A 72,089-nucleotide genomic window follows, 5' to 3' on the forward strand; every position below is an offset into this window, starting at 1 on the left:
CTCCAACTTAGGTCCCACTTGCCAGTTACCCACTGTTCCTTTTGTTTTCCACTCTCACCTGAAGAAAAGGCAGTTATCTACTTGTAACTGGAGGTCCTTCAAGCTGTGTGGTCTCTATCTGTATTCAACTTCCCAACTGCCCTCCCCTTTTCTGTGGATTGGTCAATTCATAGTAGAAAAGGAACTGAAGATACAGCTCACCCGTGATGAAGCATGAAGCAAGCCAGGGTTTGTGCATGGACCCACCAGACACTACTTTCAAATTCTCTGACTCTTGCTGTGTGGTGTGCATGGCTAACTCTTAGTGGAATACAATAGAGTCCACACATATCAAAGAACCACCAGTTATAGTCACAGAACCTCCTCTTATTACTTCCAGTGGGCCAAGACCTGACCATGAAATGATGCCAGTTTCTGAAAAATGTGCTGCTTCATTGGGGATTTAGATATTAATGCTAAATCTATTCTAGTTTAGCTGATGAGGGTGTGAATATAATTTGTAATCTCATTCTCCTGGGTATACCGTAAACCCTCAATTTAACAGACTGGGGGCGGCGGGGGGGGGAATGGGTGTCCATTAAATCCGAAAGTCCATTATATCCGAATCTGCAGGACTGCAGGCACCTTGGAAGGTGCACTAGGGAGTGCTCTGTTCAAGACCTTGGAGGAGCGCAGAAGGCTCAGGAGAGAGAGCTAGGCTGTGGCAGCCCTGGTGGCCCCAGCCATTGTGGCAGCCTCAGCCACTCCTGGGGCCCTAGCCACAGCAGCAGGCCCAGCTGCTCCAGCAGCTCTGGTGAGTTGCCGGCATTTAAGTGCAGGGGGAGAGGGGGGCAGCTGGCAAACAGTGTCTGTTATTTCTGAAGTCCATTATATCAGGGTCTGTTAAATCAAGGGGTTTACTGTAATTCTCTTCAGAAATCTGAGAGATTGACTTGTTGATATAGGAAGGTTATTGCTGTACCTATTTGTTTATCTACTTTGGGTGTGTGTGTGTGTGTGTTGTGGGGGGCAGTGTGCCTTTGACTGGGAGCATGTGACAATCCCACAGATGTTAACTTAGCAGCTGTGCTCCATCCTTAAACTGATCTTTAATCTGAAGAGGTTCACCAAATATTAGGTTCATTTCCCTTTGCTTTAGCTGAACCAAAAATGTCTACTACAGCTGACTCCTTTTCATGTTTGGAATTTGCCCCTGTGGAAAATTAGTTTCTTGAAGTAAGAGTATCTGAGAATGGGGTAGGCTGAGTTCCGACTGGGCTTTCTTCCCCCTTTTAATGACATTATTGAAAAAACTTTGACATCCAAAGATGTTACTTAAAAGGGAAGCGCTGCTGAGAATAACTACTTACCTTACTGAAAATGTGAAAGCTGTGTGTGATTCTTTGGCTGTTTGGTGGCATACATACCCATTTGTGTGGCACAGCTCTCTAATTTCTATTTGTATTCACAGTTGAGTGCCTGGAAATGGGCTGGTTTCTTCCATTGATTCCTCAGCTACTTTCCTGGTTCCCTCCTCTCTCCTACCTGACCTTTAGTTTAAATACCAAATATAAATAAATACCAAAATAATTCAATAAATACCAAATAAAAACAAAATACCCAAACAGCATATAAGTCAGTCCCCAAACTGACTGAAGGAACTGACTTAACGGCATCAGAAAAGCTGATGAGGATGGTTTCCAGTCGTGGAGAACAGCATGAAGTCAGGTAGTGTATCCCAGAACACAAGAGAAGAAAGCATGGCAGGGTCTAAAATGGGGGGACGAAGGATAGAAACTGAGGCCGCATCTATGCTGGCCCCTCCTTTTTGAAAGGGGCATATTAATGAGGGAGTTTGGAAGATGCTAATGAGGTGCTTCCATGAATATGCAGTGCCGCATTAGCATACTGACAGCCACAAGCGATTCAAAAGTGCCGCTTTTGGAATGGATGCTGTTCATGTAGACAGGGGCCTTTGGAAAGGAGTCCCCTCACTTCAAAAGCCCCTTATTCCTAAAACTAAATAGGTGGGAAAGGTTCTGGGAGACTAGCAGCCCTAAATTGTAATCATAGCTTTAATCAAACTATAGCTAGGTCAGACTGGGGGATAAGTTCAGGTCTATATTCCTAATCGTGCCAGCTAATTTGTATTAGCACAATGCCAAATAAGTGAGAGGGTGTTTTGTGTATGGCTTGGACAGAATTAATAAACACATGAGCTAGGCCCTGAGTTAGTTCACTAGTGAAGACAGGCACAAGAACTGATACTTGTGTTTGGAGTGTTGGGGGGTCTTTTATTCAGTTTTCAAGTCCTTATTTCAACTGGCTCGGAAAAGTTTCTTGGAGGTGATAGCAGCTCTCATCTCTCAGGGTTGATTTGAGCTCAGCTTTCTAGTAGTTACTTGGTAGCATGATGATAATTTGTGCTTCTGCATATAATCCCTTCATGCTGGTTAAACAGTTATAAATTTTTTCTTTCAGGCTGTGGCCACACTTGGCCAAAATTTCAAAATGGCCATGCTAATGGCCAAATCAGAGAATACTAATAAGGCATGCTGCCAGCCACAGCACTTCGTATGACCCTACGTATGAGGTGCTGGTTACCTAAAACTTCAGTGGAACCTAATTGTGTTTTCTTGAATTAAGCTGTCCAAAATTTAAGGTCACTTTTGAAACACTGGCTTCACACTTTTTGAGTTCTTGTACCACAACCACCACAGTAGTTTCTACACCTTTTCTGTGTCTCTAGCCACATACTGCCTTGCCTAACTGGGCTATCATTGTTTGAAGAGTGTACTCAGATCTGTGGATAGGAGTTGATATAGAGTGTGAAGAGTTATTAAAATGAATAAAATATTAATTTATTGTAAACAAAATACCCTTATGCAAAACCATGATCAGTAAAAAGTCTTTTGTACACAATTTACCAAAAAAAAAGTTTGCAGAAGTATAAAAACTACCAACACCTTGCAAACGTTTCATCCAATGAATACTTATACACAAGTTAAGTTAACTGTCCAACTGGCAGAGCCAATCGTGCCAATGAGAAGGTCAAGTAGAGTTCAAATCTCTCATCTTTAATGCCGGCAGTGGCAGAAGACCTACTTTTAGGGTCCCTGATAAGAAGGTTGAGAAGGAGCCACTGAAATGGGAACAATAGGGCTGTAGCAGCAAGAGATGTTCCTCCTGAGGCTCTGTGCAAGGAACCAGTCAGGCTCTGAGTGCAGACTCCCAATCCATATTTGATGGAGGCGCCTCCTCCAAGTGTTGTCCTACCTGCCATGGAGCCTGCACCCTCTTCTTCTCCCAGGCCAGATAATCAGATATAGGGTGATCATCCAGCCGGTCAAATTCATTAAGGCTGAAACGAACTGCCAGCTGGTTCACCATTCTTTTCAAGGCAACAAAAGCTGCAATGACCTGGAAGGTGAGGAAGAGGGCAAAAATGATATGGACTGCTCGCTCCAGTGGCTGGATTATCAGACCTTCATTAAAGAGCAAGAAGAGAATAATGGGCAACTGCAGGAGGAGACTCAGGAGCCAAAAGCCAGCCAGTTCAGGGACCTACAACAGAAGGAAATCATGTCTAACATTAATAGTTAATTAATACATGGCAACTGAACAATGTAAGCAATGGGCAGGCAGTTGGAGCACATACTGACAACACACCTTGTAGAAATCCATTCTGCCTCTCCACAGTATATGCTACGGAAATTTGACAAAACAAACTTGTTTGCCAGAAACCATCTCCTTTCTGGGGGAAATTTCTATCTTTCATCAAATGCTCTGAATCTGAAAATATAAATTGGTTATACCACTCTTGTGCCTCAAGAGAGCTGCAGCTCATTTGTTTCATGCACCCATTCTTATGGGCTTGGCTCCCAGCTGAACTTCCCATGTTCCATGATTCAATGTTGCTAAGCAATTCTCATGATGCACAAGTTCCCACAAACAAGATGGGAAATAGTGGTGTATCACATATTATATATAGTCCAACAAGTGACCGAAGCTAAGATAAAAAGAGCATGTGGTACCTGAACCCAACACCCCTGATGTGCTGCATTAGCATTTCATAAGTGAAACATTTTACTTTTAAATTTTTTACTGGTTTTAAATTTTTCAGCAGGGGACTCACCCCCATTTTCCAGCCTGCTCTATTAATGAACGAGACAACGAAAATGTCTAGACAAGTACTCTGAAATCTGTTTACTATTCCAAATAGGTTTTTGTTTCAATTAAACCCAGTGCTTCAGGGAATTAAATTCACTGGAAGATCACAGGTGTCCTCATTACTTCTTAAATCTCTGCAGAGAAGTCCTAGCTCTGCTACCACACACCTTGCGACTCCAAAACATCCTGGTAACCGCAGAAGCAGAGTGAAATGTTATCACTGGCCTTCTCAATGTTCCTACCAGAACTGCATGCAAGTGTGGTCCTCTTTACCTCCCACAGTGACAGGAAGAAGTGGACAAAAGGTTGCATCTCTGGCAATGAAATCTCTAGAAGATGTTCAGCAGGTCATGTGACATGTGCAGTAGCAGAATAAAACTAGTGGGGATAGCTTGATTCTCATCAGTTTCCCCTCCATCGGTATCATTAAGACAGTGCCAGATGGAGCAGGAAGCATGGTCTCCCAAGGGCCTAATGCAGGTGGAATTAAATTAACAGAGGAATAAGCCATGATAAAAGGAAACAATCAATAGAAAGGCAGAAAAAGGAGACTTGTACTGAAAGTTCAATGCCAGGGTGCATCAGTACAGAACAGATCATGGCCCCTTGCTCCCTGGGCCAGCATCACATGCTATGCTACTCTATCCTATAATACTTCTGAACAGACCCACCATATGAAAGAAGGTTTCCAGAGAACTGCATGAAGCTGAAGAGGATGGTTTCAGTGATGCGTGGTCGCTGGAACAGGAATCAAAGAAGAGAGAGAGGTAACATGAGGTTGCTCTCCCCAAAACAAACAAAACCAAGAAAGCAGGGAGAAGTTGAAATGAGGGGATGGAAGGGATAGACAGACACTGAGAGAGCATAACTGGTAGAAGAGAGGCTCAGGTTGGAGAAATGCATAAAACAATAAGGGGAGTAAATAGTTTAATATGAAGGTGATTTTGAAGTTTGATGTGCTCCTCCTCCATCTCACAATGTAGAAAGACTAAATTTGAGTCCTTCATTTCGTCCAGGTGGCTTGCAAAGGCCAGGCCTGATTCTGTACTTTGTGATCTTCAGAAATAAAAGAGCTGCTACTCAGTGGAGGTGACAGCTGCTATAGACCCTGAGGCAAGGTAGGAGGGGGGCCTGGCTCCGTGCCCCAGAACGGGTGGGGCCAAGGGTGGAAGGGGCAGGCCTAGGGCATTTGGCCCTCAGTGCTGCCCAGACTGCGGTGCTGGGCCCCCACTTTCCTCCATAGCAGTGCAGCTGTGACAATTCAAAGAGGCCCGGAACTCCAGCTGCCACCACAACTGCTGCCAAAGTAGAAGCAGCAGTGGCCAGAGCTCCAGGCCCCTTTGAAAGGCTGGGCCCAGGGACAACCCCCATCAGCAGAGCTCTTAGCCCAACTTATGGAACAGTTACCTAGGGCCATGGTTCAAGTCCAATTAATAAGTTCTCCTTCAGCAACGAGAGTGTGATGTGTCTGTAATTCAAAGCATCATACTCAACCCCCTAAGGTTCCTGAACTGATGCTCAAAGATCAACAGAACATACCTTCTCCTGCAGATTGCCCATATAGCCAAGATACAGTCGGATGGCCTCAATTAGAGAGACTAGGACAATGACTGTGACCAGGATGAACTTGTAGTAATCTGGCAAGACTGGGTACTAGAGAGAAACAAAGCACATGTCAACCCCCTGTACAATTTTGTCCATCTCTACAGAAGCTCACAGTATGTGTGTTCTGGAAATTCATGCAGTAGTATCAATGTTCTGGAACACTGACAGGCTGTAACGCCTGATTTTTCCATCAGCCTCCAAACAAACCTGTCACTAATTGTCATAAACTCCTGCACCTCCAACTACTCAGACATTTCTGCTGAGACTCCGCTTTCTAATATCATTTTCCAGGTCTAGGTTGAAAGTAATGAGTAGATGGGCCCAGTACTAAATTGCAGACCATGTGAGGAAATAAGATTCCAAGAGGCAGTACAGATGTTGGAGGGAATAAATCCCCTCACAACTTACCTTCAGCTGGAGCATGACAACACTGCTCAGCCACCAAAACGGGAAAAAGTAAAGGTTGAAATAGAGGGACATCTGCAGTGGCAAACTGGAAACTATTTCATTATCTAGAGAGAGAGAGAGAGAGACAGAAATCCTCATCATCCGAAGTCTGTGCCAGACATTCTCTTTCCTACATACAACAGAGAAAGTGCCACTCTAAGACATAACAACTTCAGCCAACACATAAATGGTTGGATTCTGATATCAACCAAGCTCAGTATTAAGCATAATGTGTCAAAGAAGCCAGGGGAAGAATTCTGCTACATAATTCCCTACTGTATTCTAAATTAAAGAATCTATGTGTGATGGTGTATACAAACCTGCACCAGTGAGGAAAAGGATTAATCAGCTGTTCTGCTGCCACATTGACAAAACACACACAGCTTAGAGGAGAAGCTCAGAAGGAGAGCAGGGCAGCTCCTCAAAGCAGTGGACTGTGGAGGTGAACTGACCTGTACTCTGAGCTCCTGAGGCCCGACTGCAGCAGTGTGGTAGTCACATCAAAAAGGCTCAGGATTAAGTGAGCACATATATTTGATTATTCTCAAGTTAAAACTGATCCCTATAGATCACAGTTCAAGCATGGGGCTTGAGGGGGACTTGCACGACTTGGTTGCTATGCAATATCTTTCTTTTGCATAAAAAAGTCTAGACTCCAGCAATGCAAATCCAATGGACTTTAAAAAAAAACAAAAACAAAAACAACCTACCAGACTGGAATATACATTTAAAAAATGGAGTCACAGATCAAACACTGAGGCTATGTCTACACTAGCCCCAGAACGTCGAAAGGGGCATGATAATGAACGTAACTGAAAGATGCTAATGAGGTGCTGCATATTTGGTTATAGGAATAAGGGGATTTTGAAGTGTGAAGGGTCCTTTCGAAAAGGACCCCATGTAGATGAGCCACATGCAATCAAAAGCAGAACTGTCGAAGTGCCGTGGCTGCCATTATGCTAATGAGGCACTGCATATTCATGGAAGCACCTCATTACCATATTTCAATTAGGTTCATTATCATGCCCCTTTCAAAGTGTAGACATAGCCTCTGGACAGAAGTAAATTAGCTGCTCAAACCCAGAAAAACAGAACTTTGACCCCTATAATATTATGGTAAAGTTCTACAGCATTTAGAATTTGCATATAAAAACCAGAGACAAAGTATAAAAAACAAATTCCAGGGAATAGTTGTTTCAAATGACAAGTTTGCTTCTCCTTTGTCCAATGCATTGATATGAAATTAAATGTACTTGAATTAATGATCAATAAGCTGTTGAAAGTTTGTCATATTTTTCAAAGTCCAGGTCATCTGCCCATTTGGCAATGAGGGTCCTCTTTATGATTGTTTCATCTGTATGTCCTGTTAAATGCCCAGGTTTCAGCAGGTCCAACTCAAAACACCAAAAATACAAGTTAAATGTGGTGGCAATGGAAACCTGATTTATTATACCTGTTTAAGTGTTTTGTGATCTATGAATGAATATGCTTGGTGGCATTATAAAATATCTGGTAATAAGTTACACTGAGTGCCTGGGTGAGGACGTAGATACCAGTGGCTGTCAAAACAGTAATATTTTCACAGAAAGCCACAATATGTTTTGCCCTAGACTGACGTCTATTGATATCCCACAATTAACAAGGTTAAATGGTTAACCAGTAAGTACAGTAAACCCTCGAGTTATGCAGGGGTTGCATTTCTGCAACCCCTGTGTAACTCAAATTTTCATGCAAGTCAAGGGGAGATGGGAATCAGGCAGCAGCCTGGCTCCTGGCTCCCCTCCACTTGCAGAGCCAGGAAACTGAGCAGGGAAGCAGCCTTGGTGAGTTTCCTGACTCCAGCCAGCAGAGCCTGGTTCCTGGCTCCTCTCTACTCCTTGGAGCCAGGAAACTAACCAGGACTGCTGCCCTGCTCAGTTTCCTGGCTCTGCAAGTGGAGGGGAGACGGAAGCCAGGCTGTTCCCTGGTTCGCAGCTCCCCACCACTCTGGAGATCGGAAAACCACTCCTGTCAGGGGCAGCAAGTCAGACTACTGCCCCGACAGGAGTGGGTTTCCCACTGCTGTCAGGGCAGCAGCTGTGTTAACCCAAGACACGCGCAACTTCATTGCGCATATCTCAGGGGTTTACTGTACGAAGCTTACCTGTATTCTTACTGGTTTACCAGCCCTTTCCCATGGATACCAGAAGCAGCCAGCTAAACCAGGTCAGAGCAGCTCCAGCTGCAGAGTGACCCCATGCCTGCAGCTGGATCCCATAGGTGTGGGGGACCAAAGTGCTAACGTTTAACCAGTTAACCATTTTAACATCCCCACCTCCAATGTATTGCTAATTTCATAATTTGTGATGTTGTTTTCTGAAAGCCCCAACTTGTGGAGTCCTGTGATTGCTTGCGACTCTTGCCTTTCATTTTCTGTTTCTAGCCTTCAAAGCTGCTGAAAAAAATACCTGCAAAAACCAAATGCAAACCCTAACACCACCACCAGAAGGCAAAGAAAAAGCAAACCACCTAAAAGTTATTTAAATGATTTTGATGTTGAGCTCAAACCGGGGGTGAGGGACTTGTGATTTTAAATAAGGGGGGCTGATAATACAGTCTGGCCCCCAAGCTAGGGTCTAAACACCATTATGCAGACTCACGGCCAGGGAAAGCGGTGCCTAAGCCACGCAGGGAGAAGGAACAATTGCTATGCGGAGGTGGGGACCTGAAGGCAGAAACCCCTCCCTGGGGGACCTGCTCTTATTACTTCAGCCCAGGGGGTGCCCTAGCACCCCTCGCCCCTAATGACAAGGCAAGGCAGAGCCACTCCCACAGCCATGGAGGGATAAATCATTGGTACACGCGGGAGGACCCGCACCCACCCCTGGCATAGAACCCCTCCCACCACGGGAGCAAGCCGGGACGCGCTGTCCCATCAGCCCCCGCTGCAACCCGGCCCAGCGCTAACCCTAGTCCCGCTACAGCCAGGCAACCGCCACCATCATTGTTCTTGGCCAACCCTCTGTTTCCCTCTCCTGTGACGCTGCCGCCGCCATCTTTGTTGCGGGCACGTGAGCTGACCCTTACCCAGGCTTTCGCCGCTGCCTCTTCGCTCCGGACTGGTGCGGTTGTTATCGCTGAACATAGTCCGGCTGAAAGAGCCGAGCCGCCTCCTGACCGGATCCGGCAGCGCCATGTTGATGGCGACAGGGACCTCCAACCCGCTGCTATGACAACCGTCGCAAAGACGCCTGGCGGAGGGCGGGAGCCAAAAGAACCACGCCTCCCAATGAGCGACCTGAGCATGCGCAGTAGCAACCTTTGAAGCCGCTGCCCTAACGGTACCCACAGAGAGCAGGTGAGGGTGGGGTGTCTGCTGCCCTTTGGCGCATCATGCTCTGGCCCCACGCCCGGGGTTCCTGACTGCTGCCCCCAGGCAGTGCCTGGCTTAGTGTCAGCCCCACAGCACAGCCTCAGGCCTGCGGGGCGCCAGCAGCGAGAGTAACAACCCCTAACACTTGTCCAGCCCGGCTCTCTGAGCGGCACCTCCCTGTGGTGTTCCCTGAGGGGGCTCCCTCCCTGCCCAGATCCCCTGGGCTTTGCCGACCCCGGGCCTGGGGCTGGCTGCGGGCTGTGCCCCCACACCCCGAGGCCACCCGAAAGCCTAGCTTGTCCTACAGTGTCCTGCTGGCCCAGGAGCTGCTTCCCAGCACTCGAGTCCTCCCAGTTTTCTGTTTCCTACATTTTTTTAACTTGATTGTCATTGCAAATGGTCCAGGACGTATCACAATGTAGAATCATGGACTCCTAGGGTTGGAAGGTACCTCAGGAGACCATCAACTCCAGCCCCCTGCCTAAAGGAGGATCAACCTCAACTAAATCATCTCAGCCAGGACTCTGTCAATCTGGGACTTTAAAACCGCCAGGGTTGGAGATTTCACTACCTCGCTAGGTAATAGTGACAGAGAAGGAGCCATGTTAGTCAGTATTTTATCAGAACAAAAAACAGTCATGTAGAACTTTAAAGACTAACAAAATAATTTATTAGGTGATGAGCTTTCCTGGGACAGACCCACTTCTTAAATCATAGCCTCACGAGAACAGGCTCAATGTATAAAGCACAGAGGTCCAAAAATGGTTTTCAAGGTTGACAAGTCAGAAAAATAGGTCATATGCACCAGCCCCCAAATCATTTTTGTTGCCCTTTGCTGGACCTGCTCCAGTGCATCTACATCCTTTCTATACTGAGGGGCCCGGAACCAGTCGCAGTACTCCAGATGTGGCGTCACCAGTACAGAGTAGAGGGTAATAACAGTACAGTCTGAAGCTCTCTAGTGTGGCTTCCTCAGGACTTGACTGGTGCCGAACGAGAATTTTCCAGACCATGGGAGGTTAATACTGTCTAGTAGCATTAACACTGCCACTGCTTACTGGGCTCTTAGATAGGGTGACCATATCTCCCCCAGTCAAATATGGGACATGGGAACCACGCTATCTTGACCAAGATGGGATGGATGGTCACCCTACCTGGGAGTCAGGTGGCGGCTGCCTTGTGGGGGCTGCCACCTTGCCAGAGGGGTTGTGGGGGCAGCTCTGGCTTGTGGCTGCCCCATGACTTGGGTCACCAGGAACTAGGCTGCCGCTCTGCCAGCAAAGCTCCCAGCTTCCCACAGCCAGGGGAAATCAGGTGGCAGCTGTGCCACCGCACGCATGGCCAGCTCCCAGCTCCCCCAGTTGGGGGAAGTTGGGCAGTAGCTACACCACCGTGCAGGTCCAGCTCTAGGCTCCCCCCATCTGGGGGTATTCAGGTGGCAACTACACTACCCTGTGGTCCAGCTCCCAGCTCCCACCCAGCTGGGTGAAGTTGGGCAGCAGCTGTGTTGCCACACGGGTCAGGCTTCCAGCTCCCTCCCCAGCTGGGGGAAGTCAGGTGACAGCTATGCCACTATGCAGGGCCGGCTCTTAGCACCCCCACAGCTGGGGGAAATATTGTGGCTAATGAAGAAGTGGAATATGGGGCAATTAGTCCCTTTGGCAAAATAAATTTGGATGTCTGGATGGTGCCTGAAATATGGGGCTGTCCCACCCAAAACGGGACAGATGGTCACCTTGCCCGTAGAAGACATTTGGGGTCAATTAGGGCTACATAACAGCACAGAACACTGAGAGCCAGGATGGGCAGCCATAAACAAATTTTAGGGAGCCACGGAAAACTTGGCCACACTCATAAGTGATCATCCAGCTAACTAAAATCATTCTGGATTACAGATGCTGCCAGATGAGAGAGTGCAGGGCTAGGGAGATTCATAGAGGGTTATCAGAGAAGGTGTGGGGCCATTACTGGTTGAGGGAGGTAACCTAGTGACAGATGATGCAGGAAAAGCTGAAGTACTCAATGCTTTTTTTGCCTCAGTCTTCATGGACAAAGTCAACTTCCTCATGATGGTCCTAGCCGATGCAGTATGGGAAGGTGGAGGGCAGCCATCTGTGGGGAAGGAACAAGTTCTGACCTATCTAGAAAAACTAGATGTGCACAAGTCCATGGGTCTGGATTTAATGCACTCCAGGGTACTGAGGGAATTGGCAGAGGTCATTGCCGAACCTTTGGCCATTATCCTTGAAGACTCTTGGAGATTAGGGGAGATACCAGATGACTGGAAGAAGGAAAATGTAGTGCCCATCCTTAAAAAAGGAAAGAAGGACAATCCAGGGAACTATAGACCCATCATCCTTACCTCAATCCCTGGGAAAATAATGGAGGGACTCCTCAAGGAATCCCTTTTTGGAGCACTTGGAAGAGGGGAAAGTGATCAAAAGTAGCCAACATGGATTCACCAGGGGCAAGTCCTGCCTGACCAATCTGATTAGCTTCTATGACGAGGTAACAAGCTCTGTGGACACGGGGAAGTCAGGGGATGTGATATACCTTGACTTCAGCAAGGCTTTTGATACGGTCTCCCACAACATTCTTGTCCATAAGTTAAGGAAATATGGATTGGATCCTTGGACTATAAGATGGATAGAAAGGTGGCTTGATGGTTGGGCCCAACGGGTAGTGATCAATGGCTCAATATCTGGATGGTGGTCTGTTTCAAGCGGAGCGCCACAAGGCTTGGTTCTGGGGCCGGTGTTATTCAAGATCTTTATTAATGACCTGGAAGAGGGACTGGATTGCACCCTCAGCAAGTTTGCGGATGACACAAAACTAGGGGGAGAGGTAGATACATTGGAGGGTAGAGAGAGAATCTAGAGGGACCTGGATAAATTGGAGGACTGGGCCAAAAGAAATCTGATGCGGTTCAATAAGGACAAGTGTAGAGTCCTGTACCTGGGGCAGAAGAATCCCAAACATTGTTACAGGCTGGGGACCTACTGGCTCAGCAGCAGTACGATGGAAAGGGACCTCGGGGTTATGGTGGATGAAAGGCTGGATATGAGTAAACAGTGTGCCCTTGTAGCCAAGAAAGCTAACGGCATACTAGGGTGCATTAGAAGGAGCATTTCGAGCAGATCTAGAGAAGTAGAAGTCTTTATTCGGCACTGGTGAGGCCACATCTGGAATATTGTGTCCAGTTTTGGACCCCCCAGTATAAAAAGGATGTGGATTTGCTGGAGCAGGTTCAGCGAAGGGCAACAAAAATGATTAAGTATCGGAGGGGTAGCCGTGTTAGTCTGGATCTGTAACAGCAACGAAGGGTCCTGTGGCACCTTACAGACTAACAAAACTTTTCTGTTAGTCTATAAGGTGCCACAGGACCCTTCGTTGCTGTTAAAAATGATTAAGGGTCTGGAGCACAAGACCTATGAGGATAGGCTGAGAGATTTGGGCTTGTTTAGTTTACAGAAGAGAAGACTTAGAGGTGATTTAATAGCAGCCTTCAACTTCCTGAAGGGGAGCTCTAAAAAGAAGGGTGAGAAACTGTTCTCAGTCATGTCAGATGACAGAATGAGGAGTAATGGTCAGAAGTTGAAGAGGGAAAGGTGTAGGTTAGATATTAGGAAAAACTACTTCACCAGGCGGGTGGTGAAGCATTGGAATGTGTTGCCTAGAGAGGTGGTGGATTCTCCATCCCTTGAGGTTTTTAAGTCCTGGCTGGACAAGGTCCTGGCTGGGATGACTTAGTGGGGGTTGATCCTGCTTGAAGCAGGGAGCTGGACTAGATGACCTCCTGAGGCAGGAGTTCTGTGCTTGTGGGAACAGTTCTGTGAAAGGAGCTTTTGATGGGATGAATGTTCACATTGCTTAAGTTTATCAGAAAATGTCCTCCACTCCTAAGGTGTTTCCCTGTGTGAAACTGTGTGAAAGAGTGAGAAGCTAGTGATAGTGACACCAATACATATTTTTAAAACTACTTTTGAATGACTATTTCATGACCCTTAAAATGTTTCTGCAAAAGTGTCCTTTTGTAATTTTGAAAATAAGGTCACCTTAATCCCACGTATATGTGTTCATTCTTCCCTGGCAGCTGAGCACTCAGGCAGCCATCCAGGAAAGATTCAAATAATGCCCAGCTGATTAACAGAGTGCCCGCAGTCAGCAGCATGTTTTTTCTACAGGTGGTGCACATCTGCATGTGCATTGGTGCACTTAACAAAATTTATTCTGCAGCTGGATGGACGAAATTAATGGAAACATTGCATGTGTCTGCATAATCTAGTAAAGAATAATCATTTGCTAAGATTCACCAAAATGTTCAGGGCCCAGACTTCCCAGAGGAGATTGGGGAATCCTTCAGTACAGTTTTTGTTCCCCTTGACCACAGCTGATGAACAGTTTGACTTTTGGCAAGAGCATTGATAACACTTGTAGATTTAGTCTTGCTGGTGTAATTGCAGAATGTATTGATATAGGTGTACATACATTTGAAAAAATAATCCTCCTAAACTGTTTCCCTTGATAATATTTTCTAGGAGACAGTTCCACAGATTAGTTATTTGTGTGACTCTAAATTATATTTATATCCATTTTAAATTTAATCCCTTCTCCTGTCCAGCAGTAGTAACCCACTGAAAAAAGTTCACATGTAACCATAAAATCAAGTTTAATGTTAGTGAAAGGTGCTGACTTGACATCAGATTTTATTCAGAGGGTTTCCCTGAATAGTGGAAATAGGTGTGGACATGGAAGGACTTTCTCCTTTTAGTTGCTCAAAGGAGATGTAGGAGAGGAAGAGTGTGTGGACCTTTGGAGGAAGCTAGAGGTAGCCAGGTTCCTAAATGGGATTGAAAGTGGATGAGAGTTGCTAATCAATTAATTACAGCTGACAAGGTAGTTGTATTCTCCTACCCATTTTACAGATGAAGAAATGCCATTAGTCTGACCCTTTGAAATGTGATGTGAACCTTCTGTTGAAATGTAGGAGCTAAGAGAGGATTTAGTATAAGAAGGAAGGTAAGCCAATCAATTTACATGTTCTTCATAAAACATCAACTTGAAAATACTAAAAATGTCTGATACAGCTCATTTCTAGAATCTAGGTGTCTCGATTCCGCAAACCACTACAGACTAAACAACTATCTATGCAAGCAAAGATAAATATTAAGGAGTGGTTCTTAAGATAATTTTATGTTTGAGGAAACATTATGAAAAGGCGTGTGTCTCAAAACATCAGCGTATGGTTTTAATTGAAGTGCTTGTAACCTCATTTTATTGTTGTTACTGTGGTCTTGGAAAATGTAACACATTTTATATTGCTAGTTCAATAACCCTACTATTCTGAGGTAATCCTGTGAAAGGGCAGGTATACATAAGTATAAGTATGGCAGTGAATTGATTATTAAGTTCAGATCTTTCTGGAAGTTCTTCCCACAGGGTGCATTGGTGGATCAACAGACCTGTATATTATTTATGCCTTTGGGATTTTTCCACTTGATTACTTAAATGGAGATATTTTTTTCTTGTGAATTACGTGATGATTTGCTGCTCCTTGGCCATTCACTGCACACAGATACTTTGATCTCTGATTTTATTTTTCTAATTTTAAAGGCCCAGTTCCACAAATCCATCAATCATGAAGTCTCTAGTGACCTGAGTATCTCCCTAACAGTCAATGGCACTAATCATATGATAAAGCACTCTTGACAGAGGCAAGATTGAAAAACTGGGCTTTGGCTCCCAGAAACAGTGGTAGGCAGTGCTTTTCTAGTGCCAGTAGTACTGGCAACTCAGCAGCCCCAGCCATGGGATTGGCTGTGGGGACAGGGGTGAGGAGCCAGCTGAGTACTGGCTCCCTTTTTTGTTTGTTTGTTTTGTTTGTTTAACTGTGTTACCTGCCACCAGTGTGTTTTTTGTAAAACAAAAAAACAAAACAATCAGTGAAGTGCTAAAACTGAGCAGCAAGTAGGGGAAAGGCCACTGGAAGGTGGATATTAGAAAAAAAAAAAAGGCACGGATTTGCTGTGTGAATGTGAATCTGTGGTATCTGGCAGGGCTATGTATTCAGCAGATGGCGAACATCCTACCTAACCCAGTTAAAAACAAAACAAAACAAAACACACTTTTGTTTAATTTTATGTACATGCATAAAATACTCCCAAAAGGCAGATTATGTTTGTATTTCAGCTATTCCAATTTAATTGTCCTTTGGCTCATGCAACCCAACTTTTGTGAATTTAATGAACAGGAGACTTCTTCTGATTTTATGGAGTGTGTGTTTAGTTTGCAGATTCTTCTGTTTCAAGCAGACGGGAAACTTGCAGCTGAACTGGTAATTTAGTACTTTATGTGAAAGCAGGCCATACAGGAAGGAAGACCATTAAACTGCGCATGACTGGAACAGTTCCAGTTTTTATGCAGATGGTCATTGTAAGTGTTCAACTTTTATAGTGGGCCTGGCTATTAGTCCCTTTCCTTCTTTTTTATGGAAAGGAATTCCATTGCTGTATCTCTACATGTTTATCCCCATATGAATGGATGAGCACAAGTACCTAGAGAATCCAATTCTTTATGCTGTGAAATAAGCTACTGGAATGAGACATTTCTGTATGTGGAAGAAATAAACCCTTAACTGCAAAGCACATTACATTATTGTTTCATTTCTCTCCACACATGCTGATTTATAAATAAAACAAAAGTCCCTAAGAATCTGCCTTTGAGCTTTAATTCAGAGGAATACTGGATCTCTGTGTATCCACAATTGTCCATCTGCATTGGGAGACACTGGCTGGGCTCCCAGACTGAAGCTCCTAGGACTCTCTGGCAACATAATTAAGCCATATACACCAGATGTAGCATATCTAACAAAATTTAAATATCATCAGTTTTTACATTTGGCATTTCAGAAACACAGAGCTCATTTAAATGGTTCTAGAGGTTTATCTTTCCACCTGAATCGTTACTGCTATGCTAAAAAATGTGTTGATTTGGGTCTTACTGACTTTGTTTTTTTCTGGTTGCTTATGTTACAGCATATCCCAGCTCTGAGTGTGAGGCCATAAACATAGCTCCATGCAGCATAAATCATTCACATCTCAGCTTTCCCTCTACTAAATCTCTACTTTTTAAAGATAAAGGCTTTAAAATGGATATGGTGTTAGTCAGCTCTGTAAGGCTGGAGTACAAGGACTGGCTCTTTTTCCAGTGCTAGGACTAAAAGGGAGTTTTAACAAATTACAAATACCACAAAGACTGTAATATGCATGTTTGAAAAGATTGTATTATTAGCTTGACAGCTTCTGCTAGAGCAATTTTACAGCCGTACTCCATGCTTGTAATGCTTCTACAATTCTCTTTCACTAACACTCCAGTCCCTAGTGCTCATTTAACACCCACAGGATTTTTGGATCAGGTAAACAATAATTATTAATACTGCTGAGGCTTGCTTGAAGCACTCCCTCCTTTTCACCCCACAATTTATTTATATTACACACACATACAGCATGTTAAATATATCTCTATTACCTTAAAATCATCATCACAGTGGTGGCAAATAAGGACCTTGTTCCTGTTGAAGTCAGTAGCATTGAGCAGATTAAACAGATGATGGATTCTACTGCTTCAATGTTCATTAAGAATGACTGTAGAGTTTGCTTTATTATTAATGATTTTTAGTTTTGTTAAGTCTATTGGAAAGCTGTTTAAAACAGGCAAGGACTTTCTTGTTGCAGAAATAGTGAAGGTTCTTGTGGATGAGAGAGCTATTGTGAGCATAAAGATCTTGAGAATCTTATTTATACTCAGACACTTTTACATTTGCATCCATTTTGAGACACTATTTGTGTGTGTGTGTGTGTGTGTGTGTGTGTGTGTGTGTATATAGGTGCCTTTGTATAAATGAGATTAGTCACTTAATTTTTAAAATGTGTCCTTTAAAGTTAGTCATCAAAAGCCAACTTCTGCAATTGTTGACACGTGGTTTGTCTTCATCTTGTTTCTCTACTAAAACATTTGTGTTAACGTTGGCATGTTTGTGTTAGGTGGTCTTCAAAATGCATCCAGACAAATTCTCCCCTCATGTATACCTACGTATCCTCATTGTCAGAGGATTCTATAGCTGCTTATAACTAAGGCCAGAATCCAGGTCACAGTGTCTAGTCAGATTTATTTTTTCAGTTTATGTAAAATGGCTATCGGAAGCTCTCAAAGAAGCAAATGCTTATCACAGTGTGGCTGGCTATACAGTGGTAATCGTTCTATCTAATATTTTCCCCAGGAATTGAAATTAAGACAGGTCTACTTTAGACCTAAAAGTCAATTTCCGATACGCAATTCTAGCTACGGCAATTGTGTAGCTAGAATCGACGTATCAGAAATCAACTTTTATGAGCGTCTTCGCTAAGGAAGGTCGACAGGAGCATATCTCCCAGCAACCTCCTCTACTCCTTGTGATAGCTAGAAGTACAGGGGTTGACTGCGGATGGCAGACAGGTCGATTTCGCACATCTTTACTACACATGCAAAATCGAACTCTGGAAAATCGACCCTGATCTGGTCGATCTTCACGGAAGCATAGACAAGCCCTTAGAGAATGAGTTCAGATTTATGGAGGAGGAGAGGGCTGAGAGGTGAGACTGTGAGAGCAAAAGGGGACTCTATGCACCATAGTAAAAATGGAAAAAAAGTTTCATAACCACTTTATCTTGTTTAACTCATGTTTTAAAATCGTCATATAAATTGGCTCCTCAACTTGCCTTTCATGAGGTGCTACGTCTACATCTTTCTTGGTTTCTTCTTGTAGTTTTGCATAACTCTGTTAATGAATGTTTTTGGATGCAGCACATTCATCTTTAAATTAGAAGCTTCTCTTGTGTAGGTGGAGAGGGCTGAGGGGTGAAACTGTGCCACCTCATGTTTGGATGTGCATCTCAGGTACAACCCCAATAAACCCAATTTTGTGATGGAAGGGAGCAAGACAGTATGGTTCCTTCAGGGTAGGAAGAATCAAGATGCTTTACTTGTGTTCCTCACATCCACTGATGTAGACTGCTTCTTGGGATCTGTGCTTACACAGTGCCAGGAGAGAGAACATTCTCTTTTCTTACAGAAGACAAATGCTGGTTAAATACACTGTATTTACAAATTTCCCTCCAGACTGACACACATCTGTGTGATTCAGACCTTGGAAGATCTGGACGCAGAGTAGATTGTACACTTTTTCAGCTGGTGGAGACAGATCATTGCAAGCCATGTGTTTTACACAAACCTGGCAAAAAGGCCAGACCTAGGTCCTAAATACAAATGCAGGAAAACGATTGTACTCGAAACCTTAACACCTCATTAAGTTCCCCAATGAGCATTAGTCCAAACTCTCTCATTTTAAAAAAGCTATTTCGGAGATGGACTTAGCACATGTTTGGCACAGTAATACTTAGCTCCATCAGGAGATCTAGAAGCACTTCGTAATGTATTTTTCATCACAATGAGGTAGGGAAGTACTAATAATCTCATTTTACAGATGGTGAACTGAAGTTCAGAGAGGCTAAGTGACCTAATCAAGGTCGCACAGGAAGTCTGTGGCAGAGCAGTGAACAGAAACCTGGTCTCCCAACTCCCTAACTATGTAACCATCCTTCCCTATTGTGAGGCTTTGTCTGGGCTCTGTCCCCACTCTGGGACTCTGAGTGCAGAAGGTGAGGGCCTGCAAAAACTTAAAACACCTTGCCTGTGCAGAGGCTTTACTTTAAAACGTCCCAAGGTTACAGATCCCTGGGACCTTGGAGGGTATTCTGCCACCACCCAGGTAAAAAAGAACCCCTTAAACCTCTGTCGGGGTACCCCCAAACTCTTAACCCTCCCTCCAGAGAGAGCTTAGAACAAAGAACTGTAATTTAGTATCTGGCCTTCTAGACCAAGACATACACATTCACAACCAAACCGTCTCTGCGTGGCATGACCCATTGGAGCTTGGGATAAGGGACTAGGGTATAGGAAAGGGCATGGGTTTGGGTGAAGGAGGTGTTGGGATCTGGGGAAGGGATCTGGGATTCAGGAGGGAGTTTAGGGCTTGTGTTGTGATCTAGAGCAGGAGTGGGTTGTGATGCAGGTGTCATCAATTTCTCAAAAACAACAAGGTAAAATAAATCATGGGGGTTGCACGCAGAGAAAAATATTTCTCTGGGATTCAGCTTAACAGTTGCAGGGGGAAAACATCAAGTCAAAGGAACCAAAAAAAAGGCAAAAAGCAGCATACCAGCAAAACAGGTCATCAAGAAAACAGATAGCCAGTTCAACCAAATTCAAAATAACCATAACCTAATTGCATCTAACTATACATTTCCCTTTTACTTACATGTCTATGGCTGATTTTGAGATAGCCAGGATATTTGTGAGATTCATTTCGGTTGCCGGGGAGACATCCTTCTCCCTCCATCCTCTTTCTCTGCCTCCCCAGCAGACAAAAAGACCCCATAAACTGCAATTGTTCTCAGTTCAAAAAAAGTCACTCCACTCCCATTGGCTCACCTAGGCTCAAGTTACCTCAGGAAGAGATTAACCCCCTCCCTGCACTCATTCATGACAGGCCTTGATCTCCGCTGTGGCAGCTGCTGCTACAGTAACATGATTAATCATTTTTAACTATGCAACCTGTAATCTTCCAAGTGTGCAAAAAGCTCCATGTACTTCTGAGGACCTTTCTGGTTTTGTGTAACAAAACTCTGTAAACTGTCCTAGAAGACCATAGGAAAAGTCAAGAGAATGATGCTTTTGTACTGGGAATGTGGAGCTTAAAAACAAATGATCATTTTCTGGATGTAGTGAGTTGGAGTCTGCACTCCACTTTGTTCCCACCTATGGCCTGGCTGTAGATGTAAGATTAAATATGTAACCCAGAGTGTTGCCTGTTCTTGCAGGACTCTGAAAAGAAACCCTCTCTCACTCTGACTTTATCAACAGGCTCTTGCCTACACAGTTGCACATATAGATTATAGCCATGTGTTAAGTCAAACTTTAAGTACTATAGTACAGGAACTCTTATTAGAAACACACTGAATTCTTGGAAACTTCGACCCACATCACAATAAAAAGTACCTGGAAAGAGGGGGATCTCGGTTATTAGATCAAGAGACGAGTAAAAATTTACATCAAGGGATGCTTATCATGGCTCTGACCTTTCATGCCTGAGGCACTGGGAAAGCTGAAGACTATTGAAATAGCAATGTACGTCGACTTTAATTTGATTTCAGTCAGTTTGGGCCAGACTCTTCATTCCAGTACTGTAATTCCATTGATGCTGCAATAGTGTAATACAGAAGTTGTCCATGTAGGTGTTAGGTACTCTTGATTTGGGCCAAATACCACCAAATCCTGCTCATTCAGAGACAATGAAAAGAGAGGTATATGCTAAGAGTGCACTGGATGTGGTAGTTCTAATTTGCACTGTATAAAAATTACATGGCATAAATCTTATAGTGTAAACTCATCTCTCTCCATTGATTTCAATGGAGCCAGGTAAATTTACACGTGATGAGGCTTTGACTGTACAGTGCTAAGATTTTGCCTCTTCTAAGAAAGAGACTCTTCAGTGGGCTGAAATATGTGGAAAAAAAGTTATGAGGGGATTAGTACATTAGAAAAGTTTCAGTAGCCTTTGTAAATTGTCCTTTCCAGTACCAAGCAGCCTTCATGGTTCATGCCTAAAGGTCAGAGTCATTTATTCTTTCCTTGAGTATTAAACATGGCAACCTACTGCAGTGTACTAGAATTCATGATTGATATTCCTGTCCTGTTAGGATAATTAGAAACTTGCCAGTCTCTGAGTAATGGAAGCCTTGAGAGACCCAAGTATGATTAACTTCATAAATACATGTTATGAAATCATGGCCAGTGTTGTAGTAGTAGTAATATATTTTTCCCTAAAGGTCAGTATGTGCTGGTATAGGAATAAGAGAGAAAAAAGTGCCTTGCATAGAATGGCATTCAGAAAGAGTAAAAGGAAAATCCTCTAAGGTTGGAGTCTCAAACAAAGAATTTCTTTAGTGATCATTCCCTTTCAGAATTAGATCACGAGATTTTTCTCTTTGTTTCTTGCTCTCTCTGTTCTAAAAGTCTTCACTTGCCTAAATGCACCAAAACACATACCATATCTGCACACAACATAGAGTACTCTAAGCCATGTTTTCTTTTACTTATGCAGGTGAATTCATTTATGTGTTGGCCTCACACTGCTTGAGGAGCACTTGAAATTCACCTTGGCATAGAGAAATCCCTGGGTAGCACTGAGGTGGTGGCTATGCTGGCCCCTTACAGCATTTTTGCAATGAACATGGCTGGTAGAAAAGGCATAACTGGAGTTTTCTTGCATCCTGCTGATCCTCATCTGCTGGAACGGCTTCTGGGAGCCACTGACATCTGGTACAAAGTAGCCTTCAGGCTGCTCCAACTGCTATAAGGGACAGGGCACAGCACCTGGTTTAAAGACACTTTTGGTTCCTCACTCCATTTTAGCTGGCCTGGATTATTTAATTCCCCTCCCCAACCTTGCTCAAATCACAAAGTCTCACACCCAAACTAGTTATTAATGCCTCCTAGTGAGAGAGAGAATTAATCCGTCATAACCACTAATCTTTGGGTTGAATGACTTGTTTTTTTTTATGGTGTTCCATTACACTCATCCCTTGTTAAACAACTACTTTAGTTATGAGTACTCACTAAAACGAGGGACACATATACCTACCTTTGCTCACTAGACGAGTGAACTCCCCCCCAGCTAATACAAGCCTTACCCCACTCCCCACAGACCCAACCCACCGCAGCCTGACACTTCACCCCCACTGGCCCCACAGACCCAACCCTCAGCAGGCTGACCCAACCTGCAGCAACCTGGAACCCCCCCTGCCCCTGCCAACCCAACCTGCTGCAACCTGAAACCCCTCTGGTCCTACAGACCCAACCTGCTGCAGTCTTAATGCTCCCCCGACCTGCTCCGCAGTCCCAACTCACTGCAGCCTGAAACCCTGCCAGCCTCACAGACCCAGCCTGCTATGGTTTTAACCCTCCCGCCCTCCCTATGGACCCAATCTGCAGCAGCCTGAACCCTCCCTCCCCCACCTGCCCCATGGACTCAACCCACCGCAGCCTTAACACCTCACTCTCCCCGTGGACCCAACCCGACGCAGCCTTAATGCCCATGGACCCAACCTGCCACCAGGTTTTAACCCTCCCTCCAGCTCATGGCCCCAAACTGCCCCCAGCCTTTAACCCTCTCCAACCCCCGCCCACCCAAAGCTCACTTACCTTTCAAACGCAGCACCACATGCTGCCAATCCTTCACCAAGTTACAAGCACTTGGAACGAATCAGAGACTTTTACATGTATTTTAATGGGCATTTAGTGTCACTCTTACAAGTTTTTGCCTACAAGCAGAAAGTCGGGAACCAATCGTGCTTGTATAGCAAGGGATGAGTGTACTTTTATAGTTCACTCTCTGCAGCAGAGAACTGAAAGACTAATATTTTGGTGCTGTTTATGCAATATGCATTTTAAGGAGAAAGGTGCCAGGGTAAACTTAATTTCAGAATGTCCCATTACTAAAGAGAAAAATATTCATCACCTGCTGCTTCTATTGAAGTAAGCAGAAGGCTTTAACTTTGTAGGGCTAATTTATTTGCCATAGAAATGCAGAGCAGAAGAGTAAAAACACTTTTTTCTACACTCAGCTTGATTAAGACCTCAGTTCAGTATAGCACTGAACGTTTTGCTGAAGATGGATAGACTAAGCACATTATTAGATTTTAAGTGCAAGAGGGACCTTGACCTCTTGTCTAACACAAGCCATGAATTTCACCCATTAATTTCTTCATATAGTTTTGTAACTCATAATGGAATTAGAACATATTTCTTAGAATGACATCCAGTCTGGATGTTCACAGTTAAGCACGTTTTGCTAAAGAACCTTGCTGAATCAGGACTAATACATAATGGATTTTTGATACGTGAATTCATTGGGGGTATAGAGAGAGTAGATTGTTAGAGTGACTGCTCAGCACATAGGGAGTAATTTGCTCCCATTGAAAGCAATGACCCGTTCCCTTTGGTATCAGTGGGACCAGAATCAGGAGTCAACTTCAAGCACTGCTAAAGAAACCCAGGCCATGCTTACACTAGCGCAAATCTTCGAAATGGCCATTTTGAAGATTAATAATGAGGCGTTGAAATGCATATTCAACGTCTCATTAGCATGCCGCTGGCTGCAGCTCTTCGAAATTGCTGCATTTTGCTGCTGCATGGCTCGTCCAGATGGGGCTCCTTTTCAAAAGGACCCCAAGAACTTTGAAATCCCCTTATTCCTATCTACTGATAGGAATAGGGGGATTTTGGAGTTGGTGGAGTCCTTTCGAAAAGGAGCCCCATCTGGACGAGCTGTGTGGCAGCAATACGCGGCAATTTCGAAGAGCCGTGGCTGGCAGCATGCTAATGAGGCACTGAATATGCATTTCAACGCCTCATTAGTAATCTTTGAAATGGCAATTTGGATGGCCATTTCGAAGATTTGTGCAAGCGTAGATGTAGATCCAATGTAAGGATGAGGGGACGAGGAAGGAATCAGGGAGTATATACTTTTGGTCATATGTATAGGCATATATCTTCCCCCCACGCATCCTGTCTGGCCACCCCGATTGGTTAACTCATCCTGGCAGGACTGTCCTGAGCGTGGGGCATAACCCAGGGCAAATCCCCCCAGTGCTCCAAACACGAGGCCCTAGGCAACCTTCCTGCCCCTCCCCCCACTCGACCCCCTACCCTGCCTCCTTACCCTCACTTGGACCTGCCTGGCCAGGGATTACCTGGAGAACGGCAGTGGGTGGTGGTGGCAGCAATACAATGTCGCCCTCCAGCCCTCTGCACTCGCCACATGGCAGAAGTGGCAGCCTGCTCTATTCCACTGAACCACTTTATTGCACCACCCTCCTGGCCCGCTGAGCCCTGCTTCTCTGTGGGCAGTGGGAAGCAGAGGCTGCTTCCTGCTGCTGTGAAGAAGTGGGCCTCAGCAGGCCAAGAGGGCATGGCAGACCTAAGCACAGCAGGCTGCCACTAGCATCACATGGTGGATGTACCAGAATGTGGGGGGGAGGCAACCCCCTACTGTTGCCACTGCCACTCGGGCATGCTCCAGGTAATCCTGTTCTGTACCCTCTGGAGGGCTTGGGTAGTCGTCACAAGGCCCCCAAAAGCACAAGGCCTGGGTCGGCTGCCTTCCTTCATCCTATGGACAGAGTGGCTCACAGCCTGGTCCACGTTAATCCATTCTAGACTAGTGTGGGGCTGAACTTTACATCACGCTTCTTTTCAAGGAGTCTGTTGGAAAGTTGTTCAAGCGTAAAAGATGCAAAGCAAGACATATCACAAACAAAAGTTGAGTCTAAGTAGCACAAAAGTACAGAGGAGAATATCAGCTCTTTTAGGATCAAATTCTGGGAATTTGGACTTATAGCGTCAGTGGGGTCACAATATGGCACTTACTTTCATGCATTAGGTAATCATATATGTGGAAAAAAAAGTTTCCACAAATATGTTAATCATTGTTCACTTTGAGCTGCTCCTTTAGCCCACTAGGTAGAGGTCTTTGTCTTTCATAGTTTAAGACGACTCCCATCCAGCCATTTTTGTTGTGTTTGTCTTCGATACAGAGATCTTTCCTGCTATGTCAAGTGAGATATGATGACCGTAACTGAGCATAGTATTCATTAGGCCATACTGTCAAAGTAGGTAACAACATTGGTTTTTATTCTACTATTTTAACTTATTTTCAGAATCATTAATTACTCTGTAACCTTTTTCTAACCTCTTAAAATTATGTGAAAGGGGTAATTTTTGCCTTTCAAACCTCACACTGCTTAGCAAGGGATCAAATGACCCAGTTCTTACGCTGCCAAAATTCCCTTCATTGCATTCAGTAGCAGTAATTTTTGAATAATGAATAAGCTCCAGCATTTGGCTAGTAGGAATCAGATCCTAAACAGATTTTCTCCAGTGTAAATGCAGAATAATATTCCTGATTTTAAAAATAGTTACCCTAGATTTATCTTGATGTAGCTGATAGCAAGCTTTGGTCCGAGGTGCCCTGTAATTTGTCTTTTCTGAGCAGCTTTTCTTAAGCTTGCTGCTTTATAAATCATAGAACCACCCTGCTCTTACTTCTTTTTTAAAAAATGGGTGTAATTTTTGATACTTCTCCACTAACAGCTGCTTAATGATAAATTGCATGTTAATAGCTCAGCTATTTTGTTGTTTGGTTCTTTCAAAAGTGTTTGTTGTCTAGTCCCTGCTGATTCCCTGCAGCTGAATATCTTACATTTTTCTATCGCCTCTTCTTTTAGTTTTATGTTTTAAATCTCTGTATCTCTGACAGCGTTGCACCACAAATAGTGGCTTTTGGAATTGGTATTGCTTCTTCCCCACCCTAATCCCAAGTATCCTGTCTGGTGAAGACTGCAAAGAAATCATTTAGCTGCAGTCTCCTTAGTTTTGATTGCCCCCTTGTCTCTCCAGGACTGTCACATGCCCATTGTCTCTCCACAGGCTTCTCTTTTTTCAGACCTACTTTTTTTTTTTTTTTTGTTATTTCTCTTTGGCAAATTATTCTCCCTATTTTCCTCTTAATCTCCATTTTTCACTGTACCTGCCAAAGTTCACATTCCACTGTATTAGGAACACTTGGACTGTATTTATATTGGATAAAAGGATACTTTTGGGTGCTCAGCAATTCACTCCGTAATATGGCACTTAAAATTATTACAGGTATCATGCATGATTTCCACTTTATACTGCCTGGCATTTCTCTAACAACTGGAGATGAAAGTAAGGGTGTGTGTCCTGAGCCGTGTCTACACGTGCACGCTACTTCGAAGTAGCGGCACTAACTTCGAAATAGCGCCCGTCACGGCTACACGCGCTGGGCGCTATTTCGAAGTTAACTTCGACGTTAGGTGGCGAGACGTCGAAGTCGCTAACCCCATGAGGGGATAGGAACAGCGCCCTACTTCGACGTTCAACATCGAAGTAGGGACCATGTAGTCGTTGCGTGTCCCGCAACTTTGAAATAGCGGGGTCCTCCATGGCGGCCATCAGCTGAGCGGTTGAGAGATGCTCTCTCTCCAGCCCCTGCGGGGCTCTATGGTCACCGTGGGCAGCAGCCCTTAGCCCAGGGCTTCTGGCTGCTGCTGCGGCAGCTGGGGATCCATGCTGCGGGCACAGGGTCTGCAACCAGTTGTCGGCTCTGTGGATCTTGTGTTGTTTAGTGCAACTGTGTCTGGGAGGGGCCCTTTAAGGGAGCGGCTTGCTGTTGAGTCCGCCCTGTGACCCTGTCTGCAGCTGTGCCTGGCACCCTTATTTCGATGTGTGCTACTTTGGCGTGTAGACGTTCCCTCACAGCGCCTATTTCGATGTGGTGCCGCGCAACGTCAAAGTTGAACATCGACGTTGCCAGCCCTGGAGGACGTGTAGACGTTACTCATCGAAATAGCCTATTTCGATGTTGGCTTCACGTGTAGACGTAGCCCTGGTCTGCAGCTCCACAAGAGCTGGCTGAGCTGGCGTAAAAGCCAGGAGAGAGCTATTTAAAGAGCTGCCAGGGACCTGGTTTGCATTTGGACACTACCCATAAGAAATTTAAGTTACTTTCACCCCTGCTAACAACAGAATATTTTGTTTTAAAGGAGAACAGAGGGTTAAATCCTGGACCCATTGAAATAAAATGGAATTTTGTAACCAACTTCAACAGAGCCGGGATTTCACACAGAATCTTTGATATGTGGTCAGCTTTTCATACTGAATGAAATGAATAGGGTTCACAGGGCTGTGTTTTCACACTGTTGGGCTGGGCATTGGACAGGGCATTGGAGAATGTGGCTCTGTACCTAGTCCAGTGAGATTTGCTGGCCGAGATGCTGCTTTGTGCCCTAGTTTGTCCATCTATAAAATTAATTTAGTCACCTCTGTGAAACTTTTAGAGTCTTAGGATCATCTGTGCAATGAGGAATTCTGTATTTGCTTATCAGTAATGTGAAGCAATTATATAACATTATAGCCGCGTCTACACGTGCACGCTACTTCGAAGTAGCGGCACTGACTTCGAAATAGCTCCCGTCACGGCTACACGTGTTGGGCGCTATTTCGAAGTTAACATCGACGTTAGGCGGCGAGACGTCGAAGCCGCTAACCCCATGAGGGGATGGGAATAGCGCCCTACTTCGACGTTCAACGTCGAAGTAGGGAACGTGTAGTTGTTGCGCGTCCCGCAACATCGAAATTGCGGGGTCCTCCATGGCGGCCATCAGCTGAGGGGTTGAGAGACGCTCTCTCCAGCCCCTGAGCTCAATGGTGGCCGTGTGGAGCGGCCCCTTAAAGCTCCCCGCCCCCGCCTTCCTGTGCAGGAAGCTGAGAGAGTGTGCAGGCAGCAGCAGTAACACGCGGCTAGCCTGCACGCTCCTCTGCAGCCACCCACACCCCCACCCGACGAGATGGCTGCCCGGCAGCCCCCCCAGCGCCCCCAGGGGACCCCCCCAGGGGAGCCAGGGCTCACAGCCCATCAGCCAGGCAGGGAAGTGGCAGTGGGGCCCCTCCTGGATGGAGGCCGAGCTTTGGGACCTGCTGGAGCTCTGGAGCGAGGAGGAGGTACTCCAGGTAATGGGGAGCAAGAGGCGGAACGCGGATGCGTTCGCTCGGCTGGCCGAGGGCCTGGCCGCCCGGGGTCACCCTGCCTGCACTCTGGATCATGTCCGGAGTAAAGTGAAGGAGCTGCAGCAGGGCTACGCCCAGGCCCGGGATGCAGCCGGCCGATCTGGGGCTGTCCCCGTCACTTGCCCCTTTTACAGGGAGCTCAGGGACATCCTGGGCCCCCGGCACACCTCCTCCCCTCCGGCCACTCTTGATACCTCGGCTGAGGAGCCCCAGCAGGCCCGGAGATGGAGTCCGCCCCGGAGGCAAGCCCCGCACCCCGGGGGCCCCCCCAGGAGCCCATCCCTGGGGCACCGGAGGAGGAGAGGGACTCCTCCTCCAATGACGCCGGCCTGCACATCATACTCCCATCCAGGAGCTCCAGCCGGGCGTCCGCCCCCCGGGTGTCCCCCGACCATGGGAGTGGACCGTCAGGTATGTACCCCCCCGGTGCACACCCCCGGGGTTGAGGGGTGGGGGTAATAGATATGGCCAGGGCCCTCCACATGCCCAGATGACCATGGCCCCAAGGACACCAGGGGCATGTCCCTCACAGGAGTGCATCAGCCCCTGCCCCCGCCAGCACGACAGTGCCATGCCCCATCCCTGGGGCTGGGGGGAGCGGAACCTCTAGGGTCTCCTTGGGGGAGGGGGTGGGACACCCAGCAGCAGCAGCAGCGGCAGCATGTGATGGAGTGGGGGGAGTGCAAATGCGAGACTCAGGCTAGATATGAGAAACAAGCTGAATAGCTCCCAGTGGCTAAGGACGATCCTGGGGCTACAACTGGCAGGTTACACCTCTGCCCTGAACAAAGAGGAGGGAGGAGCCGAGCTGGGTTTGAATCGGGGGTGGCAGTTAGAGGCTAGGGGAAGGGAGAGCTAGAAGGCAGCCAGCCTGAGGAGGGGGAAAGCTACACCCCAGAGGGGCACCCCTCGGGGTCTTCTCCCCAGGACGGGTTGGAAGGACCGTCTCTGACTGCTGTACTGTCGCTTCTGGGAGAAACTGGGCATCTGTGGCCTAATAAACCTCCTGTCATACCTGCTGAGTGAGTGAGAGTCACTCCTGCCAGCAGACGGGGTGCAGTGCAGGGGGACCCCTGATCCCCATCACAGCAGCATCTCCCGGGGACGGGGATGGGGAACCTGCAGCACAGGGGTGGGGGGACAAGGGCCACGGCTCGGGGCCCACACTAATGGGTGTCTCCACTCTTCTTCCCCCACTCCTGTGTTCCGCAGCTGCACCATCGGAAGGACCGGAGAGCGCCGGCAAGGTGTCAGTGGTCCCGGAAAACCCTCCGGGGCCATCACTCCAGGCCAGCCCCTCGGCAGAGCAACGACCGGCCCCACGGCGGGGAAGATGGCAGACGCAGCACCACCAGCCGCCGGCGACGGACCCCCAGCTGCTGGCCCTGCACCGTCGGCAGCTGGAGGTCGCTGAGCAGCGGCTGCGGGTGGAGGAACGCCGCCTCCACCTGCAGGAGCGGGCGCTGGCCTGGCACCAGGAGGCATGGGGGGCCTACATGCGGACCCTCAACCGCATCACGGACTCCCTGGCCCCCCAGGCTGCGCCGGCCTCTGCAGCGCCCGCCCTGCCTGCTCCACCCGCTGCGCCGGCCGCCGTCGCACCGCCACCGAGGGCCATTCCGCCAAGGGGAACCTGGGGCCAGCTGACACTCGCCGGCCGTATCTCCCGGTCCGCCCGGCCCCCAGCCAGCCCCGGCCAGGGCTGCAGCCGAGGCGGGGATCCCAGCCGCCCACCCCCAGCGCTGGACTGTAGGGGCATGGGGCCCAGGACGTGGCCCCCCCTCCCCCTTTGTATATATTCCCCCCAGTTTATTGTTCTTTTCTTGTAAATAGTTTGTATTTGTGACCCATTACTTTGCTGATCCTTACCCCCCCATGTAAATAGTTCTCCCCTTCCTTGTCTTCCCCTTTCATGTTATCCCAATTTTTATAATGTATATATATTTATCAGTTTGATTTCCCCTGTACATAGTTTGTCTTGTTCAGAATATTTATAATAATAATAATAATAGTATAAGAGTTGTAGTAAAGAAAATGTTTGAGTTGACAAACAACTGTCTGCTTTTATTTTTACAAGAAAAGTTGGGGGGTGTGCTCTTGGGTGCTCTGTGGTGTGGGCGTAGGGGCAGGGAGTGTTGTGGAGGATGGTGGGGTGCAGTGGGGGGCCTGCCAGCGTTCACCCCGTGGCCTCATCGAACTGGGCCCGCAGGGCCTCCCGGACCCAGGTCCCTTCGGGGTCCACCTGGCAACTGGGGGCAGCGGGTGGCTGCACATTGGCCCTGCCGGCCTCCACAGCCCAGCCCTGAAAGAAGGCGTCCCCCTTGCTCTCCATGAGGTTGTGTAGGGTGCTGCACGCACCCACAATCTGGGGGATGTTGGTGGGGCCCGCATCAAGGCGGGTGAGGAGACACCTCCAGCGCCCCTTGAGGCGGCCAAATGAGCGCTCCACCACCTGGCGCATGTGGTTCAGGCGCTGGTTGAAGTGCTCCTGGCTGGCAGACAGATGGCCCGTGTACGGGTGCATGAGCCATGGCCCGAGGGGGTATGCCGCATCTGCGATGACGCAGAGGAGCATGGTGGTGTCCCCCACAGGGATCTCCCGCTGGGGGATGTAGGTCCCCGCCTCCAGCCGGTGGCACAGGCCCGAGTTCCGGAATAACCGGGTGTCGTGGGTGCTGCCAGGCCAGCCCACATAAATGTCCAGGAAACGGCCCCGGCTGTCCACCAAGGCCTGGAGGACCACTGAGTGGTAGCCCTTCCTGTTTATGTAGCGTCCTCCACTGTGTTCCGGGGCGCGGATGGGGATGTGGGTCCCATCCAGAGCCCCAAAGCAATTGGGGAAGCCCAGGGTGGCAAAGCCCGTGATGGCGGCATCCGGGTCCCCGAGCCTCACGAGCCTGTGGAGGAGCAGGGCGTTGATGGCGCAGACGACCTGCAGGGGAAGCACATGGGAGAGCACCAATGAGGGGTGTGCAGGGTGTGTGTGGCCCTCCCCTGCCAGGGCCCCCCTTCCCTCCCCTCCCCTCCCCTCCCCTGCCAGGGCTGCCTCCCCCTCCCCCCGTGGGTCCTCTTACCTCCATGAGGACAGCCCCGACGGTGGCCTTGCCGACGCCAAACTGCTGGCCCATGGATCGGTAGCTGTCTGGAGTGGCCAGCTTCCAGACAGCGATGCCGACCCGTTTCTCGACGCTGAGGGCATGCCGCATGGCGGTGTCCTGGTGCCTCAGTGCGGGGGTGAGCCACTGGCATAGCTCCAGAAATGTCTGCCGGCTCATCCAAAAGTTCTGGAGCCAGCAGTCATCGTCCCACTCTCCGAGCACCAGCCGCTCCCACCAGTCGGTGCTGGTGGGGTAGCTCCACAGCCGGCGGCGTGTGCGGCGGGGGGGCGGCGGGGTGCTGCAGGGTTGGAGGTTGAGTCCTCCTCCCCTGCGGGCAGCTCCTCCTCTGTGGCAAGGAGGTGCTCAGCTGCCTCCTGCATGGCATCGAGCAGGGCGAGCACTGCTTCTGCAGGGCGGCTGTGTGGACCTCTGGCTGCTGCTGCTGGGGGTCCATGACTGCGTCGCTCGAGGTGTGCGTGCCTATGGCTCTGCAGACCGCGTGCTGTGCAGGCTGCGTGTGTCTGGGAGGGGCCCTTTAAGGGAGCGGCTAGCTGTTGCCCTGGAAGCGCTAGTCTGCCCTGTGACCCTGTCTGCAGCTGTTCCTGGCACCCTTATTTCAATGTGTGCTACTTTGGAGTGTAGACGTTCCCTCGCAGCGCCTATTTCGATGTGGTGCTGCGCAACGTCGATGTTGAACATCGACGTTGCCAGCCCTGGAGGATGTGTAGACGTTATTCATCGAAATAGCCTATTTCGATGTCTCTACATTGAAATAAGCTACTTCGATGTAGCGTTCACGTGTAGACGTAGCTTATAGGTCTCATTAAGGCCTTGGCTCAACAAAATAGCTAAGCAGAGTGCCAGTGAAGCCACTTGTACAAATGGCACTCTCAGAGTTGTGTATTTGCTTAAGCACTCCATTGTATCAAGGTCAAATTAATTATTGCCTTCACACAGGGTTACGTTTGTTTGCTGTGAAGTGTGTACCAGTGAAAATCTTGTTCAGTGACCAGCACCCGGAAGTTGTAATACCAGCTGCAGTGGGTTAAACTGGCTCCTCTGTATTCCCATCCCAAGCACTTATTCAGAGGGTGAGAAACTTAAGAAAAGAGCATTTATCTTTGTCTTTGATGGACTCTCAACACATTTCTGCTTGAGCTGTGGAAGCGGGAATACAAGCAGTCTCTGGTTGTGCTTATCCTGCTAAACCATAGCATACATAAATCTGTTACAATGTAAAGGGTGTTGTGTTTTTGCTGTTGTTTCCCCTGTCAATAGCAGGTGTTGCAGGCAGAAACAAAAAGTTTTCTGTCTGCTAGCACAGCTTCCTCCATTAAGATACTGATGAAATGTACGTTTTAAAAAAAGAAGAGAGTGGATCTCTAATATTTTGCAGCAAGCTGTCCCATCAGTCTTGCTTTAGGCAAATTTAGCAGGACCTGAGACTAAGCACCTGCAGCTCTCTCTCCCTCTCTTTCTCTCTCTCTCACACGAACTGTCAGTCCGTATAGAGAAGGAGAGAGTATTGCATGACAGTATTAGAAAACATAACAAGAGACTGGCCCAAGCCAAAACGTTCAGAGCGTACCTCTCCCAAAGTGAACTAGTACAGGTTGAACCTCTCTCGTCCAGCACCTTCAGGGCCTGACCAGTGCTGAATGAGAGAATTTGTCAGGCTCCAGGAGGTCAATATTGTCTAGTAGCATTACCAGCACTTCTACTGCTTACTGGGCTCTCAGAAGACCTTTAGGGGTAAATTACAGCTAAATAACAGCACACAACACTGAGAGCCAGGACTGGTAGCTGTGAACAAATTTAATGGGACCGTGGGAAACTTGGCCACGCTCGTGATAAGTGGTCATCTGGCTAACTAAAATCTTGCTGGATTACAGATATTACTAGATGAGAGAGTTCCAGACTAGAGAGTTTCAAACTGTATTCCATTCTAGGCCTCTGGATTGGACCTGCTTGTCAAAGACAGATGGAAGAACTGTTCTGTCAGTTCACCAGTGCTCCATTAAAAATGTCTTAGGAGCAGGCAGAAAAACACAGCTGGGAATAGCTGGTTATTCCATATGCCAATGTCATTAGCATTCAAGACTCTCATGGTAACACATATCATGAAAAATTTGCATTTACGCAGCTTTAAAAAAAATTGCTTTACCATTTGCCCACTGAAAGGGGTTGTCACTTGTTTCCACTCCTACCCTTTCTTGTGCCATGTTCTTCTCTGCCAATTTTCTCCCTACCCTTGCTGTCTCCATGTGGCCTTCAGAGAGCTTTCTCCTGGCTGTCGATGCTAACTCACTGCCCTGAAAGTAAAACCCTTTGCAGCAGCACAAGCTGTTCCAGATTTTGAGATCTAATTGGAAAGAGCCATTTGCAAGCTCTGACAAGCATGCCTCCAGGCCTGCTCTCCACTGAAAGATTTTGCTGGAATAGTGGTTTTCTTTAGGGTATGGAAAAAATGCCCCCCCAGCCCCCCAAACAATAAAGCTGTGCTAGCAAATACCTATTGTAGATGCAGTCGTACTAGCCCCAAAAGGCCTTTTGCAGCTATTACCCATTTTGTTTGGGCAACTGATATAACCACACTGGCAAACCCTTTCTTGTGTGGACAAACCCTGGGGAGCCTTTCTTTCTATGTCCTCCCACCACACCATGGTGGCAGCAGCTTGAGTGGTATTGATTCGCAGCCTTTGGTGGAGGGAGCACAGGAATTTTCCTCCCTTCTTCCCCACCTCTCTGCTCCTACAGATTTCTGAGCCAGAGGAAACTCAGTCCCTGGTGGTGGGGAGGGATGGTGGGATGGAAGAAAAGGTGATCTCAATAACTACCCTGTCCTTTACAAATATGCAGAGTGCACCTTTTGGACACTGCTGCAGTGCACTGTCTGGGCTCCTGTGGCAGATGGATCTTGTTGAAGAAGCAGCTTGGACCAAAACTCTTGTGTGCCTGGCTCTTCAATGGGTTCACTTCCATCTGTGAGCCAGAAAGACTCCACAGTTGGAGTTAATCCCATCCTAACTGGGTGAATTCAGTCCTGTTGCCCCTGAGGACTTGGGTGAGGAGGAAGGGGAGAGATGACAGGAAGCAAACAGACTCCCCTCTGGCCAAAAAAGGTATCATGAGTTGGGAGAGCCCCCACTGATTTGAATATATGCCAGCTTTTTAATTAAAGCTTCTGCATGTCCTCATTAATGTCCTATCCTCACTTGACAGGTTCAGTTAATGATCAGCCCATCAGTCCCTTCCTTTAATGGAACTATAATAGCTGATGAGTGCAATATATCTCAGAGAAGTGACAGCAGCGGAGATTCAGTGTCTAGTCACTCCAGCTCATTCTGATACATTCTAGTGAAGAAAACCTTTTCATCCATTAATGTTTTAGCAGGATTTCTCTCTTTTTTTTAAATGATTCATTATTTTAAAGCAGATTGGAAACTGGTTTCTAGTTTGTTGCTCTCACACTGTCAGTGTTGCAAGTGACATAGGACTCAGTGCTACTGTTCACTTCCAGGAGGGGAGAGAAGTAAAACCAGCTACAGTGCTATTGAGATGCACAGCAACGGAGAGTGCTAACTACAGAGCATGCTCTTCCATCCCCCGCCCCACTGGGGTCCCTCTTTGTATCTGGATTGGGGTGGGTTGGGGCGATAGCCTTGGTATTGACTCCTTAATACCCCCTTGGGTGCAGAGGTGAGCTAATGCTGACTGGAGCAGATTAAAGTTGCCTGCTGAAAAAAACAGGGTTTCACAGAAAAACAAAATTGTTTGCCGGAAACTGTAACTCTCAATTAATGAGAAACTTCAGGATGGAATGCAATAAAGCTTTTCTTTCAGTTCATTTTTGAAAAACATTTTCTTTTTTGGAATTTCAAATTTTAATTTCAGCCCCATTTCTGCCTTTTTAAAATTTTTATTTGTTTGTTTGTTTGTTTATTTTGGCACTAAGTACAACAGAATGACTGCAGTCCAGCAGTTACTTCCCCCGCACCTCTTTTCCTTCTTACTTTGTGACTGTTGAAAACCATCTATTTTGGCAAAGTTAGAGTAGCAAAACTAAAAACAGAAAAGGGAAAAAATCTGGATGACCATTATTCACATTTATTGTACTTGGTAGCAAAAGAGGGGAAAGGAGGAAAATGAAATTTTGAATATTAAAAATTCCCCAAACTTGAGAAAACATTACACAATTTAAAAAAAAAAACTTGTTTCAGTTAGACACTAGCAAAATAGAAACAACTTTAACATTTGGTTTTAAAAAAACAATCGCTATACATCACACAGGTTATGTCTACACTATAGCTGGTTTGATGTTATGGTTATCAATGCATCGGTACACCCAGGGTTGCTTTAGCAGCTCTACTGAAGACCTTCCAAATCAACTGCTGATTTCAGTCAACCTTGGTGCTCCACCCAGAATGAGAAAAGGAAGTTAAGTTAGCACAAGAGTATGTCCTGTTCACCTAACCTGGTGTAGACACCACAATAAGCAGATCTAAACTACATCAATTCCAGCTACATGAATAGTACAACTGGAGTTGGGTAACTTAGGTCCACTTACTGTGGTAGTGTAGACATCAGCTCAATCTGTGTGCTGTCTGGGAACTGCAGAGAACTGGGAATCTATGAGAGCACAGCTGTGCAGCTGCATTCACTTGGCACAGCTAATCAATATGAAGCAATGGGGCAGATAAGTGGATGCCACAGGTCAGCAACATGTCTGTACGTGAACTCAAGTGTCCATCATAAAAACGTTGAGATCCATGGCTCACCTTGAGTGGCTCATCTCCCCATTCTTGCTACCACTGGCAAAGTAGGGGCAAAACCAAGCAGCTGCAGGCTAGAGGAAGGAAATGAAAGAGGTTCTTTTCAGGTATTGGCACTGCATGTCTCTTAATGGAATGGTCCCTATACAATTATCCACTTTCACCTGCCGTCTCATGTTGCTAGGCTCTGGAGAGCAGGCCCATCTCAGCCGGAACGCCAGAAGGCACTGAACCTGATGAGAGCATAATCCCAGACACACAAGGTTTTATGATAGTTTAATAATTTTGTTTGTTTGTTTTAGTGTGGAAAATTATTTGCTTTATATAGTGAGTTGACTGGCTGAATCACGCATCTTCCCGCCAATGTCCATCATTAAGTCTGGTAATTTTGTCAAGTATCTTTTGTGCAACATGGTGGTACTCACCTCTGAGGCCAGGGTTTCTGTAGCTGCCAGCTCAGCAAGAGTCAAGTCCCTCCCACAGCAGGAAGCCTGCCCACGTTTGTATTTGGAGTTTCCTTTCTCCTATGCAGTAATAGTTTGCTTAGGAGAACAGCAGGGTCTTCATTCTTCAGCAAGATGGCAGTCAGCTCAGCAATACCAGCTGGAGTAATAACTTTTTACAGGAAGTGTCGGAACATTCCCGGAACAGAACAAAAAGATAAAATCTCAACAGTCTACATAAATCTCTTGTTTTGGGCAAATGCCTACAAATGAGCTGCTTGAAATGAAGGAAGATAATCATTCGAATTAGAAATAGAACAAAACCCTAAAATCCACAATTAAGCATTGGTGCTGTGGCCCAAGCTTAAAATACAGGTACTGTTGTCTGTCATACTTCTCTGAATTACTCTAGAGGTTCCTTTCCTATTCCTGTAGCACTGCTAGTGAGAAATATTGTCGTACCATTTAAGCTGCTCCTAGCTGGGCTTTAGAAACTTGCCCCCAAAAGGCCTTTTGCCCAGTTGTTTAGGCTCAGCAGATTCAGAGAAGCTTGTAGGTGGAGTATCTGTACCCAACCTCTTACTCTTAGATAAACATAGAGGGAGCTGTGCTAGTCTATACGCTATCAAAACAAAAAGCAATCAAGTAGCACTTCAAAGACTAGCAAAATAGTTGATTAGGTGAGCTTTCGTGGGACAGACCCACTTCTTCAGACCATCAGAAGTGGGTCTGTCCCACGAAAGCTCACCTAATAAACTATTTTGCTAGTCTTTAAAGTGCTACTTGACTGCTTTTTGTTTTGTTAGATAAACATGGCTCACTGACTGGGGAGTTCTGTGCCAGTTCAGCTTACCATGTATAACTGACAGGTTAACTTGTATCTGCTGCTGCAGTGCACATCAATAACCCTCACGAATGAGTTGCTTATTTTAGATGAACCATCTATGGAATTAATTGATTCGTCAGAAGTTTTGCCAATTTCCTCTCTGCCAAAGCAGGCAAATTAGATAGATGATGCTTTGTGTAAGAGCCAAACCATTGTCCTGAAATACTGAAATGAGTGCAGTGCAGTGGGCAAATCTCGTGGTTCAGCTGAGCTGCTGAAAGAACAGCAGTGACTTTTGTTTTACTGTAGCTCTTGACCTCTGTCCTCCCTCTGCTCTTTTGGCTTATCATGTTCACTTGGTCTTACTTAGATTTCAAGTTCTTCAAAGCCGCGTCTTCACTAGCCCCTTCCTTTTGAAAGGGGCATGGTAATGACCGAGGTCAGAAGATGCTAATGAGGCTCTGCCATGAATATGCAGTGCCTCATAAGCATAATGGCGGCCGTGGTGATTCAAAAGTGCCGCTTTCAAGTCTTGCGCTGCCCGTGTAGACGAGAGCCTTTCAAAATGACCCCCAGGATGTCGAAAGCCCCTTTTTCCTATTTGGTTTTAGGAATAAGGGGCTTTCAAAGAAAGACACCAATCTTGATTGGGACCTACAAATTATAAGAGTGCCACGGCAAAATGGTGATATGCTGTGACACTATAATGGTAGTTAAGCAAGGATGAAGAAATAATCTTAGTAAGAACTTAAAACTAGATTGGCTCTGGCCCTAGCATGGATGCACAGTGGAGTGCGAGCAAGGAGCTTTCTTACATGAGACCAACATCAGGCCAGGGCCAGTCATAGTCCCTGTACTCCCAGGGCAAGAAAGAGCACCCAGGAGCCAGGGGCTTGGCCCCTCCCCTCTCTAACCCTTCCCATATGCTGGTCAGTCATGGCAATGTCAGCATGCAGTGATGTCCCATTGGATGGTAAAACAGGTATTCTCTCCCTTTGTGCCCTAGAGCTCTGCATTGCCTCTGACTTTCACTCACGGCTGTGGCTAAATTCCTCTACTTCTGAATGTGTGTTCTGCAGCAGTAGCAGCAAATTGGGTTGGTGGGCAAGAACACCCCAAGAATGATCAAAGTCAGGATTCCAAAGCTTTTGCTAGAAGGGACAAGATAAATATATTTAAAGACAAGCATCATACTGATTACTATACTATCGCTGCAATTTTAAGTACAGAAAAGGTAATTTTAGAAATTACTTTTATGGTTTCCTCTGATCACACTAGGTTTGTATGAATGGATACAAGAAATGTTCCTGATCTGACTTTGAGTTCTAAAACTTTTCTCAACATTTTCTCTGCAGCTGTGATGTATACAGAACACTTGTGATTGTAGCGATACAAATGTTTTATTGTCAACACTCATGATAGACTAAATTTATAGTACATGACATTATGGCTATGTCTACACGTGCACGCTACATCGAAATAGTCTATTTCGATGAATAACGTCTACACGTCCTCCAGGGCTGGCAACGTCGACGTTCAACTTCGACGTTGGGCAGCACCACATCGAAATAGGTGCTGAGAGGGAACGTCTACACACCAAAGTAGCACACATCGAAATAAGGGTGCCAGGAACAGCTGCAGACAGGGTCACAGGGCGGACTCAACAGCAAGCCGCTCCCTTAAAGGGCCCCTCCCAGACACAGTTGCACTAAACAACACAAGATCCACAGAGCCGACAACTGGTTGCAGACCCTGTGCATGTAGTATGGATCCCCAGCTGCGGCAGCAGCAGCCAGAAGCCCTGGGCTAAGGGCTGCTGCACACGATGACCATAGAGCCCCGCAGGGGCTGGAGAGAGAACGTCTCTCAACCCCTCAGCTGATGGCCGCCATGGCGGACCCCGCTATTTCGATATTGCGGGACGCAGATCGTCTACATGTGCCCTACTTCGACGTTCAACTTCGAAGTAGGGCGCTATTCCCATCCCCTCATGGGGTTAGCTACTTCGACGTCTTGCCACCTAACGTCGATTTCAACTTCGAAATAGCGCCTAACACATGTAGCTGTGACGGGCGCTATTTTGAAGTTGGCACTGCTACTTCGAAGTAGCGTGCACATGTAGACATGGCATATGTGTGTATATAACATTATAGTGATTGTACATTTATAGAATGCATTATTCCCTGAAGGATTTTAAAATTACACATCAGCTTAATAACTGTGCAATACCACACAGAAGAATTGCTTCATTCATCAGTTGTTTACGAGCAGCAGCATTTAGGGCAGGAAGTATATAATGATTTTTCCTGTTGAAACTTCCCTGGAATAAATACCCAAGTTAGACTTAAGACTTGGGTTAAATACCTGAGTTGGACTTAAGACAGGACTACCACCTTTCTCTTACACTACACCATCATCATCATCATTATTATCATTATCATCAACCACCACCACCATGGGCTCAGCACCCATTGGCGTCCAATGCCTTCCTTGCTATTTCCTTCCATCTTTCTCTGTCCAGTGTGGAGTGGCTTAGTTTCTGTAGACTAGCTCTGCACCAATGTACCTTATCCTCTGCCCATTCTCTGTGGGGTCTACCTCTCCTGTTTGAACTGGTCATTCTGACAAATGCCAGGGTCTTGACTTTTTACTCATTGTTCATTCTTCAGATATGCCCAAATAGCTGTAACTTCCATTGTGTAACCTTCTGCACTAGGTTCTCTTTCAGCTATATCTTCCTATATAATTCTTCATTGGTGACCTCCTTCTTCCATCCTACTCTCAGGATCTTTCTATGACAACTCCTCTTGAACACCAATATCCTTCTCTTCATATCTTTTGTTATGACCCATGTCTCACATCTGTACAACATGCTTCTCATACACACGTTTTCAAGATGCTCAGTTTCTTTCCTAAGCTAATTGCTTTACTTTTCCAGATCTTATCCATCGCCTCCAAACTTCCTCTTGCTTTCGCTATTCTAGTCGCAATTTCCTTCTTACAATCTAGATCAGGCGTGTCCAACCCGTGGCCTGCGGGCTGCATGCGGCCCTGGACAGCTAGTAATGTGGCCCCACAAGATCGTAAACTTTTAACATTATTATGTGATTTATATACATTAACTATATTATATATTTTATATGCGACCCAAGACAATTCCTCTTCACTCAATGTGGCCCAGGCAAGCCAAAAGGTTGGACACCCATGATCTAGATCATATGTTACATTGCTTCCCAGATATGTGAACTTCTCTGTGTTCTCTAATTTGGTCCTGTCTGCACTGACCTTCCTTCCTGTTTCCCTATCTCCAAATACCATTGTCTTGGTTTTATCGATGTTCATAATCAGTCCTTACCACTTCCCTTCCCCATTTAACACCTGCACCATTCTCATTATCTTCTCTTCTCTTCCTCAATGATAACTATATCATCCACGAACCTCAAGTTGTTAATTCTCATCCAATGTACCGATATCACTTCTACCACTTCCTTGATCTTGGCCATCGTTCTCTCTGGGTGCATGATGAACATACTTGGTGATATCGGATCTCCTTGTCTCATACCTCTACTTGTTCTAAACCAACTTCCCAACTCTCTACATTTTCTCACCGCTGCCTCTGCATTGTCACTGATATCCGTCAACAATTGTATCAGTCTGCTATCCACTCCATATGACTCCAACACTGCCCAAGTCACTTTCTGATCTGTATTGTAAAATGCCTTCTGAAAATTGATGAAGCAGTTGTAGATGTTCTTGTTCTTTTGTCGAGCTTTCTCTGTTATCAGTCTTAGTGCCAATATCTGCTGTATGGTACTTCTATCTTTCCTGAATCCCGCTTGCTCATCCACTAGATGTTTTTCTATCTGCTATCTCAGTCTCTCAGTCAGTATCTTCATCAGCACCTTGCCTCGGTGACTCATTAGGGCAATTGTTCTGTAGTTCTTGCACTCCAGTGCGCTTCCTTTCTTGTGTATTATCACTAGCACAGATCTTGTCCATTCCTTAGGTGCCTTCCCTTCTTTCCACACTATATTACATAGTCAGTGTATTTCCTGAATCATACTTTCTTCACTGTATTTGATTATCTCTTCCATAATCTTATGTTTTCCAGGGCTCTTGTTGTTCTTTAGTCATTTCACTGCTCTTTCTACTTCCTCCTTCAAAATATCAATCTTGCTCTCGATGCTTGGCAGTGATATCTCTTTCAGTTCTTTGATCAGTCTCTCCGAGACACTTGGATCCAACTGTGCTTTGTACAGATTGGTGCAAATATCTCATCCTTCGCTGCACAGCCTACTCCTTGTTCATGAGTACCTTGTTGTTCTCGTTTTATATCACCATCTGCTTCAGCTGCCACTTCCAATTAATATTTCTGATCATCTTGTATGTCTCCCTGGTCTTACACTCACCATAATACCTCTCTGTATCTTCACACTGGTCCTCTGACCATTTCGCCTTATCCATTCTGGCTGCTTTTCTTACCTCATTGAGTTTCACTCTACATTTCTGTTCTGCCCTCTCAGAAACATCCCTTCTGATCTTCAATGCTCTCGTCTCTTGGAGCACTTTCACTGTCTCCTGTGTAATCCACTTCTTATTGATTTTTTCTTCTTCTGGAACCATCTTCTAAGTTGTGTCTTCTATCACCATGGCTCTCCCTTCAACTTTCTTATTTAGGTCTTTCTTTGTGCCTGCATTCCTGATCTTCTCTTCAAGCACTGCTTTATACACATTCCCTATTTCTTCCTTACTTAGCCTTGCCATGTCTCTTTGTCTCTTGAACTGTGTCTTACACTTTCTCTTGAGTTTCATCTTGATGTTCTCAATCACTAAACTGGTCTGAGTTCATATCTGCTCCTTGGAAAGTTCCGCACTACTGTACAGATGTTGCCTATCTACTTCTTATCAAAATCATATCCTATTATATTCTTGGACTTCCCATAGTTCAATCACCATGTCTACTTCCTGCAGTCCTTTTGTTGGAATCTTGTGTTGCTATTCACCATCTCATACTCCATAACAAACTACAGAACCATCAATGAGTCCATGGAAAGTTGATGGACATTTTTGGAATGACATGTTTTTTCACTCAAAACAACCTTTTTTGAAAATGGCATTTTTTGTATAAAGTTGCCAACATTTTTAATTGTTCATAAAATATGTAGTGCCTTAATATTCTTAGCAACATTTAATTGTTTGTTTTCAAAATTTTTGGTAATTTTGTGGGGAGAAAAAATTATTAAAAACATCGAGAAAACAATATGGAGCTATTTCAGACATTTTGAAATTAAAACAATGTGGATATTTTGGACAGCAAGAGGTTTTTATTATTTTTGAGCAGCTGTGATCACAAGTCATCAGCACCTCAGTCTTACATGCCACTGAAAGAAGTCACATACAGAAGCACAATGCCAGTGCTGCATGCTAGGTGGGCAATGTCAGCTGGCAAGGAAGAGTGCTGTTCATTAAATTTCAAGTACCACCTCTTTCAGGGTTCTTTATCCCCTTTGAACTCCTATGAATGACCCCAAGGTTTTTGACCCATGTGTGAAGCACACCCATCTTGCTTAGCTTGTGTGCATGTATCATTTTTTCAGCACAGGGCAATATTGCTGTAAATCTCATCTTAAATATCTCACAAGTCCTGTGTACACCAGATATGAAACTGACACAGTAAATATGGTCCCTGTAAAACTATAAATGAAGTAATGAATAGTAAGTGGAAGAGAATGAGTCAGTGTAAAATATAAATGAAAACGTCAGTAGGTTGTACAGCTGGAGACACTTTCATGAAACTCATACTGATGAGCTTCTACACTCCACTATAAATCTGACATGTAAAACTTTGTCCTAAAAATGGCTGGGAAAAAGAAACCAGACAAATCTGAATTCTTAACTAGAGAGCCAGGAAGACTGCTTAAGACAGCAAGGGAGGAAGGGGATTGGAGTTCCAAGGTATTACTGTTCAGTGCCACAAGGTGTGAGTGGTGCCTTGCACGCTCAAGGATCTTACCTCCGAGGCCTGGTCCTGAAAAGAGAAAGGTGCAGGCTTTCCTTTAAACACACTCACAGGTCTTCACAACTCACTCTCTGGGGTGTCCTCCTTTTTCTATGGTAACCCTAGTGATTCACAATAGGCGAAGACAGGGAGTGTGGGAGGATGAGGGCTGTAACAGTGGCTCAGAATAATACAGTAAACTCTTTCACATCAGGCAGCCCTGGGACCAGAAGGTTGCCAGATATTCAAATATTCTGGATAATAGAGTGTTATACCTAGAAATGCATAACACTAAAGGAAAAACAAGAGTAGTTATTAAGAAGCAAACAAATGTATGCAGAGTACTTCATTTACCAACACAGTTATATTGTACGCTATAAACTTATACTGCATTTGCTGTATTTATGTGTATTCACTTTCACTATACTGTACTTATGGAAAATGTAACTAAAATGTACTTATGGTTAAAATGCCAGTTATTTGAGAGGTCTGGAAGATAGAATGCTGAATATGAGAGAGTTTAATATATATTCTTATATAAACATAGAACTGAACTCATCCCTGCTGTAACTTCAGTGGAGGCAATGCAGTTGTAATAGGGATGCAAATGAACCATACATTTCTAGCTCTACGCAGTGGTTGGTAATAGACCCCTTGAATAGTCATTGGGTCATTAGGATTCCTGAGTAACTTGCTCTTATCACTCTTGCATAAAGGAAAGAATGCAATATAAAAAAATTTTAAGAGAAGGAAATAGCATGGTGAGTAATATAAAAAAATCTATAATTTATATTTGAAGAAATGGTTCCAAATTGTTAAAAAGATGAGAAAATCATTAACATTTTTACACAAGCTTTTATAAGGCATATGGGTCAGTCTTTTGAGCTGAACTTGAATGTCTTAATCATGAAAACCTGAAAAAGATCATGCAAAGCTCTGTGTCCATGATAAAGGCTTACCCTTGTGTGTTGTCCATCAGGTTTGAAGATGGGCTTACTTACACTGGGGTAAAACACACTTACTAGAGAAGGATTAAAGCCTAGGTTATATTGATGGCAGAGACATCCATCAAACTGAAAAAGATTATTCCAGTGATCTAGGCTGTGTGTGGCTGAGGCTCCAATTCCTGAATAGAAAAGACTCTATAAAATAACAGTTGTGAGAGTTCACTCCCATATTATTGTTTTGAATGTAAATATTCACAAAAACAGCTCAAGTAACCTATCATTCAAGAGCCTGTGATCCCCTGAATGTGTATATTCTATTTGTGTGCATGTACTGTTTTTGTATGTGATATTAGAAATATGAAGTGTAAACCTGCTTATTAATCTAGAATTTCTAGTGAGACCCATTAGTGGTACTTCAGGCACTTAATGGTGTGGTGCTCAGGACAATAATCTGTAAATGGTTTTGTTTTCCCAGCAAGCCCAAAATGTGGTTGGTCCAACAAAAACATGTGACCATACTATCTGGTGCTGCAATCCATCTTGAATGTGATATTTTTCCATTGGGATGGCGAGGATTAAACAAAGATTCCCACTCTAGGGAAATTCTATTTAAGTGGTGAGAAGCAATCATTGATCATCTTCAGCTGGCTTTTGAAAACTGCCTACCCACTCTAAGTGACTATGCAAGACGCTATAAGAACCAGGCCAGAGGAAAGATCAGCTCTAACTTGAATGATTTTACGTGGAATAAGAACTCGGGTAAGAAATATATTTGTAACAATCTCTTTGGCTACAGTTACACTAGCGAGATTTGTGAATGCTAGAGGGCAAGGGATAGGTTTAGAAGATAAAATACAAAAAGAACAAGTTAAAATTATTTAGGAAAGTTAGTTGTCTGCACGTCACCAGGGCCTGATGAAACGCATCCTAGACTACTCAAGGAGCTGATAGCTAAAGGCTCAGATACCTCCTCTATCATCTCTGAAAAGTCATGGAAGTCAGGGAGTTGATTCCAGAAGACTGGAAAAGAGCAAATATAGTGCCCATCTCTAGAAAGGGAATAAGAGCAATCCAGGAAACTACAGACCAGTCAGTTTAACTTCTGTGTCAGGAAAGATAATGGAGCAAGTTATTAAGGAATTCATCTGCAAACATCTGGAAGAAAATAAGGTGATAGGTAGCAGCCAGCATGGATCTGTAAAGAATAAAACATGCCAAACCAATCTGATAGCTTTCTTTGGTAGGATAACAAGTCTTGTGCATAAGGGAGAAGTGTTGGATGTGGTATACCTTGACTTTAGTGAGGCATTTGATACAGTCTCACATGATCTTCTTATCAATAAACTGGATAAATACAACTTAAATGGGGCTACTATAAGGTGGGTGCATAATCGGCTGGATAACCATTCTCGCAGAGTAGTTGTTAATTGTTCACAATGATGCTGGAAGGGCATAACTTGGGGGATTCCAACGGGTCTGTTTGGGGACTGGTTCTGTTCAATATCTTCATCACTGATTTAGATAATGGCATAGAGAGTATACTTATTAAGTTTGCAGGTAATGCCAAGCTAGGAGGGGTTGCAACTGCTTTGGAGAATTGGGTCAGAATTCAAAATGATTTGGACAAACTGGAGAAATGGTCTGAGGTAAACAGGATGAAGTTTAATAAGGACAAATGCAAAGTATGCCAGTTAGGAAGGAATCATTAGTTTCACACATGCAGAATGGGAAGCGACTGTCTAGGAAGGAGTATGGCAGAAAAGGATGTAAGGATTATAGTGGACCACAAGCTAAATATGAGTCAACAGTGTGATGCTTGTGCAAAAAAAGGAAATATCATTCTGGGGTGCATTAACAGGAGTGTTGAGCAAGACACGAGAAGTCATTCTTCTGCTCTACTCTGCTCCTCAGCTGGAGTATTGTGTCAAATTATGGGCATCACATTTCAAGAGGGATGTGGAGAAATTAGAGAAGGGCCAAAGAAGAGCAACAAGAATGATAAAAGGTGCAGAGAACATGAGCTATGACGAAAGACTAAAAGAATTGGGCTTGTTTACTTTAATATATATTCTTATATAAACATAGAACTGAACTCATCCCTGCTGTAACTTCAGTGGAGGCAATGCAGTTGCAATAGGGATGCAAATGAACCATACATTTCTAGCTCTACGCAGTGGTTGGTAATAGACCCCTTGAATAGTCATTGGTCATTAGCATTCCTGATGAGGAATACGATAGCAGTTTACAAGTGCCTAAAAGAGTGTTATAAGGAGGAGGGAGAAAAGTTGTTCTTGTTAGCATCTAAGGATAGGGCAAGAAGCAATGGGCTTAAACTGCAGCAAGGGAGGTTTGGGTTGGACATTAGGAAAAATTTCCTAACTGTCAGGGTGGTTAAACATTGGAATAAATGCCTAGGAAGGTTGTGGAATCTCCATCACTGAAGATATTTAAGGGCAGGATCTTGGATGGTGGTTGTTACTTCCATGAGGGCTGGCGACTGGACTCAATGACCTCTCAAGGTCCCTTCCACTTCTGGTACTATCAGGTCTCTATTACTGAGTCTTCCCACAGCTGAGCCAGTTTGTGTTATTCTCCTGAGAGGCTCTTACCTCAACTCTGTGCCTTTGCTGGGGGAGACCAGCTTTCAGGAATGGGTGGCAGGACACCCCAGAGGGAACATAGATGGGCTCAGTGGTATGATCAACACAACAGGTGACCGTCTCATAGTGATCTCTGTGATCCAAGGTGCTGCTGGACTGCAGCTCAAACTGTTACTGCTGAAATGTATTTTTTGGCATAGAAGTGATGTACTATCATGCAGGAGTTAGCAGGCGTGGGCTGCATGTTTTGCCAATCAGTGTCATTATGAAGTATATACTGAAAGAGTTTCTTTGGATGTCTGTAAACAGAATGAGATGGTGGCGTATGCTTTGATAAACATGTCCATGTATTTGTTGAATTGGGGTATGAAGACACATCAGAGTTGAGCTGATATCCTTCCATCTGAGTACAAAATTGCAATCTTCCTGTGCGTGGGATTCTCCTAACAGTGAATGGGAGTTGTGTTTGTAGACGGCAACGGGTCTGACTCTGTGTTATTGATGGAGGGTAATTTTGTGTGGCCTTGTTGAGCAATTCTAAATTCTTCTCTGAACAGAGCGAACAGCTGCCAACATTCTCCTGACTGTTTTGAAACAGACTGAAGCCAGGAAGAGGATGAGAAGAACTGGCTTTCAGAATTAAAGCTGTGTTGTTTCTGTGTTGAGCCTGAGCCCACTCAGGGCAGTCTTTCTGTGTGGAAAAGAAGAACTTTGAATATAATGCACCAGATGTTGTGCTGTATTTGACTATTTCATGATTTACCACTGATGCAAACCAATGGTAAAGCTGGTAAAAAGGGAGCACAGGAGGAGCCTCAGGTAACACAATTCCAGACTGGCTCCTGTACCAATCCCAGCCCCCAGGAGTTAGTGTAGGGGGTCTCACTAGGTTGTGCCTGTACTCTGGTGACCTCTAGCTGTTGATCAGCCCTTGTCAGCCACTCCAGTATTATAGAGCAGCCTCTAGTCTGCTCTACTACATTTAGGGACTGAACCAGCACATATTTGATGCAGAAATGCAGGAGGAGGGGTACAAAGGCCATTTTACCCCCAAGCTCTACTGTCTGCTTATCAACTACAGCTATTATTTGTTCTGACTCCTCAGGTTGTTTTAAATGGATGTACACTGTGCCATGCACATGAAGCATAAAAGGGAGAGAAAGATCAGATGTGATAAAGCATGATCCATAATGTAATTGTGATGCGGTAAAGCTCTTTGATCACACATGACCAGATGGTCAGTTTAGTTTAGCCACTCACAATGCAACATTCTTAATACCAATGTATTATTTGTTGTTAGTGGTTGTTACAGAAAAACTTTATAATCTAAAGTGCTGCAGATCTGGACTGAGATACATTGGGAGAACATTGTTCAAAGCTTGGAAACCACATATGCGCTGGCATGCTATGCCTGGCTTCAGCCATTGCATTTTGTCCATAACTTCATGAGCACCAAATTTACCACACAACAAAGTAACATAAAAATGAATAAGGATGAGAATTGAGGTCGGGAAGAATATTTGTCAATCAAACTCCAAACGACTCCACATAAAAGTGTTTTGATCCCAAGTCCCAGGTCACATTACTTCTCCTGTGGCTCTTAACCAGTCAAGATGAAAGTATTGCTTAAAAAACCCCCTGAGCTCTGTATTAAAAGTCAGATTTCCAGAATGTTTTGGCTATGTGCACAGATCTGGTGTTTGCATCAGCAAACTGTCCCATCTAATCAAATGCATGCAAAATTGCTATATCTAGATATGCAGTTACGTGGTTAAAATGATGGACGAAACTGATTGTTAAGATCTTGCCTCAAGCTTGTGCGCTAAGAAACATTCTTTTTTAAATCACTTTTGTCTTGTCTACACACACACAGTCCCTTCAATTTAACCTATGCAAATAGGGTAGCTGAAGTCCATGTACTTCCATGGTGTCTTCTGCACAGTAAGGGTAGTAGGGGCTGCTCTCTCATTGATTCTGGCTACTCTTCTTGTCTGGAAGTCAAGAGTACTGGAGTCAACAGGAGAACAATTGGAGATGGATTTTTATCATGTCTAAGCAGATGCAATAAATCGACTGTCAGTGGATTGATCACTGCAGCATCGATCCACCATGTACTAAAGACCAGGCCTTAGGGACAGTTGGAAGAGTGACTGGATTAGAGCAACCTAACAATGAGGTACCAGCAGAACAGCGCTGTGCACACAAAGAAAATAGGGAGTTAGTGCTAGATATTCAAAGGTATTTTCCTAACTGGATTTTTAAGGGCTAGATTTTCAGTTATTTAGGCACCTCATTTGCATAGAGATTGAATGAGGTTCCAGCTTTGTGTGTTCTGTGGAATTTGTCTTTATGTGTGTCGTGTTGACTTTTAATTCCATTTCTTAGAATTTACTAAATAGTTCTGGCTTAAAGTGGCCAAGATTTCATTCCCGAGCTAAAGAAACACTTTAGTTGTCCCTCTCTCATTTGTACCTGGTTTGCTGTGAGAGGGAAACATTCTTTTCTCCTTAGCCAATAATAGTCTTTTAAGTAAGGGAGACCATGGAAATATTTACATTTTTCTGCTGCACATGGTCTGTATATAGCCAAAATTATGCTTTTTTTCTCCTTTATTCTATCTAATAGACTTACAATTCAATGGTAATAAGGCTTTTTAAATGGTAGAAGGTTAGTTCACTGATCTGGTGTGTTTTCAAAATAGTTGCAGTGAAGGAACTTTACTATGTAGTAGTTGAACGGAAGTGTTATTTGATCACAGAGTTTGTCCAGCACGTGAAAGCTAGTATACTGTACTTAAGTAATGCATCTGTACATAGTATAAGACAATGGGGTGAAGAGAACTGAAGCCACAATAAATGGTTCGATGTCACTATTATTTGTATGAAAAGTATTGGCTTAAGTATGATGCTCATTAAATTAATTTGATTTCAGAAAGGCGAAGTGGATGAGGTAATATTTTTGCTGTGACCAGTTTCTGTTGTTGAGAGAGAAACAAACTTTAGAGCTTTTAAGCTGTCTAGAAGAGCTCAGAATCAGCACAAAAGCTTGTCTGTCATCAACAGAAGATGGTCCAGTCAAAAATATGACTTCATCCATCTTGTTTCAGGTAACATGGGACTGACAGGACTATAACAATAGTGAATACTTACATAGCTTCAGACAGCTTACTAAAGTCATTGATGCAGCAGTGGTCCTGGTTCACATCACTGGTACTGGTACCTCAGGCAGTTAGGAGTGGAATCATACAAGATTGTCTCTCCTACCCTATTGCCCGTTTGTTCATTCCTTCCTATAAGCAGCGTGTATGTGAGTAGTCCTGTTGACAAAGCAGAATTGGATCTTAATGCTTGACTTGGGGTGTGCGCATTCTTGGTGCATCATTGCTGCTGTCACCTGTCAGTAGTCAGGTAGGTTCTCCCCATCCCAGAGCTGTGATTACTCTTTTGAGCAGAAGGCTGGGATTTGGAGCAACCACTTTTCCAAAGTGGCTAAGAGCACATGCAACTGAGTGAGAGAAAGAGGGCCCTGACTGGTACAGCTGAGACCATGTGCCTCAATCCTCCAGCCTAGACTTGAGCTTCAAAGGCACCTTATGCATTTTATCCAAATCCCATTGAAATTCAGTGGAGGTCAAGCTCTTAACTCTCTTAGGGTTCTTTCCTTAGTTGTTGTCCTTATTCACACCAGGCCAGATTTTAAAGTTATTTAGGCACCTAATAAGAAAGGTGCATTGATCATCGGAGGAGATTGGAATGCGAAGGTTGGAACAGATAATGAAAGTTGGCAGAGAGTCATGGGAAGGTTTGGATATGGAGAAAGAAACGAACGAGTGAGAAACTGTTAGAGTTCGCTACAGAGCACGAGATGGCGATATGCAACATGAGATTTTAACAAAAGGACTGTAGGAAGTGGACATGGAGATCGAATGACGGGAAGTCCAAGAACATGATAGATATGATTTTGATAAGAAGAAGATGGATAACATCAGTACAGCAGTGCTGAACTTTCCAAGGAGTGGATATAGACTCAGACCACAATCTCGTGATTGCAAACATCAAGATAAAACTCAAAAGAAAATGTAAGACACGGTTTAAGAAAAGACGAAATGTGGTGAGGCTATGTGAGGAAGAAACAGGGAATGCATACAGAACAGCACTCGAAGAGAAGATTAAGAATATCGCCACAGAGAAAGACCTAGATAAGAGAGTCGCAGCGATATCCATCACTATAGAAGAGGCAATTGAGCAGACTGTTCCAGAAGAAGAAAAGATCAATAAGAAGTGGATTACCCAGAAGACACTGAAGTTGGCTCAAGAGAAAAGAGCACTGAAGATCAGAAGAGATGTTTCTGAGATGGCAGAACAGCAATATAGGATTAAATGCAATGAGGTAAGGAAAGAAGCCAGAAAGGATAAGGAGAAATGGTTAGAGGAGCAATGTGAAGATATCGAGAGGTATTATGGCGAATGTAAGACCAGGGAGACAATTAGGAATATTAATAGGAAACGGCAACCAAAGCAGATGGCGATCAGAGATGAGAACAAAGAAGTGCTCATGAACAGAGAGAAGATTGTCTAGCAATGGACGAGATATTGCACCGATCTATGCAAAGTGTAGTTGGGCCCTAGTGTCTCAGAGAGACTGATTGAAGAATTGAAAGAGATATGTCCCCCGAGCATCGAGAGCAAGACCAATATTTCAAAGGAAGAAGTAGAAGAAGCAGTGAAATGACTAAAGAACAACAAGAGCCCTGGAAATAAGATCATGGGAGAGATGATCATGTACGGCGGAGAAAGCATGATTGAGGAAATACACCGACTATGTAATGTACTGTGGAAAGAAGGGAAGGTGCCTAAGGAATGGACAAGATCTGTGCTAGTGACAATACCCAAGAAAGGAAGTACATTGGAGGGCAAGAACTACAGAACAGTTGCCCTAATGAGTTGTCTAGGCAAGGTGCTGATGAGGATACTGACTGAGAGATTAAGATTGCAGATAGAAGAACATATAGCAGGCGAGCAAGCAGGGTTCAGAAAACATAGAAGTACCATACAGCGGATATTGGCACTAAGACTGATAGCGGAGAAAGCTCAACGGAAGAACAAAAGCGTATATACTTGCTTCGTCGATTTTTCAAAAGGCATTTGACAGTATAGATCAGAAAGTGACTTGAGCAGTGTTGGAGTCATATGGAGTGGATAGCAGACTATATGGTTGTTGAAAGATATCAATGATAGTGCGGAGGCAGCAGTGAGAACATGCGGGGAGTTGGGAAGTTGGCTTAAAACAAATAGAGGTACGAGAAAAGGAGATCTGATATCGCCAAATATCTTCATCGCACATCTGGAGAGAGCGATGGACAAGATCAAGGAAGAAGTAGAAGGGATATCTGTGCACGGGAAAAGAATTAACAACTTGAGGTTCGCGGATGATATAGTTATCATTGAGGAACATGAGGAGAAGCTGGCGAAAATGGTGCAGATGTTAAATGAAGAAGGGAAGCAGTACGGACTGATTATGAACATCGATAAAACAAAAACAATGGTATTTGGAGATAAGGAAATAGGAAGGAAGATCAGTGTCGATGGTATTGTACTAGAAAATGTAGAGAAGCTCACATATCTGGGGAGCAACATAACATATGATCTAGACTGTAAGAAGGACATAGCGACTAGAATAGCGAAAGCAAGAACGAGTTTGAAGGCAATGGATAAGATCTGGAAAAGCAAAGCAATTAGCTTAAGAACGAAGCTGGGCATCTTGAAAATGTGTGTATTCAGCAGCATGTTGTATGGATGTGAGATATGGGTGATAACGAAAGATTCGAAAAGAATATTGGCATTCGAAAGAAGTTGTTATAGAAAGATTCTGAGAATAGGATGGATGCAGAAGGTCACCAATGAGGAATTATATAGGAAGATACAGACGAAAGAGAACCTGCTGGAGAAGGTTATAAAATGGAACCTACAACTATTTGGACATATTGGCAGAATGAACGACAAACAAAAAATCAAGACCCTAGTATTTGGCATAATGGATTCGAATAGGAGAGGCAGACCCCACAGAGAATGGATAGATGATGTAGTGGGTTGGTGCAGAGCTAGTCTACAGAAACTAAGCCGCTCTGCACTGGATAGGGAAAGATGGAAGGAAATAGAAGGCATCAGACACCAAAGGGCGCTGAGCCCATGGTTATTGATGATGATGATGAATAATACAGATGAGCAATCAGTGCTTCAGGTGATGGTTTTCTGAGCTGCTTTAGAAATTCCACGGAAATTGAGAAATTAATTCATGCTGATCGTGTTATGGCAATAAAGACAAAGTAAATTAAAGACTGAACACAGAGTTATCTAGAAAGGTAAGTGTGTATTTTAATGTTACATTAATAATTACTGAATTACAATGCTGTTGAATGTTGATAAAGTCTGAATTGCTTCTTGAAATGCCACTGGTGACAGTCTGGGTACCACTTTAAATAGGATTTCTGAGTCTTAGGAGAAAAAAGAATAAATTATTACTTGTGATTACAGGACTTCAGAAGAAGCTTATTCTCATCACATCTCCTTGAACATTTGCTCTACTCTCAGCGTAGGCTGCCTTTGCGTGAGACATGAAAGGAATGTAGTCAGTCTTTTTTTAGCCATGTATTGTACACATTGTCAAGGTAAAATCTGTAGAACATGTATGAAGTTCTTCCCCAAAATAATTAGCAGGAGGTGCATATGAATTTGTAGTTTTTCCTTCAGTACTGCTCCAGAATCTGAAGAAGCGGATCTTTCCCATGAAAGCTCATGACCTGTTATTAAAACAGGTGTTCAAGGTGCTACACAATGGCTTCTTTCTTTTGTAAAGATACAGACTAATACAGCTACCCATCTGAGACTATACGTGTGTAGGTATTTCCTGATTCATGAAAAATGGTGAATAACGATGAAGCCTGTATCTAATATCTCTGTCTCCTAACTCTATCATGGCCTAATAAACATGCTTGCTTTTAGCCCAGATACATTATGCTTAACACTCAGTCTTCACTCACCATCCCCCAGCAGAATCTAGTGGAGAAGTTGAACTGCATTAGCGTTTTGTATTCTTAATTTTGTAACTTTATAAAAATATACTCCCTATAAAAATTATACTTTCCTGGCTGGGAAGAGCCAAGGTGTGGGTGGCTGATTGCTAACATGCAGACATATTTGGGAGCGACTAACGTACTGGAGCCATTCCGTATCAGGAATGTTATGAGCAAAACATGAGAAGTAATTCTGCTGCTCTATTCTGTGCTGATTAGGCCTCATTTGGAGTATTGTGTCTGGGCACCACATTTCAAGAAGGATGTGGAAAAGCTGAAGAGGGTCCAGAGAAACCTGCAAATGCAGGTTTAGAAAACATGACATATGAGGGATGATTGAAAGAACTTGTTTGGAAACAAGAAGACTGAGAGGGGGTACAATAGCAGTTTTCAAGTACACAAAAGGGTGTCAAAAAGAGGAGGGAGAAAAATTGTTTGGAGAAAGTGGAATGCTAATAAATAGCCCGAAATATGCTAATGAGGCCTGCATGTAAATTCCCAGCACCTCATTAGCATAAGATCACGTGATTTGGAGTCTGGAAGACGGTCTTCCGGACTCCAAATCATGTGACCTTATGCTAATGAGGTGCTGGGAATTTACAGACATGCCTCATTAGCATATCTCGGGCTGTTTATTAGCAAACCACTTTTGGAGAAAGTGGCATGTGTAGAAACAGCCCTTGACTTCTGATGACGGGACAAGAAGCAGTGGGCTTAAACCTCATGTCACCTTGCCCAGGACTTCTAGGGGAACCCAGGTCCACTCCACCAGATTCTAGTCGAGGGATGCTATAACCAGCCACTACAGTATTCTACTTCTGGGTAAATTCTTAACCAAACATGAAAAATTGTGCTCACAATATTTTAAAATTCTGTACATTTTATTTGCCAAAATAACACCATGTAATCATGCCAGTTTCAATCAGTGTGGTAATTTATTTAAAAATACCTGTCTGCAAATAAGCCTGTAATGGTACATTCACATCCAAACTTCCCTAGGAGTAGAGAGTTAAAGAAACCCTTGCAACAACCCAGTTCCTGCTTTTCTGCCTACTCTCCCTGAGAGCCCAGGTATGCCCCATTCGAGTCACTCTCACTCTCTCTCCCCAGAGCTCATATATGTGCCATTCCAAGCCCATACATTCTCACCTCCTACTCCCCACAGGACAGATGCACACCAACCCCACTTCCTGCCAGCCTGGCCCAGATACTCCCAGACCCTGCTCTTCAAGAGTATGTCTACACAGCAAGTTTATTGCAAAATAACAACCATTATTTCCAAATAACTTCCTTTGCATCTATACAATGCAACTGCTATTTCAAAATCTGTCTTCTGCAATTTAGGACTAGGCTCATTCATCCTCCCAGAAGAGCGTGCTTATTTTGGCCTGAATCTTTCAAATTCCCCAAAATGTTCTAGAGTATAAAAAGGTATGAAAATAAATGGTTGAATGGTGGACAAAGATATGCAAGGGAGTGAGGGTACCATTGCAGATGAGATTGAACAGCTGATGAGGCTTTGTCTTCACAGCTTGTTAGCACCACAGCTGTGCACTAAAAGCTGGAGAATCATGGGGCGGAGACAAGATTAAGCACCTCCTACCGATAAAAGCTTTGTTGCTCAATTGCCAGTGTAGAAAAGCCTGAAGCAGGCAGTTCTTGATAGCTTGTGCAGCAGATAGAAGGTTCTCATGCCAACCATGGTGAGAGGATAAAAAGACAGAAAGTAGGCTGGTGTTTGACAAAACAGAGTGGTTGGGGACAGGAGTGAAAAGATTTCAACACTGTTAAGTAGAGCAAGACTCTGGAAGTGTTGAAACACTTGGCAGTTTTACACTGGATGCTGGAATCATTGGGCGGATCAACTAATTTGTCTGAGGATGGCAGTTGTTTCTGAATGTGCTGATAAGATTCCTGATGGTGAGTGCGCCTACGGAGAGAATTCACATTTCCGAATCAAGCTGGTGTGATAATTAATCTCTTGTGATTCTAACGGATGTCTACAGGGCAGCAGAAACAAAAGATCATGCACTGGATGTGATTAATGCACCATTAACTGTCAGAAGGAGAGTTCTGAAAGTGGGTAAACAAGGGTTAGGCCAAACTAGTGACTGCACCTGAGAAAATTGCAGTAGCAGAAACAAGTGGGGAGGTGGGTCTCAGCATTCATTTTCCATGAGCCTGTTGTGTTGTTTACTTGTCTGACATCACTCAGCTCCAAGAATGCATAAACAGAAGGAAAAGGCTTTTGATTTTTAGAACGAAGCTCAGTGACTCAGGGCTCAAACTGAGGAACTCAAAAGACACACAGTTGACCATAGTCTTCCACGTGGGGGGGTCCTGCTCACATACAGTTTTTGTAAGAACGTGAACAGTAGTGGAGCCCAAGGACAACACTAAGTAGTTCCACCATTGAGAAAAATGCAGCTCCAGTGTCTTGATGTACAGTCTCAGAGCTTCATATCATTGTTGCTGCAAAGGGCTAATTTGAAAGAGTATTGTGTTATGTTTCTACCACACTGAGAGGGGTTGGGTGAAATATTAACACTCAGTGCCTCAGTTCCCCTTTCTATAAAATGGATTTGTTACTATTTCCTTTGTAAAGAACTTTATCTTTGGGTAAAAGGAACTGTCAGTGTGCTGAATATTAATAAATTGTTGCTATTATTTTATTGGGATGGCTGTAATAATTTCTTTTTCGTTAGTACAGTGTGCTGCCAACTCTCTTCCTCCTCATACCTAGGAGTATAGGATGTGTGTTAGTATACTGTTAGGGCCTGATCGTAGCCCACGACTGCCCAGATTGGGAGGCAAAAGGGACATTTTGCCCCAGTGTCCCCTCCATTTGAAACCCCCACCCCAAAATGATGGAGAAGCACCTGAGCCAAATGTGAGAGGCTTTGCTACCTGGAACGTGAGGTCACACCACCAGTTAGGTGGCCCAGATCCCTCTGTCAGCTGATTAATATCAATCCAGTTTGTACCAGCCAAGAATTTAGCATGAAATATCATCAGTTGTAAAATGTGCCTCAGCTGCCAAGGCCTCACGGAAAGAGAAGCTCCTTCCAACTCTTCCTCTGATACCCCCAAATGAACCAGGCACAATCTGCCACTGAATAAAGACTTCAGTATTGAATTGCTTCTTCACGCTCCCACTAAAATCTCACCGGCTCTGGAGTGATGTGTAGCAGCGTCCAGCAGTGCATAATTCATGTGCTCAGGAAGCTCCTGTTATTTATGTAGCTTCTTATCTGTACTCTGTGTTTTACTGAGCATAATTTCTTCCCTGAAAGGTTTACAAGCTTCAAGCAGTAGTTCAAGCAGCTGATCCACAGCCCATAGATGTCAATGGAAAGAGTCCCATTGAATGTAAGTATTAGAGGGGCAGCTGTGTTAGTCCGTATCCAGGAAAACAATGAGAAGTCCTCTGGCACCTTATAGACTCACAGATATTTTGGGGCATAAGCTGTTGTGGGCAGAGACCTGCTTTGTTAGAATGCATCTGATGAAGTGGGTCTTTGCCCTCGAAAGCTTATGGTCCAATAAATATGTGAGTCTATAAGGTGCCACGCCACTTCTCGTTCCATTGAATTCAGTGGCTCTGGGTTGGGCCCCCAGGAGCTGGAAGGAGACATCAGAGGGAGCAAGAAGCACACAGCAAAGCTTCCTGGAAGATATGGTGTGATGGGGTGCAAGAGGGAGATAGCCGCAACCCCTTCCACCTTATGGAACATGCTCCAGCTGCTCAGGTATAAAAGCAAGCAGCTCAGTTCAGTGGGGGCTGATGGCAAGAGGCAGGAAAGCTGCAGTGAGAACCAAGATGCTGAGGCACCTCGAACAAGACCAGAGCTGTCTCGTCCGTAGGATGAGGTGAGGCAACCACTCCAGGCCCTGTGCTTTTGGAGAAGAGGGGCTCAGCGGGCCGAGAGGGTGTGGCAGAGCAGGCTGCCACTCGTGCCGTGTGATGAGTATGTTGGGGGGAGGCTAAGGGTAGGTGAACTCCTGTTGCTACTGCCTGTGCATTGCCCCAGGTAAGCCCCAACTAAGCTGGCTGGGGAGGGGGTGTGGGTGGGGGCAGAGCAGGGAAGCAGCAGGGTCTGCGGCACAGAGGGTATGCCCAGGACCCTGTACTTGGGGCACTGGGATGGGAGATTTCTTGAAGCAGTCGTAAGATAACTCAGGGCTGCTTGCTGTATGAGACCTCCCAAGTCAAACACCTCATGCACGGTTAGAGCACTGCCTATATGGCAAAGTGAGGGGAAAGCAGTTGGTCCCATGATCTGGGGTCTGAGGCTATGAATTTCTTCAGCATACTCCTCAATCTAATTAAATTGTTCCGCTCACCTATGCATCTGGGGATGATAGGTCAAAGTCCTAAAGACGGAGACAAAAAGTCGGCCACACAGTTCTTTCATCATAGGATATAAAACCAGTTGCCTCTTCAGACAGAATCTCCCTGGGGACCTCTACCATGTGAAGACTGTCATGAGTTTTGCCGCATTGCTTACGGAAACGGCCGTGGGATAGGAGGTTGCATAGCCGAGGCTGGCTAGAACGTGTTGAGATGCCCCGGTGCTCAGGTCTCCCTCAGTTCATTGTTCTCCTCTCAAAAGGGATCCTGACCACAGGGATCAGGACGAGGGGTGTTTTGGGGATGCCCTTGGTGCTAGACCAGGGGTGTGCAAAGTGGGGGTGTGCCCCGGTGGGGGGGAATGAAATTTCAAAAAGGGGGTACAGCACAATCAGCTCCCCATGTGGGCCCTCCACTCCCTCCCCCAGTCTCTGTCAGCTCAGCAGTGCTACCCTGTGCAGCGCTGCCTCTCTGCCTCTGTCTGCCGTTGGCAGAGGGCTGGCTTCATTTCTGGTCCCCTTCCCCCCACCTCACCCCGCCATGGGTGCTTCTGCAGCCTCCTTGAGCCAGGCTGACGTGTGCTGCCACCCCTCCTACTCCCATGGGGCTACCGTCCCCTGGGAGGGCTGCAATCATTTCTGGTCTCCCAGCCTGAGCAAACTGGGAGGCACATGTAGCAGAGGAAGTTGAGTGGGGGGTGAGCTTTGACTGAGAGAGCCCCTTTGTTCAACTTCCCAGACAGTTCAGGCTTTTTCTTTTTTCATTTAAGTGCAGTGATGTTGATCTTTTGTTTTGTTCTTTTGTTTAAGTTTGCCTGGGAGAATAGAGTGGGGCAGCAGGGAAGGAGAGTGGGCTCTTTAAACAGCAGTTGGTTTTTTTTTTTTTTCCCCTGAGCCGGAGAGTGGATGGGATGTGTTTTGGAACATCAAGATAAAGGGTTTTCATTTGTATAACACATTCTCCATTTCATTAAAATGTTTGAAATATGTTAGTGTGTGTATCTATGTATATATATTTGCATTTATATACTGATTAACAAAGTTTTTACACACTTATTTTTGTATATGCTGAAAGGGATTTTTTTTTCACATGAACATAAGTGAAATTTCTGTCAGTTTGGATTATGTTAGAAAGGTTGGGGGACCTCGGCTAATTGCAGGGACAAAAAGGGGGGCCTGATGTAAAAAGTTTGCTCACCCCTGGGCTAGATAACCAACATTCCAGGCAGGAGGTGCAAAAGTCACTGAAATCTCTCCACTAGCTAATTGAAGATCTTTTTTCCTCTCCCCAGGTGTCCTGAACAGAGGACTCCATTCACCCGTTGCAAGGCCCCCTCAGCTATCAGCCCTGCCGATGGAAAGTTGTTTTACTTCCCTCACTTCCCTGTCTTACTCAGAACAGTATATCTATGCACCTCTGAGCTCATAGTGCAATCATGCTTAATGAGCAGCTTTCTATCACCTTTTCCCAATCCACCAAAGAAAAATTACCATCTGGTTTGCTAACTGCTCCTGAACAAAAATGGTGTCTTGTAGTAGAACATCAGCATCCAGGGAGAATCCAGTCTAAACTTTGGCAGGGGATGGAGAAGTTCAAAGTCTGCTGGCACTTTGCCAGGGTCCTTTTCCTCCCCTAAACACCTCAATTTTGCTAGTTCCAAGAGCACTTTTCTCTGTGGAGTGGGGATCACTCTACTGGGCTCCCAGTGACCCTGCTTGTGCTTTTGTGTCTCCCCAAGATGACTGGATGGGCTAGAATAGAGACTAGTCCCATAAAGAAGTTCCCTACAGTCAGCTATACCACTCTGGTGGGGATGGTTTTCACATCACTTTGTACACTGTAATGATCTTGATGGTGTTCATGAAATAACAAAGTGAAGGAAAAAGAAATAAAATTGTAATAAAATAAACTGGAGCACACTGGTAGTGATTGAATGTGCTCAACCACATGGTGTTCCTCTTCCCTGTTTCCAGAGCACACCCCCAGATTCCCACATTCACAACACAGTCTCCTATGAGGAAATGCCTCGAAATTACAATCTTTTGTAAACGTATCTGTACATCTTTTTGCTTAAAAACAAAGTGACACCCCTGCCTCCAGGTCACAGCTCCAATATTCATAATACTGTCCCTGATGACAGTGTGTCTCTGAATTTGTAGAAGATTATATCTTTCAGGATAACCATTTTGGTTCTGTCTTTATAGTACCTAGCATAGTGGTGTCATGGTCTATGACTGGGGCTTTTGGACAGAGGCAATGCATGGGGGTGCACAGGGGTTCATGTGCACCCCCAGATCTGCACCCTCCCACACTCACTGTCAGCACCACTTACAGTGAGTGTGGGGACAGTCCTGCCCCTTCTTCACAGTGGTGCTTCTGCAGGAAAAGGTTGGAAGGGGGCAGAGCAGAGTGGGAAGAGGGAGGGGCATAGGTGGGGAAGGGGTGAAGAACAGAGGTAAGAGAGTGAGGGGCATGGGTGGAGCAGAGATGGGAAGGGGACAGGGCATGTGGCCAGTGCCTGTCGACCCCAAATTCTGTGCATTGATGCCTCTGCTCTGAGACAAGACTGCAAAAGTCTTATAAATGTGGGTTATTCCCAAATGGAAGTGACAAAGGGTGGGGCAGGGGGAAAGAAAGGGAGGGAAAAGATCAGTTCTTTTATTTTTTTTTCCTTTTTCATAAAGCAGGACAGAATTTCTACCACATAGTGTCTGTAACCAAAATTAAGTCTCTACCACATAGTGTCTGTAACCTGCCAAGTAAAATATTGTGATCTAAAGCAGCAAATGTCAGGGAAATTTGCACCGTGAGGAAGAAAATCATGTTTTTAGAATCAGTATTTTTTTTTCTTCAAATGCATCAGCTGAATGATACTCTATTTAAAACTATGCCCCCATTCCACCTGCTATGTACTGCTACAGCTCTGTAAAGTAGGCAGGAAGTTAGCTAAACAGGATGATTGATGAGTACCGTGCCACAGCTTTCTGTGTCAGTACAGTAGCCCCTTGAATTACACGAGGGGAGTGTTCCCATGCACCCTTGTGTAACTCAAATTTTGTGTAGGTGGGGGGCTTTTTTCCCTGGTGGAATGCACATTCTGCAGCCAGAGAAGCAGCAGGAACACCTGGAGTTCCTTTTGAAAGTTAAGTCCTGGGGTTGGGGGGCAGCTGGGGAGGATTAAGCCTGGCGGTGTGTTGGAGACGTGTGAGTGGGGCAAGTGGGTTAAGCCTGGGGTGGGTTAGGGCTGCAGGTGGAGCTGAGCCATAACCGCACATGAGGGGCGTTGAGCCAGAGCCAGGCCACGGGGTTTGAACCAGGGTGGGGGGTTTGAACTGTAGCTGCGTGCAGGATGTTGAACCAGAGCCATGTGAGGGGGCTTTGAACTAGGGCCGAAGTGGGGGTCTTGAACCGGGGCCACACGTGGGTGTGGTGAGCTTAAACTATGTGCATGGGTTGTGAGCCAGGCTGGTTGGGGGTTGAACCAGGACGTGCAGGGCCAGGGGAGCGGGATTTTGAGTTGTGCTTAACTCATGTTAATGAAAGTTAAGCACAACTCAAAATCACACATTTCAAGGGTTTAACATACAGGGAAAATGACAGGGGCATATCACAGGGAAGATGGCATTGTGTCAGTGCTCTTGCACTTGTGTCTTTTTCATCTGGCGTAAAGGCATAAAGGTGAACCTCTCCAATCCAGCACTCTCTGGACCTGATCGATGCCAAGCCAGAGAATTTGTTGGACCATGGGAGGTCAATATCATCTAGCAGCATTGCCAACACTTCCATTGCTTACTGGACTATTAGGAGACATTTACAGGTAAATTACAGCTAAATAACAGCACAGAACACTGACAGCCATGACTGGTGGCTGTAAACAAACTCTATGGGATCACAAGAAACTTGGCCACACCCATGATAAGTAGATATCTGGCTAGCTAAAACCATGCCAGATTATGAATGGTGCCAGACTAGAGAAGTTCAGCCTGTACCTGGAAAGATATTGTAAGCTGTGCTGCCTTGAGCCTTCCTTGACTCAGGGCTTTAGAGGAGATCTGATTTGCTGCTGTGGAGGATACAGATACATCTCATAGAACTGGAGGGGACCTCTGGAGGTCATTGAGTCCAGTTCCCTACTCTCTTGGCAGGACCAAGCACCATCTATTTGACCCAGATCCCTAAATGCCCCCCTCAAAGGACTGAGCTCACAACCCTGGGTTTAGCTCAAACCACTGAGCTATCCATCCCCCCATCTGGGTCAGCTTTTGTTCGGATGAACATGTGTAATTGCTGTATGAGGAATCAATGTGTTACATAGATATGTATTTTATACCATTGGGACATGTACTCTTGCTGGAAATAAAGAGTTGAAAGTTAGTGTTAATCAATACATCTGAATATAGTGTAATCAGGGTAATATAAAAGTATATATTCTACATTCTTTCAAGGTTCAAACTAGAGATGATTGAGCTATTCAGTGAGAGCAATTTATTTGTGACTTAGCCTTTTTCTTCTGTTCGGGACGTGTTTACAAACAGGTATATTTTACAGACTTTTTCATTAATTAAAATTGTGTAATGGGTTTTATAATGACATATGAGCCTAGAAATGTTTGTTAGTATTTTGTGGTTCATATATCTATGATTGGTCAACTGTGGCATTCCAGTGTTAGCTACTTTCAATTTTATCACAAATGCCACCATATTTGGTGTGTTTTTTCTAGAAGCTGCAGTTCCTGGAATCATGTAATTAGGAGGAAATCTCAGCTTTCCTTTTGGAGTGGGAGGAAAACATTTTTAGTCCGCAGGGTTGAAGCTTGAAATATGACCCTCAAGGTTCAAAAAGCAAAGAACTCAAAACTTACTGTTAATCTCCTGATTCCTAAGCCAGTCTCCCAACTTTTGAAGGGCTGCTTATGATTTTTGAACATGTAGGTTTGGCATTACTTCAATTTGTGTGCTAGGTTAGGTCACCTACATCTTGTTTCCTCTTTGCTGATTGCCTGACATGACTTTTACAAGATCCTTTTGCTTCCACCTGAAACAAATTTAATCTTGATGTCGTTCTTGAGACCCTGTCAGAAAGCATGGTCTGCCTGGGCATATGAGTTTGTATGTTTGGGACCAAAATGATTCACACTGACAAATCCTAGTTTTGCTTTTTCAGGGACATGACCCTGCCAAACTGGCATCCACTTTCATAATTTGTAAACTCCCTGGAAACATTGTTACACTATTTCACCATATTTAAAAAAAGAAAAAAGAAACGCTGGTCTCTGTCTCTGTAGCCACCTGTTGGGGTAGTTAGAATGCCTCCTAATCTAAAATCTCCTAAGTGGCTGCAGTCATTGTACCTTTTGGCAAGCGTACCTACAGTGTCCTCATGCTGACCAAGTGCCTAGATTTTGAGTGTTTTCTCAATATCTGTGCCTCCTTTTGAAGTCAGAAAAAAATGTTTCTTTTTCTCACTTGGGAAAACCCTGCACTACTGAGCCTCGAATGCAGTGGTTCTCACAGCTGTCAACCATCGTGTCATATATATCTGTGTAATGCACTGATTCCTCGTACAGGTCGACTATCAACTTGTACCAAATCAAATAACCTTCAGCCCCATTTTCACACATCGCTGTGGAACTCTCTCTCACACTCCTTGTTTGAGCCCTGCAGGCCTCTTGGGTGTGTGGGATTTACTACCGATCATTGTTCAGTTAATTTCCACAGTAACACACGCTTCGGGGATGTATGGACCTTGGATCCAGATAACTCACTCCTCAACCTGATGCATTTCTAGCTGACATCAATTTACCATATTAATGTCTATTGATGCTGGAAAGCCCTGATCCTGCAAAACAATATGTCAAATACCTGGGTCGATTTTATTCTTTAAATCTCTGTCCTCATTCTAATGAACTTCAATATCTCTGAGAGCAGCGATGAGCAACTTAAGTTAATGAGTGGACCGCATGAGTGGCCCTACATCTCAGTGGTCCGCGAGAAAACAAAGACGCCTTCCTGGCATAGGGTAACATTGCTAACTGCACTTGCGTATCTAAAATTTGTGGGGTGTGCTGATTGAACAATAGCAATGCTTGATTGGATGTAGAGGGAGCACACAGCTCTCACAATCATTGTTACGTGCAATCAGCACGCACTTCATTTCATGTGCTCTTGCTTTTTGTGTGTCACTTTAGTAATATGGTTATCAAAAATAACTACGTGGACAGAAACTAGTAGAATCTGGCAACTCTGTGCATGGGCAAAGGTAAACAAAATCTCATGTGGGCCACACACAGAATCCACAGGGGATAGGTTGCCCAATACAGACGTAGAGAGTGGTGGCTGCACTATTAATCTAGTATGTTTCAATACACTGTATCCATTCGGTCTGTTGAAATAGAAATTACAAGGCATACCTCCTTGTTACATTACCCAAGGACTGCACAGACCTGCAGTTTCCTTGATTATTCATATGCTCTTGTCCAGATCTCACACACCAATATCTCAAAAATGCATCTTAATGCAATACTGCCCATAGTGGCAAGCCAAGTTTTTTCTAAAATACGTTTTCCCTATAGCCCCCAAATGTGCCTTCCTTTGTTCTGATTTATTACTGCTGCCTAGCCACCTACCTCTACTAGGCAGCAGCATGCAAAAACATAAACAAAGAAATGCCCAGTGCCACATACATCAGGATTAACAGACAAGATCAGAATTGAACTAACTCATCTTTAATTTATTAGCTACATTGGAGTGGAAATCCTGGCTGTAAAGTAGGCATTGTATATATTAATGTTCATGTTGTGATATAAAACAATGAAAGCTACTGAAGGGAATTCAAATTTTAAAGATGGTTGTCCATGTGGACATGGAGATGGTAAGATTGGGAAACCAAATCATACTCTGATTAAAAAAAAAAAAAGTTCCCCTAGCTATGTTTTGCCAAAATTTTCAGGCATGCCTATTGATCTTGGGACCTTCAGCTGTTAGGTGCCTAATTTGAGAGATGCTTTCAGAGGCCTGTTTTTCAGAGGTAGGTGGGCAGGGGGCATTGTTAGGTCTTTATGAAAATCAAGCCCTTTTCAGAGGGTCTCAAATACTCATTTTTTATAATCTTGAGCCTTATTAATAAGCCTTTAGAAATAGCTGAACCTGAAAATTTTCACATGTTCCCCTCTGTTTACTTGCTCCATGTGCTCCTCAGCTTCAACAATTAAAATACACTAATCAGTTTCACTTGTGTTTTCTAGGAAACATTTAATCAGTTCCACTCATTCTCTCATCCATTAGCTCGGTATTGCAAGGCTTGGTTTGCAGATTTTTTTCAACAGAGCTGTGTTGACTTAGAGAGGTGGAGGATTTGATCCACTGGGTGTACAAAGAACACAGAATCTGGCCCAGTGCAGGGAAATGCTCAAATCCAGACATGCCTGTTTTGTATTCTTTAATGTTATGAAAATATCTATTAATATTTTGGTTTTGTAAAAACTCCCTTCTTTCTCTCCCCCATACTTCCTTTTATTTTTCTTAAAACCTAAGCAGGAAAGAATCAAGATTCTGCTCTGTAAATAAAACAGACAGTGGCAGTGTTCAAAAGTTGAGCTCATCCATGGTCCCCACCCCCACCCCCACCCTCAGACTTTTTTTGAAAACATCATTGATAGCAGAAATTACACCAGAGGCTGCTGCTTGGCACTGCTGGATTTATGACAACCTCGTGAAAGTCTGGATTTCTATGTACGATGCTTCCGCAACTGTGCTCAAACTGACATTATACGGAAACGATACCAAATGAGACACAGTCTCAACTATGCTGAACGCTATGCTGTCCAGAGTCTCAAAAATAACCCAGAGATTATAATCAAACCAGCTGACAAAGGGGGTGCAGTTGTCATCGCGAATAAATCAGACTATGAACAGGAGGCAGCCAGACAACTCTCCAACACCGCATTTTACAGACCTCTCTCCTCTGATCCCGCTTTGGAATTCCAAAAGAAATTACAACAACTACTTAAGGAACTCCCTGTGGCTACTTGGGACTTTATTCACTCAGACACACCATCTGAGCCCCAACCTGGATTATTCTATTTACTTCCCAAAATCCACAAACCTGGAAACCCCAGATGCCCTATCATTTTGGGTATTGGCACCCTTACCACTGGACTACCCAGTTATGTGGACTCCCTCCTCAAATCCTATGCCACCAACACTCCCAGCTATCTCTGAGATACCACTGACTTCCTGAGGAAATTACAAAACATCAGAAAAGTTCCTGACAACACTGTGCTTCCCACCATGGATGTAGAGGCTCTGTACACTAATATTCTACACAAAGACGGATTAAAAGAGATCAGGAATACCATGCGTGATGTCACCACAGCCAATCTGGTGTCTGACCTCTGTAATTTTGTTCTCACCCACAATTATTTCTGATTTGGGGACAATTTATACCTCCAGATAAGTGGAACTACTATGGGCACCTGCATGGCCCCGCAGTATGCTAATATATTTATGGCTGACCTGCAACAACGATTCCTCAGCTCTCGTCCCCTATTGCCCCTCCTCTACGTATGATACATCAATGACATCTTTATGATTTGGGCCCATGGTATAGAGACTCTGGAAGAATTCCACAGAGACTTCAACCGTCTGCACCCCACCATCAACTTATGCCTCGACTACATCACGCGAGAGATACATTTCCTGGACACTACAGTACAAATCAAGGATGGCCTGATCAGTACCACACTCTACTGGAAACCCACTGATCGCTATACTAACCTACATGCTTCAAGCTTCCATCCTGCACACACAACTAGATCCATTGTTTACAGTCAAGCCCTAAGGTACAATCGCATTTCCTCTGATCCTACTGACAGAGACTGAAAACTACAAGATTTCTACCAAATATTCATAAACCTGAATTATCCAGCAGGAGAAATAAAAAAAAAAAAACAAATGGACAGGGCCAGATAAATACCCAGAGACCAGCTACTCCAAGATAGGCCCAAAAAAACCCAAAAAAACAACAGAACACCACTGGTCATTACCTACAGCCCCCAACTCAAACCAGTGGAACACATTATTAAAGACCTACAACCTATACTTAATCAGGATGCCACACTCCAGAAGGCCCTTGGTGACAGGCCTGTTCTCTCCTACAGACAACCTCCCAGCCTTATGAGGATTCTCACCAACAACCACAGTCTGCACTGCAGGAACAACAGTCCCGGAACATTTCCTTGCAACAAGGCCCATTGCCAACTATGTCCACATATCTATTCTGGAGATACCATCACTGGACCTAACCAGGTTATTCACAGAATCATGGGCACATTCTGATGTTCCTCAACTAACATCATATATGCCATCATGGTCCAACAATGCCCAGATGCTTTGTATGTTGGACAGACTTCACACTGTCTTAGACAAAGAATTAATGGGCATAAACAGACATAAAAACACTCCTGATTCACAAACCTGTCAGCCAGCACTTTAATGGAGTGTGCCATTCTGTTAATGACCTGAAAGTCTGCGTTTTACTGAAGAGGACTTTTCACAGCAGGTTGGAAAGAGAGGCTGTTGAACTCTCTTTTATATTGAAATTTGATACATTTAACATGTGATCTGAACCGGGATGGGCATTTTCTAGCTCATTATAGGGGCTCTTTTGCACACTTTGCTTTATCTACTTCTTGACTCCACCCTCCCACTTCTGCCTCTCTGCTCTCTGATTTATTCACCTTGATAATATTTTTCTGATTTGTCAAACTTGATTACTATTTTTGGTTCTCTGTGCCTTAAATATTGAGTCTGTTCTGGTATGGCTATGGTCTGAAGAAGTGGGTCTATCCCACGAAAGCTCATCACCTAATAAATTATTTTGTTAGTCTTTAAAGTGCTAGTGGACTGCTTCTTACTTTTTTCTCTAAACATAATTGTAACATGGAATTCTGTTTGTGTAGATGCAAATCATATTTCAATTTAAGTTGTGGGGAGACGTATTTAAATTAAACCTGCTGAGACATGCTTGGGTTTGGTTTTCATTACAAAGCTGGGGACTGAGGTGCTCATACTTTTAACATGGGTCCTTTTGAGGAACATGCCTATACATTTGGGCCAAGTTCACTGAAGGTCATTTATCTAGACCAAGTTTCGAGAGAATGTGGACGCGTATGGAGGTGTGAGTAGACAACATGCAAAATTTTGACCTAAAACTGACCACAGTTTGTGATTTGGGCTGAGTTTCATTCTGGCTGCAATGATGCCCTTGACTGTGGAAATTCTGAAGCAGCAAGGACAAGGAAATCCATCGTGGATACAAAGTGGAAACATGACTCATTGTAATGCTGTCTAGCCCCATCCATAAAGGCAAAATCAAAACCTAATATAAAATGATCTGGCTTTTTGGGAGTACATGGGGCCTCTTAACGATCATATTTGGCCTTAATTTTATTTGAAAAATATTTTAAAGATTGTTTCAAGCCTTAGTGGGACCAATTTGCTTGGTGCCAGAGTCTAAATGGGATAGTATTTAGGCTAATATGTGTGTCTGGGTTTGCAAGCTAATTTAAAAGGCAAACTTTGTTCTAGATAGGAAAGAATACTGATGCTTTCCTTCTCTGAAAACTGCTCTCCTGAAAACTTTCCACACAAAGATGTGAGTTCTGGGCATGTTTCTGTTTTGTTAGGAAACAGGAAATGTGTTTCAGCTCAGCAGTGAGCTTGATTTTTAAGTACTTTATGTGATCATGTTTGGATTCTGAAATTCTACAGAAACCCAGAGAGGGCACTTCTTCCATGTCATAATTAAGTTAAAATTTTTCCCCCTTTTTAAAATGAAGGTGAGTGTAAAAAAGCAAGGAATACAAAGTCAGCTCAATGCTCTTTCAGATCACAGTAGCACTTTTAACCTAAATAACTTTTCTTTACAGTTTCAAACCCAACTAATCTACATTCCTGTAGCCTAATATTGCTTAAGAACAAATGCAATTTAACTATCCATCAGCCAAAAGCTAAATCTGCAATGAGGGCTGGCTTTCAGGCTCTAATAATCCTGTTCTCATAGTTGTGCTTTTTAGGCTCCTAGGAAGTGAAACCAGTGTAATTCAGCTATGTACAGAGTGGCCAGGTTTGCTGAGCTGTGCAGTGTACTTTGATGTTTTATCTAACTCTTAACTTCCCCACCCCACATCCTGTCCCCTCCCATTCCCGCTGTCCCTCTACTCTTCTGATTTGCCAACCTTGAAAACAATTTTTCTGATTTGTCAACCTTGAAAACAATTTTTGGACCTCTGTGTTTTATATATTGAGTCTGTTTTGGTATGGCTATGATCTGAAGAATGGGTCTGTCCCACGAAAGGTCATCACCTAATAAATTATTTTGTTAGTCTTCAAAGTGCTACATGACTGCTTTTTTTGTTTTGATAAAATACAGACTAACATAGCTATCTCTCTGTCACTATTCTAGATGATGATCAGTCACTGAAAGGACCTTGTAAAATCTTGCTAAACAGAGGACATTTTTGATAGCTCTTATTTTTTCGTTAATTGATATCTGTCCTGTGCATGTTGACCATGTCCATGTCCTGTGCATCTCTGTACCCTAATTTTATTTGAAAAACATTTTAAAGATCATTTCAAGCCTCAGTGAGGCCTTTAAAGAGACAACATGGGAACATGCTGATCAGAAAGATCGTACAGAGCTGAGATGTATGGACAGCACCAGGGGAAAGGGGGGCACACATACAAATCATTTGGACTACAGATTGCAATGTGGAAAGGATTTTATCTTACTCATTTCCGCCAAGGATTAAATCTAGACCTAGGAATTCCATGTTGCATGACTGACCACACGCTTTTATGTTACCTACATAAGGGTTTTTTAAAAAGCAGCTGTAGAAAGGTAAAACTGCTTTAGCAGCCAGAGAAACACACACCTTGGGAATTTCTGAGGCGAGATTGCTGCAGTGTCCTCAACTGCTATTGTCTCTAGGCAGTGTAGCACATGGTATGGTACTTTACATTAGAGGTTGTTTTGAAATTCCCTGGTAAGTTAGACATGCTGTCTGCAGTGTCTAGACAGAGCAGATTATTTACACACTAGGCCCTTAGCTGGCTCGCGTTACTCTGTCTTCTGTGGGTTTATTCTTGATGCAGTGCTATTTAATACATTCTTAAATATCAGATATTTTGGCTTCTCTTTCTTGGATATTAATTTTAATTTGCACTTCAGGTGTACAGAGGAAGCTTCCTATTCTGTCTTATCAGTGTTAGCATTATAACACCATTCTTTTTCCCTAGTTTTCTGTATAGCTCCTAAGGAGAGGGAGATAATTTTCTATATTGAATAATAACAGCAACAAACTGGCACCACTCTTCCATTATCTGTAGGGGAGCATGACCATTCCATCATCCATACCGAGGACACAGCATCTATTCCCTTTGTACACACAGAAACAGCATCACAACCGAGCTTCCCTGTGGCACCAAACTGGCAGTGACTCTAGCTAAAAGTAGTCCACATGCTCAGGAGAACACAAAGACTGCCATTGTGTCTGTTCCTGCATAGGGGTGCAAAGCAAAGTGGGGGAAGCACTTTGCACCGGTGCTTATGTCCTTATCCACTGGTACAGGCACTGTGCATATTCTGGTCCATAACCAGAATTTCTTGAATAGTATCCCTGTGGATGCCCCACTGCAGGTGTGCTTGCGTCCCTATGTTGCTGATCAGAGCACTTCAGAAGTAGTGTCCATATAGCCCGCACACACACTCTCCCACAGGTGTGCTCTGCCATGAAGCTAGCCAGTGCTGAACGAGCAAATACTTCTCAGTGTGTTTTCAGCTGCCACTACTCAGAGACAGGTTTTTGTAGCTGTCAATTTCTTGGGATGTTAATTTACTGAATACTTGCTAATTACTTCTTTCTTTCCTTTCTGCTATTACTTAGAGATTCCTTTGGCTTTTTTCATTCTTTAAAAATAATTATTTTTAATTTTTATTGATGTCTTTTCTCCTCTCTCTGCCCTTTTCTGAGGACTAGCCCACTGTGGGGTATGTCCAGTTCATGGGGCTTTCAGAGGGTGTCTCACTGCAAAGACGTCATCACACTGGCAGCTAGATAGTCTCATTGGTTATGTCTACACTGGAAGCATTTGTCTACAGAAGTTACTGTTGGAAGAGACAAAAAAGGTCAGCGGGGGGAGGGCCCAAATACAGGACAATTAGTCCCTTTTAAAAAATAAGTAGGGACACCTATTTGCCATCCCACCAAATATGGGACAGGTGGTCACCTTAGACTCCTACCAAAACCAAGGACTTCCCTTTGGCCTCTCATAAACTCACAGAGTATTCTCCTGGGTCCTCTTGGTACTGATGGCCCACAGTCCCAAGGAATCGTAATCTACCCTTACTTGGATGATAGTCTTCTCTGCCTGGGCTCCCTCAACAAAGCTTGGCATGTTTCCTATATGACTGCGGATTTATTCAGAAGCCTAGGCCTACCAATCAATGTACAAAAATTTACATTAATCCTAATATAGTGATAGAATTCATAGGATCCAATCTTGACTCTGTCCAAACAAGAGCAATCATATCGCAATGCAAATTCCTGTCTCTCACTGCTCATAGACACAGTGTGAACCAGACTTTGCCTTCGGCTTCTGAGCCACACCACCCTGGGCACATCAGTG

The 72,089-nt window shown here is 44.6% G+C and overlaps 1 protein-coding gene and 1 long non-coding RNA gene across 5 annotated transcripts; one reads left to right on the top strand and one right to left on the bottom strand.

Annotated features, from left to right (window-relative positions):
* Nucleotides 1–2,872: 2,872 nt before the first annotated feature.
* TMEM17 (transmembrane protein 17) lies at nucleotides 2,873–9,407 on the bottom strand. Of its 3 annotated transcripts, XM_074988481.1 has the most exons (6): nucleotides 9,268–9,382; nucleotides 6,163–6,266; nucleotides 5,689–5,802; nucleotides 4,821–4,887; nucleotides 3,649–3,771; nucleotides 3,415–3,543 (listed from the first exon to the last, which is right to left on the bottom strand). In XM_074988481.1, exons 1-6 carry the CDS (start codon nucleotides 9,374–9,376, stop codon nucleotides 3,536–3,538), a joined length of 525 nt encoding a protein of 174 aa, XP_074844582.1. In that variant the 5' UTR covers nucleotides 9,377–9,382; the 3' UTR covers nucleotides 3,415–3,535. The 3 variants fall into 3 exon arrangements, with proteins under 3 accessions (XP_074844580.1, XP_074844582.1, XP_074844581.1); XM_074988480.1 differs by having other exon boundaries at nucleotides 3,426–3,771; XM_074988479.1 differs by lacking the exons at nucleotides 3,649–3,771; nucleotides 4,821–4,887 and having other exon boundaries at nucleotides 2,873–3,543; nucleotides 9,268–9,407.
* A 98-nt stretch (nucleotides 9,408–9,505) lies between these two features.
* On the top strand, nucleotides 9,506–60,283 carry LOC142010201 (uncharacterized). Of its 2 annotated transcripts, XR_012644719.1 has the most exons (4): nucleotides 9,506–9,538; nucleotides 14,479–14,572; nucleotides 57,347–57,422; nucleotides 59,696–60,283. It is a non-coding gene; the product is annotated as an uncharacterized LOC142010201 (long non-coding RNA). The 2 variants fall into 2 exon arrangements; XR_012644720.1 differs by lacking the exons at nucleotides 9,506–9,538; nucleotides 14,479–14,572 and adding an exon at nucleotides 44,861–45,140.
* Nucleotides 60,284–72,089: the final 11,806 nt, after the last annotated feature.

Source organism: Carettochelys insculpta, chromosome 3 (genome assembly GCF_033958435.1).
Source record: "Carettochelys insculpta isolate YL-2023 chromosome 3, ASM3395843v1, whole genome shotgun sequence".
Classification (NCBI taxonomy): Eukaryota; Metazoa; Chordata; order Testudines; family Carettochelyidae; genus Carettochelys; species Carettochelys insculpta.

Coding starts and splice junctions, on each gene's coding strand:
- TMEM17 (XM_074988479.1), bottom strand. CDS start 9,376: ATGGCGCTGCCGGATCCGGTCAGGAGGCGGCTCGGCTCTTTCAGCCGG. Junction 6,267..9,267: donor AGGCAGCGGCGAAAGCCTGG/GTAAGGGTCAGC, acceptor CTCTCTCTCTAG/ATAATGAAATAGTTTCCAGT. Junction 3,544..5,688: donor TGGGCAATCTGCAGGAGAAG/GTATGTTCTGTT, acceptor CTTCTGTTGTAG/GTCCCTGAACTGGCTGGCTT.